Source organism: Castanea sativa, chromosome 2 (assembly GCF_040712315.1).
Source record: "Castanea sativa cultivar Marrone di Chiusa Pesio chromosome 2, ASM4071231v1".
NCBI classification, from domain to species: domain Eukaryota; kingdom Viridiplantae; phylum Streptophyta; class Magnoliopsida; order Fagales; family Fagaceae; genus Castanea; species Castanea sativa.
The window spans coordinates 1,845,042-1,902,059 of record NC_134014.1 but is presented as its reverse complement, the minus strand read 5'-3'; the positions used below and the strand labels follow the sequence as shown (position 1 = coordinate 1,902,059).

Below are 57,018 nucleotides of genomic sequence, written 5' to 3'. Positions count from 1 at the left end.
GGAGATATTATCGAACCATAGAACATAATTATGAGAAAGAAAGTCATCAACGTCTTTTAGTATCATCTTTAGTCATTTAAAAAAATGACAGTCTCTTAACATGCCATCTCTCTCCTTCTAATACTAGCATCCATTTTCAATACTACTCACTAATCTCAACTCTCTCTCTCTCTCTCTCTCAACATGGATCCACTCTCGGCGGTCCGCGACTACATGATCCAAAACGAGTTGAATCGGATCGTCCGATACAACGACGAGTTCCGGTTCAGATTACTCTAGTACCAATCAACTACACGCCAACTATAGATCAAGTCAAAAAATCTAAAGATTTACTACAAGACATGACCATAAGAAAATATCTTGATGTATTGTATGGTTTTTTTTTTTTACTAGCAGATGACATCTCTTTGCCATCATTACACAAAGAAGAATATCACAACCTCATTAACTAAATGGAAGGATGAGATATGCACGCCTGAAGCTTGGTGGATTCTTGTAATCAGTATGGTGCTAGTCATAACACACTTCGAAAAAAGATATAGATCCTCGAATTTAAAAAGTTGTACATATCCATGCATTATTGAGACATCTATTCATGTACTATTGCACTATGAGACTAGTGTTGCACCTCAAGTCAAATGAAGCAACAGGAACTAGGGATTTATACGAAAACACAATTTTAATTGATTCAACATTGTTAAGGCAACTAGGCAAGAGACTGTCAACGTTTGCTATTTCACTTCACACTCTTCCCCTTTCTTAATTACTAGGAAAGGCTCTGATGACTCTTCTTGTACAATAATGCGTACAACCAGACTTTACATGGTGAGTACAATAATTGGCTTACACTTCACACAACTGTTCAATAATTTGTCTGACATTTCAGACAACTCAAATGCTATTGGAATAATTGCATTTACTTTCATAAAGACTCGAAGGATGCAGATGCACTCTACATGGATCATTTGACATAGTTGGATGCTACACACATCAGATGGTCAAGAATAAATTAAGTTTCAAATACTTGAGCACTTATCAATCAGCATTCTAGAATCAAAATCATCTCTACCTTCATTCTACACTTTTAATGCGGCTGTCACTAACATACAGAAAGCTTAATGGCTTCAGAAAATTTGGGTCATCCACATAATGCAAATATGCGGAGCTTTGAACTAGAATTGGGTGGGGTGCGCCAGGACCGAGCTATAGTGCAACGCTTGGGCGACGCTTAAGAGCCCCAGTAGCAAGCTACTGTGGTGGGCTCTTCCCCTCAAGAAATAAATTTAATATCGTGTGGGCCGATGACCCACATATCAGATATTAAACTGATAAGAACAGATACTACACTTGATCTTAGCCAAAAGGCCGAGAAAGGTATGAGTGTTTCTGTCACACATGCCATGTTTTATTGTCCAACTCGTCCTGCTTCTCCTTTTCTGGAGGCAGTGTGGGACAATACCGCGGTAACCTAGGTACACTTCTTTTTTATCTCATTTTGTATTTCTGGCTGAGATGTCAAATACAAGCTCAAAGTTAAACCAGTTTTGTATTAACAGATTCGATTCTTGTTATTGAGCCTGATTAGGATATTGAGTCTAAAACAGATCGAAACTTTGTGTATAATAAATAATTTACGAGATTATCAAAATGATGCAGCGTATTGTCCAGAGAGAGAGAGGGAAAAAAAAAAAAAAACAAGAAGAAGAAAAATAATAGAGAAATTTTTGCAGCATTAGTGGAAGGAAATATAGCCTGTTACCATTGTAAGGATGATGGATGCTAATGACAACATTCAACATGTTACGATTCCCAAGATGATTGTGGCTTGTGCATATTCAATATAGAAACATTATGGTTTAGAGTTAATTTATACATGACACAATGAACATTCTTCTTTAATCAAATAATAATATATTTTAAATAATGCATTTTATGAATGTTTTCATTTAAATTTTTAAAGTAAAAAGAACGTTTAAAGTTTTAAACTATATCATTTTTTAACTAAAAATTGTACAAAGTGACATGATCAATTAGTTTCACATTAACTATAATACAAATTATATTACATATAAATCTTACAAAAATATATTTATATATAATATCTAAAAGTTGAAGCGTAGTATTTATTGTTGCTACTCTGCTTTGATCCATTCAGTCAATTGGTTCCACTTTGGTCAATTCAGTCCATTCGTTTCACTTTTCTCCAATTCATTTTTATTTGATCCATTTTATTCAACTTCGGTCCATTCACTTGGTCCAATTTGTTCTTATTTGGTGAATTGGTCCATTTCGCTCTATTTAGTCTAATTCAAACTTATTCGGTCCACTCAATCCAATTCGGTCTTGTCAGTTCAATTCAGTCTTATTCTGTCCACTTCGGAGCATTCCATCTACTAAGGTCCATTCGGTCTTATTCCAACCATTCAATCCAATTCTATCTTATCAGTCCATTTAGTCCATTCCATCTATTTGAGTCCATTCTGTCCTATTCTATCCACTTCAGTCTAGTTTGGTCTATTTGGTTCACTTCAGTCCAATTCGATCCACTACAGTCGTTTCGGTTCATTTGGTAAACTTCGGTCCACTTTGTTGTTTTTCAGTCCAATACGGTCACATTTCGTTCACTTAGGTCTATTCACTCCACTTTTTCCAATTCGGTCCACTTCAATCCATTTCATTCACTTTGGTCCAATTTGGTCTTATTTGGTCAATTTCGGACCAATTGTGCGTTAAATGTAATCTTTTTGTAGGTTGCATTTTTAGTTTTCGGTTGATTTTTTTTCCACAATTTTTTGGGCCAAAATCTTTAGTTTTGGGCTAAAAATTAGGTATTATAAATTAGAGATAGGGGCTCTAAAAATGAAATAAAAATAATAAATATTCCAAAGATTATCTTAAAATTCAAGTTTCAATAATATAGGCATTATCAGCGTCACGTCATCAACTTATTTTCAATATTTTCTCCCACCTATTTAATAATTTTTCTCCATATTAATTTCCTATTTTAGAATTACACTTTGGTCCAATTTGGTCAGTTTTGGACTAATTGTGCCTTAAATGTATTCTTTTTGTAGGTTACTTTTTTTGTTTTGGGTTGATTTTTTTTCCACAAATTTTTTTGGGCCCAGCTCTTTATTTTTGGGCTAAAAATTAGGCATTAGAATTTAGAGATAGGGGCTCTAAAAATGAAATAAAAATACTAAATATTCCAAAGATTATCTTAAAATTCAAGTTTCAATAATATAGGCATTATCAGCGTCACATCATCAACCTATTTTCAATATTTTCTCCCACATTTTTAATAATTTTTCTCCTTATTAATTTCCTATTTTACAATTATACCTTCTCCAAAAATTACACCTTCTCCACCCCCTCATCTTCCTTTTATTTTGACTCTTCTTCTTTGAGTCTTTTTTTTACTATAAAATTTGTTATTTTCTCTTCCATTCAATCCATATTTTGCTCACACAAAAAGGTGAATACTCTCTCTCTCTCTCTCTCTATATATATATATATATATTCTTTCTTTTGGTGGATTTTTAATTTAGATTGATGAATTTTTATGTTTAACTCTACTTTAGGTTGATATGATTTGGTTATATTCTAATTTTTTAATTTTTTATATTTTCTTTGTTTGTTATATGTTATCCTATGAAATTATTAAATCATTTAATGTCATTCTATTACATAACATGACTTGGATAATTTGATGTATACAACTATACATTTTATTTTGAATGTTCTTCTACTCATTTTCTTTTATATAATTTTGTTATTTGTCTCACATTCTCTTCCAAAAAATAGGTGATTGTTCTCTCTCTCTCTCTCTCTCTCTCTCTCTCTCTCTCTCTCTCTCTCTCTCTCTCTCTCTCATTATTTCTTGCAACTCTACTTTAGATTGATGAATTTTTTTGTTTTTTTTTTGTCGCTACTTTTGGATGGTACACTTTGGTGGTGTGTTTTGAGTTATTTATCACATACACTCTCTATCCCTCTTATAGTTTTGATTTTAGTTCATTTTTAGATTTGTTAGAAGTGAAAATTTGAGTTTATATCAAATTAAAATTTACATGATCATGTATTTGAATGTGTCTATAAATTATTTGAGTAATATCAATCATAAATTTGTGATGAAGTTTAGTTATCATGATAATTTTCTTAAGAGAATGAGAAATTCAAATAATTAATTTTGGAACTTAAAAATTTTAGTTGTATAAAAAATTAACCATTACACACTATACAAAAATTTGAATAATATAGATTACTTGAAGAAAAAAAAAATAGTATTTCCATTTTTTTTCACGAAAAAAAAAATAATGGAATAATATCAATCAAATGCACCTAAGTTTTTCAAAAAAAAAAAAATTTCAAAATAATAGAATGATATATTTGTAGAGATGGAGAGATGAAAAATAATTTTAGAAATAATATCTTTAGTACGTTTTGGAGAATAAATCATACATTATATCACGTTACAAAATAGTTTTATATTTCACATGCAACTAGTACAAAATAATAAGGGGAAAATTACATAAAAAGCCCACAATGTATACCATGTTTTAGATTAGGTCTCAAGTCTTTAATTTGATCGATTAAAGATCCAAAGTTATGAAATTGTTTTAATTTAAGGCCAGTCTACATTATATTTTTAATGTTGTTATGGGCAATATTAGTGAAAAAATAAAAAGAGAAAACCATGGACTAAACTCTGTGTCCACCTAACCTAAGGCTTGCTTATAAATTAATATGGCTGTCATTGAACAGAGTGTGTAGAGAGAAAACTCTTTTTCTAGAGAGAGAGTTTCTTTGTAAGTGAGAAAATGATTGTTAGAAAATCGAAATTGATTAAAGTAAAATAGAAAATTAATAGACAAAATGTTTTATAAGTCTGGGACTTTAATTGACAAAATTAAAAACTTTGAGACCTTATTCGAAACAAGATGTAAACTCTAGCCTTGTTGTGTAATTTCCCCAAATAATCATATTTAAATGCTTTAATATTTCATTTGTTAACTACTTTCCCTAGTATAATTTTTTCCATTTTTCTTCAGTATGAATTTATAGACCATAGTGTTGTAGAAATTCACTACTCTTACTTAAATGTTACATTGAGGACTGTGTTTTTACATGGATAGGTGCTACCGAGCCCTAAATTTGGGCTGCCATTTATAAAATTCTATCTATTTTTAATACGATTTTGATCAGTTTTATATGTAAGTTCTTGTAATTTCAATCATTGTGGATCAAAGGTGTAATCAAGATTTAGTCGTTCACTAATTTCTCCGTATTTGCAATGACACCATGACACAAACAAAAAAATCATAAGACAATTTTATTTGATAATAAATATTTTAATGGCAATACAGGTTGGGAAACAAGGAAAATTTTAATCAAACTCTGCTATGTAATGGTTCATCATTCCTATTATAAATATTTTTCCTAATTGTGGTTTGACTAGAATTGTTTCTGAAGATATTCAACAACATTCTTGTCCAACTGGAAGGCCTTGGCAAGAACATCAGGATTGATTGGAGGATTGGATCCGAAGACTGCGTTTGCTATGGTGATCAACCCAGGATTCTGACTGCTAAGACCAGCAAAGGCAACGGCATTGGTCTGCCCTATGTTGAATTGGAAGTGAATGAGACCAATAGGGAATACAAAGACGTCTCCCTTGTTTAGAACTTTGGTGAAGAGTTTGTTTGGATTGGATGTGACAAATCCAACTAAGAGAGTACCCTCTATGACGACCAAAAGCTCAGTTCCGCGAGGGTGAGTGTGAGGTGGATTCAAACCATATGGTGCAAAGTCAAGGCGAGCCAAAGATATGCCTAGAGTGTTGAGACCTGGTAATTTATCGACGTTCACAAGATTGACACTTGATCCGACTTTATTTGTAGCTGTGTTTCCAGGAATATTGAGTCCAGAGAAGAAAAAATCATTGGCTGTGACAAGTGTTGGGTCCTTGCAAAATTTTCCATTTACAAAAACTGCACAAAGAAAAGTTTGTTATTGTCACAAATTAGATAGTTCTGTAGCAATTGACAACATGTCATGTAGGGGAAAAAAATGTGATAGAGATGATATAACCGGCGAGCATAATTTCATCAATGTGTAGAACTTATAATGATTTCAAAAGAAAGTGATAATAATACTACTACTGCTAATAATAACAAGATTATGTACGTACCAGCAGAATTGGTGTTGTTAATTGCAACACAAAAGTCTTGCAAAGGACTAGGGTCATAGGCAGAAGCAAGGGAGGATGCCAAAGCCAAAAGGGCCACAGTTACAAGGTAAGAAACAACTTTCTTCATATTTGAGATTCTAGTAGAGTACTCTGCGTATTCTTGCTTTGGTGAGGGGTGGGAAGCATAGCATATGGGGATATGTCTATTTATAGATAGGAGTCAGTGAACCGGTCAATTGATTTTTAACAAACGAAGCATAATAGACTCGGCAATTTTTCAACCTTAATCACAATTTTTTATTTAATGGGTTCTCCATTCTTTAACCACTACTAGCCGTATTTTTTTTATATTCAAAGATGGCAGAAATTTATTTAAGAAATTGAGCTTATATAATATTGAAAAGAGAAGTAAGGAGCTTATATATTTGATGAAAGCAATCAAATTGGACCTCTTCAATGCCATTTTGAAGTTTTAACGTTGCTTTGGGAAACCCACAACTAAAGTTTATGTTGAAAGTATCTTTGAAATTGAAATGACTGAAGCTGCAAGTATGTTGACTCTGTCCTCATCAATGAAGTGGTCCACCATTGTAGGCTGCAGCTGGGGATATGCAATACAACTCTGTTTTGCGTAAATTCTCTAAGTCGAATGGTTTGAACTTATCATGTATTGACCTCAGGGTGAGTACTAAATACTTTTAATGGTTAGGATTTAATGGTTTTCTAGAACCAACGACTACCAAATCTTCTGGTATATTCTTGCCATTTCCCCTCTCTTGTTCTCTCTTCATATTAGTTAGTGTTGAAGATTTTTCCCTGCTTAGAGATTGATAGGCCAAAAACGTATTGACCCCTTGCAATAGATTAATTGATTAATTAGCCTAGTTTAATTAATTAACCAATTTAACATATAAACCATTGTTATTGATTCCATTCCATTCTGGCCGGAACGGCCGGAATATTTCGTACCGGCATGCAAACCGGTACCACAATACCCCTTGTTCCACCTCGGGTCAAATTTCGGCCTATTTCGGGGCGTTCCGGCCATTCCGTCCAATTTCGGCCGAAATACAAATTTCAGCTGGTACCAGATTTTGGCTTTTAAAAAAAAAAAAAAATCATACCTTCTTCTTCTTCTTGGTTACGGACCCTTCTGCTTCTTGTTTTCTTTTCTTTTTTTTTCTTCTTCTTCTTCTTTTTTTTCTTCTTCTTTTGGTGGGTTTCGGACCCTTCTTTTCTCCTTCTCTTTTTTATTTTTTCTTCTGGTGTGTTTCGGTCCTGCTGCGGGCTGCCACTCTGCCTTTCCTTTTTTATTTGTGTGCTGTAAAGGTAATGTATGGGACTACTTGTGAGCCTCCTTACTCTTCATTAATTGCTATGTTCTTTGTTTTGATTTTTTTTATTTGTTTAGTTTTTGCCAGCCGACATGCTCCCCTTTTGTTACTTGTATTTTAAAATTTGAAATTTTTCTTTGTTTTGTTTTTGTGTGCCCCACGTGATTAACAATAAAAATGAATGTGGGAGCTTTTACCCTCTTTCACTATTCCAACCTCCAATATTAACTTCAAGTTTTTTTTTTTTTTTTTTCATATTATTACTCTTATTATATTTTATACATGATTTAACTGATACTTATTATTATTATTATTATTTGGACTTAAAGATTACATATTAGTTGAAATATGTACTTATAACTTCTTTAAAACCTTTAATAATTTATATAGGTTTTTTTATTAATAATATATATATTTTATTATAAAATATCGTAACTTCGAAATACTCTGAAACGGTACGCCGAAATAGGCCGGTGCCGCCGAAACGGGGTCCGAAACGGTATTCATAACAATGATATAAACGTGTGATAGCACAAACAAATCACCAATAAACTAAAGTATAGCAAAAAATAAATTAAGTGATGGGATTTGCTAACGGATCGAGCCTAGACATGAACTTTCCTTTTCCCTCATTAAGTGATAATTAACCTCAATATGGTTTGTTCCTATGTGAAAATAAGATTAGAAGCAATGGCTAAGGTGGAGATATTATCGAACCATAGAACATAATTATAAGAAAGAAAATCACCAACGTCTTTTGGTATCATCTTTAGCCAATGTTGCCAGAGTTCCATACAGTGAGTTATGGTTGCTTATCTCTTTGTAAACCAAGTAACAGGAGTGTTACCTAAGAAAATGACAAAGCCTGTGGTTGAGGGCCAGTCAATAAGTTTCTTGGGCTAATCTGTGTCATTAAATGCAAAGAAAGCAAGAGAGCCAGGGGCAAAGGATAGCCCATGGCAAAATCTATTGAAGGTACCTTTGGTAGTGTTAATGTGTATGTGAGCTTTAGGCCAACCTTATTTACTTGTATAACACACTTACTTGAACTGCACACTCTGCCTCCTATATAAAGTCACTCATATATACTCTATTTCTTGAGAAATACAATACACTTATTTAGTGTTTCTAACATGGTATCAGAGACATTGCTCTGACTTTTTCTTCATAGTCTTGTCTCTTATTGGTGTTATTCTAGACTCATAATTGCTTCTGCTGTTACAACTACTACTGCAACCATTCGCCGTTAAACCTTTGACGCATCTCAATTATCGTCTCTAGTTTCGGACCTGCAGTCGTCGCCGTTCAGAGTTTCGAGACATTGCCATATCGTCGCCACCGTGATCCTTGCCCTAATTGTGTTTTTGCAGGTACCACTAAGATCGTCCTCCGCGGATCTACTACTTGGTAGAAACTTGACAGTCATCAGAGGCCCCACACACCCTCATGCGCCGCCCAAAGTTTCGACAAGTTGATCCTCGCGCCTCACGCGCCCCACACGCCATTGGGTTACCTACTAACGTCATCTCTAACATCATCACTGCCACGTTAGCATTCACGTAAGCCATAGCTGACATCATCACTCCACATCATTGCTTACATCATCAGGCCATGTCATCACCAGTCAGTTGCTTACGTCAGCTGCTTACATCGTCACAGTGAGTTAACAGTGCCGTTGATCGTTGACTTTCCCCAAAGTTGACTTTTTTCAGTTCAAGTGCTCTTTACCCAGTTTTTCACGTAAATTTCATTTTTGTAGTCCATTTTTGCATATTTTTCTTCTAAATGAAGAATAAGGACATGTCTTCTTTTTATTGCAACAATTGTCACCGACAATCCAACAAACGTTTTTGCAATTTTTGTAAACGTTTTGGCTATAATATTAAGACTTGTTATTAACATAATAAATCAACAGTTTCCATTTCTACTGTTACGGTTGCTAACACTGAGAGTGTCCAACCCATGGCTCCCGTCTCTGCATAGTCTAAGTCCTTTGGATCCACTTTCACCATTTCCAGAGATGACCTTAAAAACATCATTGCTAATGTCATTCATATGGTTGGTAATGCATTTTATTCATCTTCTCTCTTAGCTTTATCTGGTATGTCTCCTTCCTCTTGGCTTATGGATTCTGCTTGTTGCAATCACATGACACCTCCCTCGTCCTTATTTTCTAACCTTAAACCTACACCACACCCTTTTAATATTTGCACAGCAAATGGTTCCACAATATCTGGTCATAATATAGGTTCCGTTTCGATCTCCAACCTCTTGGTTCCTGGGGTCTTTAATGTGCTTGACCTTTCTTATAATTTATTTTCAGTGAGACAATTAGTTTCGTTGGGTTATTGCATTATTTTTGATTATTCTGGGTGTATTGTGCAAGATCCGAGGACTGGACATGAGCTTGGGACCGATCCCAGAGTTGGGCGTATGTTTCCCATGGACAACCTTTGTCTTCCACTTGTTGCTCTTATTTCTGTTGCTATAGCTGCTACAGTTGCTTCTATTCCTTCCCTTGCACTTTGGCATGCTTGACTTGGTCACACATCTTCCTCTCAGGTACAACACTTGGCTTCTAGAGGTTTGTTAGGTTCAGTGTCTGCAGGAAATTTTGATTGTGTTTCATGTCAGTTAGGAAAACGACTAGCTTTGCCTTTCAATACTAGTGAATCAATGTCCACTGATATCTTTGACCTAACTCATTCCGATGTTTAGGGGCCTTCCTCTGTTTCTAGTATTGGTGGATCTCGATATTTTGTTGTCTTTGTTGATGATTATTCCTGCTATTGCTGGATTTTTCATATGAAATATCGTTTTGAATTATTGTAAGTACATTCTAATTTTGCAAAAATGGTTGAAACTCAATTTTCCAAACGAATCAAAAAATTTTGATCTGATAATGCTCTTGAGTACACTCAATATGCTTTCCAAGCTGTTTTGCATTCTTATGACACTGTTCATCATCTAACTTGTCCAGGTACCTCTCAGCAAAATGGTAGAGCTGAACGAAAACTTCATCATATTCTTGACACTGTCCGTGCTCTCCTTTTCTCTACCAAAGTTCCTACTCCTTTTTTGGGCGAAATTGCTCTTCATGTTGTTCATGCTATTAATCGCATTCCAAGTCTTGTTATCCAAAATCAAACTCCATATGAACACCTTTTTGGGTCACCTCTAGACTATCACCACCTTTGCTCCTTCGGTTCTGCTTGTTTCGTTATTCTTCAACTACATGAGCATAACAAACTTGAGCCTTAGTCAAGGCTTTGTTGTTTTCTTGGCTTTGGCGAAACTCAAAAGAGGTATCGGTGTTATGATCCTATCTCTTATTATCTTCGTATCTCCCGCAATGTTGTCTTTTGGGAACATCGCTCCTTTATCAAGCTCTCTCACTTTCGTGCCCCCTATCTTCCTCTTCTGTCTTAGATCTTTTTCTAGATGAGGCACATATTCCTTCTGTAATAACAAGCCCTTATAATAACATCATCTTCATTTCTATATATACTACTATGTATTGTTGTTGAATGCAAAAATCATTATATGTTCCATTACATAAAACTTATAAAAATAGAAAATACTTTTATATAACACATGCACTATTTAACCTACAAATTTTACATTATTTTCTTATCAAATAATTATATTACATTTTCCTATAGTTTGTGTAGGTTTGCGACTAGCATGGATGAAAATGAAAAACATTCTTAAAGCAATTAGAAAGGGAAATAGTCAATCCTTTATTTTTTGACAAATAAACAAAATATATAATAATCATATAACATCTTTGAATAAGGGATGGCAATGGGGTGGGATGAGGCCGAAGGATGGGGTCTTCACCTCCGCCCTGCACGGTTTTGTCTTGCCCCATTCTCGCCCCGTCCTACATGGCGAGGCAAATTTCCTTGTCCCATCCCCACCCCTTGGGGCTTCGCAAGGCCCCGCCCCGCATTGCAAAACTTTACTTCATATTAATATGTCACACCTTGCTACATAGCTATTAAAGTTTTTTAAAACTTGTTTCGTTAATATAAATATACTTAAAATTACAATTAAATTATCAAAATAATTTCTAATAAGGACTAAATAATATTATCTTAAGTGTTTAACAAGATAATATCACAATAAGAAAATCTTAATATTCATGCATTTAAATACTTAGTAATTCAAACTAAGCTTTTAATACTAATAGAGTGGGGTAGGGCTAAAAAGCCTAAACCCATCCTCACCCCACCCGAATGTGTAGGAAAAAAACAAATCTTGCTCCATTCCTGCCCCACCACCTTTGCAAGGCAAGAAAAAACTTTTGCGGGGTGGGATGGGTTAGGGCAGTGAGAAATTGTCAGGCCTACTTGAGATTTTGTAGGTTCAAAGGCCAAAAGAAGTAGTTATTGGAACCCACCCGTACCCCTTTTTTTATAGTTAACTTCAATGCAACCATTAGTGAGGACAAAGCTTATAGTAGCAGTTGGCAAAAATAATAAAGGAGAAGTCATCTATGTTTTTTTATCTTTAAGATTATAAATACACAAACTTTGAAAGGATATGTTTATTGCACACATTATTGCTAGAGCAAAATTGTGTCTCGAAACCTTTTCTGATTGGTCCATAAATCGTACATATTGAAATTTTGTCAAAATTGGACATGAAATGGTCTTACAATTTTGGCTTAAAAAGTAGACTTGGCAAACAAATCGGCTGGTCATGTTTTGGTTTAACGCAGTATGGTACAAATCAAATTGAGTATGTGTCAAAAAAATTTTGGACCATTGGATTGTTATTTGTGCGACTCTTACTCTGTCTTTTATACATGCATCCTTAAGTTTATAATTCAATAATCATTAATTCAATAATTCCGCTAAAAAAGAGATATATACACACACACACACACACTCATCATAGAGGGGAAGAATTTGCAGCAGTGTCTCAATTTGAATTCAAACATGAGTTTGATTCGCACTCCTTATTCTAAGAAATATTTACCCTCTGAAAAGAGGAAAAAATAGAGTTTTTGTCTAAGAAAATGCCTTGAGATAGGACAAATGTATAAAACATTTCAACAAAAGAGTGCTTTTTCAACTCTATCAAAACGGAATCTATTCCAAACATATATGTCATGTTTCCTTACTTCGACAGAGTACAGATATCTAAAAATTTGATATTTTTAGATACTTTTTCAAACATAATGACAAAAAACGACAGCCGTTTAATATGCCAACTCTCTCCTTCTAATACTAGTACCCACTTCAGTACTACTCTCTAATCTCCACCGATCTTCACCTATATAGATTCTAAAGTGGGTGATGGCAATGGTAGTAACCTAGAAAGCACCAACGTGGCTCCAAGGTCGCCATACCGGAGTCTGACGTGGCATCCAGTGTCCGACTCGCCGACTCTCCCTTTTTTTTTTGATTCAGGCCGATTCGCGTCAACTTGGCCAAATTTGCGCCGATTCGGGCTGATTCCGGCAGATTCTAGTAGAAACGGGAAACAATACGGGCGAAACAGCCACCGAAACATGCCGATATGGCTGAAACGGCAGAAACGGCCACCAAAACAGGCCGATACAGCCGATTCCGGCTGAAAGAGTCCAAAATGGGCAGCGGCTGCCATTCTTCTGCTTCATGTGGCCCTGTGAGAGGAAAAAAAAAAAGAGAAGGAAGAAGAAGATGAGAAGACAAAAAAAAATGGATGGAAGAAGAATAAAGGTATGTAATAAAAGAACATAAATTAAGTAGGTGGGAATGTCAATTATTTAATGTGGGTGGGCTTGTGAATTGGAAAATGAGTAAAGGAACCTACTTGAAATGTGGTTTTTTGTTTACAATTATCAAAAGTATTGATTTCATTAAAAACAAATCATAAATAATTGTTTTTTAATAATAAATTCTACCATTTATTTGAATTTTTTTATATAAAAATATTTTTAATAATTTTTTAATCGCCGAGTCCCACCGCACCCACACCCACCTTTTTCAAAAATTGCCGAATCCCGCACCGGTACTGAGTCCCGAAACGCACCCGTGCTTCATAGGTAGTAACCATGCCATCATCTTTGTATGAATAAAAATGGTTATGAAACCATAAGTCCATAACCGAGTATCAAAATAAGTCAATAATTGTTGGGTTAAAATTTAAAAAACAATCATCGTCTTTAAAAATGCAATTGTTTAAGTAAATAGAAGAGTAGGGATTCTGGGACTTCCAATGTACCAGTTGATCAATGTTTGAACTAGAATTGGGTGGGGTGCGCCAGGCCCGAGCTATAGTGCAACGCATGGGCGACGCTTAAGAGCCCCAGTAGCAAGCTAGTGTGATGGACTCTACCCCTCAAGAAATAAATTTAATATCATGTGGGCCGATGACCCACATATCAGATATTAAACTGATAAGAACAGATACTACACTTGATCTTAGCCAAAAGGCCGAGAAAGGTATGAATGTTTCTGTCACACATGCCATCTTTTAATGTCCACCTCGTCCTGGTTTTCCTCTTCTGGAGGCAGTGTGGGACAATACTGCGGTAAGCTATATACACTTCTTTTTTACATCTAATTTTGTATTTCTGGCTGAGATGTCAAATGCAAAGCTCAAAGTTAAACCAGTTTTGTATTAACAGATACGATTCTTGTGATTGAACCTGATAAGGCTATTGAGTCTAAACAGATCAAAACTTGTGTATTATAAATAATTTACGAGATTATCAAAATGATGCAGCGTAAGAGGCTGTCCAGAAAAAAAAGAATAGATGATTTTTTTGCTGCATTAATGTAGCCTGCTACCATTGCAAGGATGATGGATGCTAATAACGACATTCAATGTGTTACAATTCTCAAGATGATTATGTCTACTGTAGATTCAATATCGAAACATGGTTTAGAGTTTATACACGACACAGGAACATTCTTCTTTAACAAGTGAAAGATTGAAAGTTTCAATATTATGAAGTGATTTGACGATCACCAGTAACAAAAACTACCTGGATCAATTCACCGAGGCCTTCCAGATTTTTTGATATGCAGTTTTGACTCCATCATTGATGGATGAGCCTTATGATAGAATCACAAGAAAAGTTGGAAGTTCTCAAAAGAAGACGCAAGAAACTTTACATTATTCGTAGCAGATTGTTGTGGTATAATACGAATGAAAAGGAACAACATTCTATATAAGACAATCAGAAAAAGGAAGTTGTCCATCCTTTGTTCTTACTTAGACAAATAAACAAAATATATAATTTCTTGAGAAATAATTACAAATTGTTGCCATCCCCGTAGCTCAAACCCTTTCTCCCCAGTCCCTCAAACACTTTGTACATAGGGAGGTGCCAATTCAGCGACAAGGTCTTTGGCAACAAAATATATAATGATTATCTACATCTTGGGATTTTGTAGACATTTGTTGGAACCCACCTCTACTCCTTTTTGTTAAAGTTAACTTCGTTTTAACCATCAGTGTTAGTGATGACAAAGCAAAATTATAAGGGAGAAGTCATGACTTTATTGATGTTTAGGATCCTCTTATAGTTGAGGCCAAAGCAACCCTTTTTGGTTGAATTCGGCCCATTCCATCTACTTTGGTCCACTTGGCATTATTTGGTACACTTCGGTCTTACTCGGTTCATTTGGTCTTATTTAGTCCATTTGATCCAATTCAGTCTTATTCGGTCCATTTAGTCTAGTTCAGTCTATTCGGTCTACTTCGGTCTTATTCAGTCCATTTCAGTTCAATTCCGTTCACTTCAGTCTAATAAGGTCTTATTCAGTCCATTTGGTCCTATTCCGACTACTCGGTCCACATCAGTCCATTCAGTTCACTTCGGTCCAAATTCATGACTTTATTGATGTTTGGGATCCTCTTATAGTTGAGGCCAAAGCAACCCTTTTTGGTTGAATTCGGCCCATTCCATCTAGTTTGTTCCACTTGGCATTATTCGCTACACTTCGGTCTTACTCGGTTCATTTGGTCTTATTTGGTCCATTTGATCCATTTCAGTCATATTCGGTCCATTTAGTATATTTCAGTCTATTCGGTCCACTTCGGTCTTATTCAGTCCATTTCAGTTCAATTCCGTTCACTTCAGTCCAATAAGGTCTTATTCAGTCCATTTGGTCCTATTTCGACTACTCCGTCCACATCAGTCCATTCAGTTCACTTCAGTCCAAATTAGTCTTATTAAGTCCAATTCGTTGCACTCTGTCCAATTGGTCTAACTCAGTTTCACTTTGGTCTTATTTGTACCAATTCAGTCCACCTCAGTCTGTTTGGTTGATTTCGGTCCACTTTTGTCTATTCAGTCCACTTGATCCAACTCAATCCACCTTTGTCCAATTGGTTCACCTCAATCCAACTTAGTCTTATTTGGTCCCCTTCAATCTATTTCGATCCACTCTGGTTGATTTAGTCCACTTATATTTAGTCTATTTTGGATTAATTGAGTCTTAAATTTTCTTCTTTTTTTTTTTTTCCTTTTGTAGGTTGCATTTTCAGTTTTGGGCTGAAATTTTTTTTTTGAGCCAAACTCTTTAGTTTTTGACCTAAAAAAAAAAGGAATTAGAAATTAGAGATAGGGGCTCTAAAAATGCAATAAAAATAATAAATATGCAAAGAATTACCTTAAAATTTCAGTTTCAATAATATAAGTATTATGAAAGTTCAAAAACGTGTAGAAATACATTTGAACGTTTAGACCCCCAAATTACAAATTACCAATTCAAGCTTATTAACAAACGATGTACGTGCGGAAAATGTAGATAAGCTAAAAATAGAATTGATAACAAAATCTAAACCAAATAAAATCACATCCACAGCAAAAATTAAATGGCAATGATTAAGGGAAGAGAGATGCAAACACAAGGACAACACAACGATGTGTTATCGAAGAGAAAACCAAAGTCCTCGGCGTAAAACCTCTCCGCTGCCCTCTAAGCGGTCAATAATCCACTAAAGAATGTAGTTGGGATACATGGATAACAAAAGACCCTCCAAGCCTAATCTACCCAGTGTACCTAAGCTCTCCAAGCTGCTACTTCAACGAGGTTGTGCCGAACCTATTTCTTCTTTAGCTTACCGGATTCCGCTACAGCCCATAGCATCAACCAATGTGAAATTGGTCCCTTCTTAACTGCTTCCCAAAGCACCAAACAACTTTCTCACAAATATGAGTATGATGAAAAAAGGTTTTGGTAATGTACCTCTCAATGATGTAACAATGGAGAGGAAGAGAGTAGAGGAATTTGAAGAGTCTTTATGTGAAGATTATGGATGAGTCAATCTTGTTTTTCTCTAGGGTTTTTCTCTCAAAATTCTCTTTGGAAGCTCTCTACATTTCGTGGGTATAAGGGGTATCTATACTGGGGTGAGAAAGGAATGCGAAGAGTCAAATTTTCCCAAACAGCGCTGGCTAGCAGCTTGGCCTCGCGACTTGACTGAGTCGCGAGTTCAAGTCGCGAGCAAACAAAATGGCCAGACTGGACTTTTTGTCCTGCAGTGCTCCAGTTGGCGTGACTGTTCAACTTCTCAGCATGCTTCACTCGTGTGCATCATCTGGCGGCTTGCAAGTCGCAAGCCACCCGCAAGATCCAGCCGCAAGTCCCTGCTTTACTGCACATTCTTGAACATTTCTTCATACTCTCTCACACATTACCCTTACATGAATTTCACCTAAATACAGGGTTTCTAAGTGCTGAATTACAAGCAAATTGGCACGAAATAAAGCCAACAAAATGGTTGATAAATTTCAACCTTACATATTATACTTATATTTGGGGGGGGGGGGGGAAGCTACGATTCTAAACTTATATAATAATTTAAACTTAATGTAACATGTTATATTTATTTCCATAGAATGAACGTGTACATTTTTTTTTTTATTCTTAATATTTTCAAATTAGTCAACTAATTATAGTATATTTAAAAAAGCCTTTTTAATAACATCATCTCCACTTAATGTGATATATTTAAAAAAGCCCTTTCAAAAGGAGATGCAATGAATGTGAATATGTGATCCTTCCACTTGAAAATTCCTTAGCTTTCCCCATTGGTGAGCTAAACTGTGTCTTCAAGCCTTTTCTGATTGGTCCATATATAAATCATACATATTGAAATTTTGTCAAAATTGAACTTGAAATGGTCCTACAATTTGGCTTAAAAAGTAGACTTGGCAAAAAAATCGGTTGGTCATGTTTGGGTTTAACCTAGTACGGTACAAGTCAAATAGTCAAAAAAAAAAATTCCAAACCATTGGATTGTTATTTATTTTTTTTTATTTTTTTTTAGAAGAAACATCATGAACTTTCATAAAAAAGAAATCAGCCAAAATTGGCTAAATGTACACCAGTAAGTTGCGAAGATATAGACTCCATCCACACAATAGAACCACTAATATGTCTTGCATGTTTAATTAGGTTATAAGTTATAGAGTTGCCTAGTCTACGGTTATTAGAAAAATATATATAATTGAAGGCATTTATTGATAGTTCTACAGAGGAAAACAAATTCTCAAAAGAAGAAGGAACTCCTGTTCACTTCACAAAGTTTTAATAATGATAGGATTGAGATGTTTTTTCAAACCAAATTCACATAATTGCTCCTTAAAAAATTGAAAAATATAACCAAATATTAATTTAAAAAATTTACATGGTACTTTATTTCTAAGAAGTAAAGTACCATTAAAAAAAAAAACCCCAACACCTTCCCAAAAGAAGAAGGAACTCCTGTTCACTTCTCAAAGTTTTAATAATGATAGGATTGAGATGTTTTTTCAAACCAAATTCACATAATTGCTCCTTAAAAAATTGAGAAATATAACCAAATATTAATTTAAAAAATTTACATGGTACTTGATTTCTAAGAAGTAAAGTACCATTAAAAAAAAAAAACCAACACCTTCCCAAAAGAAGAAGGAACTCTTGTTCACTTCTCAAAGTTTTAATAACGATAGGATTGAGATGTTTTTTCAAACCAAATTCACATAATTGCTCCTTAAAAAATTGAAAAATAAAACCAAATATTAATTTAAAAAATTTACATGGTACTTGATTTCTAAGAAGTAAAGTACCATTAAAATAAAAAAATAAATAAAAACCAACACCTACTTGGTTTAGTCATTTAAAAAAAATGACAGTCTCTTAACATGCCATCTCTCTCCTTCTAATACTAGCATCCATTTTCAATACTACTCCCTAATCTCAACTCTCTCTCTCTCTCTCTCTCTCTCTCTCTCTCTCAACATGGATCCACTCTCGGCGGTCCACGACTAGATGATCCGAAACGAGTTGAATCGGATCGTCAGATACAACAACGAGTTCCGGTTCAGATTACTCTAGTACCAATCAACTACACGCCAACTATAGATCAAGTCAAAAAATCTAAAGATTTACTATAAGACATGACCATAAGAAAATATCTTGATGTATTGTATGGCTTTTTTTTTACTAGCAGATGACATGTCTTTGCCATCATTACACAAAGAAGAATATCACAACCTCATTAACTAAATGGAAGGATGAGATATGCACGCCTGAAGCTTGGTGGATTCTTGTAATCAGTATGGTGCTAGTCATACCACACTTCGTAAAAAGATATAGATCCTCGAATTTAAAAAGTTGTACATATCCATGCATTGTTGAGACATCTATTCATGTACTATTGCACTATGAGACTTGTGTTGCACCTCAAGTCAAATGAAGCAACAGGAACTAGGGAGTTATACGAAAACACAATTTTAATTGATTCAACATTGTAAAGGCAACTAGGCAAGAGACTGTCAACGTTTGCTATTTCACTTCACACTCTTCCCCTTTCTTAATTACTAGGAAAGGCTCTGATGACTCTTCTTGTACAATAATGCGTACAACCAGAATTTACATGGTGAGTACAATAATTGGCTTACAGTTCAGACAACTGTTCAATAACTTGTCTGACATTTCAGACAACTCGGATGCTATTGGAATAATTGCATTTATTCGAAGGATGCAGATGCACTCTACATGGATCATTTGACATAGTTGGATGCTACACACATCAGATGGTCAACAATAAATTAAGTTTCAAATACTTGAGCACTTATCAATCAGCATTCTAGAATCAAAATCGTCTCTACCTTCATTCTACACTTTTGATGCGGCTGTCACTAACATACAGAAAGCTTAATGGCTGCAGAAAATTTGGGCCATCCACATAATGCAAATATGCGGAGCTTTGAACTAGAATTGGGTGGGGTGCGCCAGGACCGAGCTATAGTGCAACGCTTGGGCGACGCTAAAGAGTCCCAGTAGCAAGCTACTGTGGTGGGCTCTTCCCCTCAAGAAATAAATTTAATATCGTGTGGGCCGATGACCCACATATCAGATATTAAACTGATAAGAACAGATACTACACTTGATCTTAGCCAAAAGGCCGAGAAAGGTATGAGTGTTTCTGTCACACATGCCATCTTTTAATGCCCAACTCGTCTTGGTTTTCCTCTTCTGGAGGCAGTGTGGGACAATACTGCGGTAAGCTAAATACACTTCTTTTTTACATCTAATTTTGTATTTCTGGCTGAGATTACAAATACAAGCTCAAAGTTAAACCAGTTTTGTATTAACAGATTCGATTCTTGTTATTGAGCCTGATTAGGCTATTGAGTCTAAAACAGATCGAAACTTTGTGTATTATAAATAATTTACGATATTATCAAAATGATGCAGCGTATTGTCCAGAGAGAGAGAGAGGGAAAAATAATAATAATAATAATAATAATAATAGAGAAATTTTTGCAGCATTAGTGGAAGGAAATATAGCCTGTTACCATTGTAAGGATGATGGATGCTAATGACAACATTCAATATGTTACCATTCCCAAGATGATTGTGGCTTCTGCAGATTCAATATAGAAACATTATGGTTTAGAGTTAATTTATACATGACACAATGAACATTCTTCTTTGATCAAATAATAATATCTTTTAAATAATGCATTTTATGAATGTTTTCATTTAAATTTTTAAAGTAAAAAGAACGTTTAAAGTTTTAAACTATATCATTTTTTAACTAAAAATTGTACAAAGTGACCTGATCGATTAGTTTCACATTAACTATAATACAAATTATACTACATATAAGTCTTACAAATCTATATTTATATATAATATCTAAAAGTTGAAGCGTAGTATTTATTGTTGTTACTCTACTTTGGTCCATTCAGTCAATTGGTTCCACTTTGATCAATTCAGTCAATTTAGTCCATTCGTTTCACTTTTCTCCAATTCATTTTTATTTCATCCATTTTGTTCAACTTCGGTCCATTCACTTGGTCCAATTTGTTCTTATTTGGTAAATTGGTCCATGTCGCTCTATTTAGTCCAATTCAAACTTATTCAGTCCAGTTGATCCAGTTCGGTCTTATTAGTTCAATTTAGTCTTATTCTATCCACTTTGGTCCATTCCATCTGCTTAGGTCCATTCGGTCTTATTCCAACCATTCGATCCAATTCTATCTTATCGGTCCATTTAGTCCATTCCATCTAGTTGAGTCTATTCGGTCCTATTCTATCCACTTCAGTCTAGTTTAGTCTATTTGGTTCACTTCAGTCCAATTCAATCCACTTCAGTCCTTTCGGTTCATTTGGTAAACTTCGGTCCACTTTGATGCTATTCAGTCCAATACGGTCACATTTCGTCCACTTAGGTCCATTCAGTGCACTTTGTCCAATTAGGTCCACTTCTATCCATTTGGTTCACTTTGGTCTAATTTGGTCAATTTCGGACCAATTGTGCCTTAAATGTATTCTTTTTGTAGGTTGCTTTTTTAGTTTTGGGTCGATTTTTTTTCCACAAAATTTTTTGGGCCAAACTCTTTAGTTTTGGGCTAAAAATTAGGCATTAGAAATTAGAGATAGAGGCTCTAAAAATGAAATAAAAATAATAAATATTCCAAAGATTATCTTAAAATTCAAGTTTCAATAATATAGGCATTATCAGCGTCACGTCATCAACCTATTTTCAATATTTTCTCCCACCTTTTTGATAATTTTTCTCCATATTAATTTCCTATTTTACAATTACACTTTGGTCCAATTTGGTCCATTTTGGACTAATTGTGCCTTAAATGTATTCTTTTTGTAGGTTGCTTTTTTAGTTTTGGTTTGATTTTTTTTTCACAAATTTTTTTGGGCCAAACTCTTTAGTTTTGGGCTAAAAATTAGGCATTACAAATTAGAGATAGGGGCTCTAAAAATGACATAAAAATAATAAATATTCCAAAAATTATCTTAAAATTCAAGTTTCAATAATATAGGCATTATCAACGTCACATCATCAACCTATTTTCAATATTTTCTCCCGCCTTTTTAATAATTTTTCTCCTTATTAATTTCCTATTTTACAATTATACCTTCTCCAACAATTACACCTTCTCCACCCCTTCATCTTCCTTTTATTTTGACTCTTCTCCTATGAGTTTTTTTTTACTATTAAAGTTTGTTATTTTCTCTTATATTCAATCCATATTTTGCTCACACAAAAAGGTGAACTCTCTCTCTCTCTCTCTCTCTCTCTCTCTCTCTCTCTCTCTCTCTCTCTCTCTCTATATATATATATATATATATATATGTGGGGTCATGGATTTTAGGATTTGGCCGAAAAGCATGGGTGGTCCAGGTCCGAGGAGTACTATCTCCTCGGATAAAGCTAAATGCAAATCTGTTATAGATCCTAATGATCAAGGATGACCTTTCAGGAAGTTCTAATGATAGCAACAAGCATCATGAACATACATGAGGGATAAGGACTCAAAAATAACTAAGGAAAAGCTGCTACCACCGCATTAATGAGGAAGTGACCTCTGAACAGTATTATGGCAACCTTACAGCCACCCCAGAAGACTTTTAGAGGGGCTGATGGAACAAGTATCAGCATAAACCATCAACTGTCCACATGTTGTCCACGTGTAGGGTAAGGATGAAGGGAGAGATGTAATATAAATAAGGGTAGAGATCCCAGAGAAGAGGGAGGATAAAAAAAAGAGAAGAGAAAGCACTATAGCAATCTCAACAACTCCTGTAACCATTGTCATCTAATATATACTAGAACAGAGCTCCTCAGACTGTGCCGAGGACAAACTTTCTCGCACAAACCAAGTTCAATTCTTGTTGGCTCATCATCTAAAACCATATTAACTGTTATTCATGTACTAAAGCTTAGCTCTTTGACCAACTCTCTACAAATTTATTGTACTGGGTTCACTGGGCCAAGATCCCTTACATTTTGGGCTTGGTCTGAAAATCGCGTCCCTACAATTGGCGCCGTCTGTGAGGAGAACTTGTGTGATAGTGAGTGCAACGGTTAAATATGATAGGATTAGACCCCCAGCAATAAGAGTCCTTGGGGAAAGCCATTATGGTGGCCAGTTTATAATGTGAGCAAGTAACTACATAAGGCACACAGTTGTTGTCCTAACTTAGCTTCCGCTCAAGTCTATACTACAACGTACGGATTATACAGGGAGGATTGTCGAATGGGGCACAATTCTGGGGGCTTCTGACATCAAGTACATGCCTTGTACCTCTGTCAAGGACCAGGTCCTCGCGAATTTGGTGGCCTAGTTCGCTAAACTTCCATTAGAGGAAGTGGCAGCAACATATGAGCAATTCAAAGGAGCTTTGCGGTGGGGCTAGTTCTTGAAGGTATATATTGATATCTTATAATCTATTGAAGTGGTTAAACTGAACCTTAGCTATGCTGGGTCCTCGGACCTCCTGCTTTGGGGAAATTAACACACACTGGCATCTTTAGAAGTGGTTAAACAGAACCTTAGCTATGCCAGGTCCTCGGACCTTCTGCTTTGGGGAAATTAACACACACTGACATCTTTAGAAGTGGTTAAATAGAACCTTAGCTATGCCGAGTCCTCGGACCTCCTGCTGTGGGGAAATTAACACACACTAACATCTCTTAAAGTGTTAAAAGAGTCTTTGCTATGTCGGGTCCTCGAACCTTCTGCTAAGAAGAGTCTTAGCTATGTCGGGTCCACAGACCTCCTGCTAAGAAGAACCTTAGTTATGCCAGATCCTCGGACCTCCTGCTTTGAGGAAATTAACACACACTGACATCTATTGAAGTGGTTAAACAGAACCTTAGCTATGCCGGGTCCTCGGACCTCTTGCTTTGGGAAAATTAACACACACTGGCATCTTTAGAAGTGGTTAAACAAAACTTTAGCTATGCCGGGTTCTCGGACCTCCTATTTTGGGGAAATTAATGCACACTGGCATTTTTAGAAGTAGTTAAACAGAACCTTAGCTAAGCCAGGTCCTCGGACCTCCTGCTGTGGGGAAATTAACACACACTGACATCTATTAAAGTGTTAAAAGAGTCTTAGCTATGCTGGGTCCTCGAACCTCCTGCTAAGAAGAGTCTTAGCTATATCGGGTCCACAAACCTCCTGCTAAGAAGAGTCTTAGCTATGCCGGGTCCTCGAACCTCCTGCTAAGAAGAACCTTAGCTACGTCAGGTCCCACAAACCTCCTACTAAGTGTTAAAAAGAGTCTTAGCTATGCCGGGTCATCGAACCTCCTGCTAAGAAGAGCCTTAGCTACCTCAGGTCCCACAGACCTCCTGCTAAGTGTTAAGAAGAGTCTTAGCTATGCCGGGTCCTCGGACCTCCCGCTAAGAGGAGTCTTAGCTATGCCGGGTCCTCGAACCTCCTGCTAAGAAGGGCCTTAGTTACATTAGGTCCCACAGACCTCCTCCTAAGTGTTAAAAAGAGTCTTAGCTATGCCGGGTCCTCGGACCTCCTGCTAAGAGGAGTCTTAGCTATGCTGGGTCCTCGGACTTCCTGCTAAGAAGAGCCTTAGCTACCTCAGGTCCCACAGACCTACTGCTAAGAAGAGTCTTAGCTATGTCGGGTCCATAGACCTCCTGCTAAGAAGAGTCTTAGCTATGCCGGGTCCTCAGACCTCCTACTAAGAAGAGTCTTGGCAATGCCGGATCCTCAGACCTCCTACTTTGGGGAAATTAACACATAATGGCATCTCTTTTCAAAGTGTTTAAACTATAACTCAATCATGCCTCGGTCCTCGGACCAGATGATGTGAGAAAGTTAACACTTCATGACATCTCTCTTCAAAGTGTTTAAACTATAACTCAATCATGCCTCAGTCCTCGGACTAGATGATGTGAGAAAGCTAACACTTCATGACATCTCTCTTCAAAGTGTTTAAACTATAACTCAATCATGCCTCGGTCCTCAGACCACATGATGTGAGAAAGTTAACACTTCATGACATCTCTCTTCAAGGTATTCACACTATAAACTTGATCATGCCTCGGTCCTTGGACCATATACTTTGGGAAATTATCATTCCACAACATCTATTTGTTTCTCACTAAGTGTCAAGATAGGCCTAAGATTATAACCAAATCCTCAGATTGGTAGCTTTGAAAGGAGCAATTCACAGTATAAATATGGGGCGCGTGAAACGATACTCCCACAGGTGTAAATCAAAGGATCAAAGTAGAATCAACTCTTAAGAATTCAAAACCCCACTTTTCTCCTCGGATGCGAGGAGAAAACCGGAGTTTTAAGGGGCTATTGTGGGGTCATGGATTTTGGGATTTGGCCGAGAAACATAGGTGGTCTAAGTCCGAGGAGTACTATCTCCTCGGATAAAGCTAAACGCAAATCTAGTATAGATCCTAATGATCAAGGATGACCTTTCAGGAAGTTCTAATGATAGCAACAAGTATCATGAACGTACAAGAGGGATAAGGACTCAAAAATAACTAAGAGAAAGCTGCTATCACCGCATTAATGAGGAAGTGACCTCTGAACAGTATTATGGCAGCCTTACAGCCACCCTAGAAGACTTTTAGAGGGGCTGATGGGACAAGTATCAGCATAAACCATCAGCTGTCCACATGTAATCCACGTGTAGGGTAAGGATGAAGGGAGAGATGTAATATAAACAAGGGTAGAGATCCTAGAGAAGAGGGAGGATGAAAAAAGGAGAAGAGAAAGCACTATAGCAATCTCAACAACTCCTGTAACCATTGTCATCCAATATATTTTAGAACAGAGCTCCTCGGACAGTGTTGAGGACAAACTTTCTCGCACAAACCGGGTTCAATTCTTGTTGGCTCATCATCGAAAACCATATTAACTGTTATCCATGCACTAAAACCTAGCTCTTTGACGCACTCTCTACAAATTTATTGTACTGGGTTCACTAGGCCAAGATCTCTTACATTTTGGGCTTGGTCTGAAAATCGTGTCCCTACAATATATATATTCTTTCTTTTGGTGGATTTTTATTTAGATTGATGAATTTTTATGTTTAACTCTACTTTAGGTTGATATGATTTAGTTGTATTCTAATTTTTTTTTTCTTTGTTTGTTAGATGTTATCCTATGAAATTATTAAATCATTTAATGTCATTCTATTACATAACATGACTTGGATAATTAGATGTGTACAACTATACATTTTCTTTTGAATGTTCTTCTACTCATTTTCTTTTATATAATTTTTTTTATTTGTCTCACATCCTCTTCCAAAAAATAGGTGATTGTTCTCTCTCTCTCTCTCTCTCTCTCTCTCTCTCTCTCTCTCTCATTATTTCTTGCAACTCTACTTTAGATTGATGAATTTTTTTGTTTTTTTTTTGTCCCTACTTTTGGATGGTACACTTTGGTGGTGTGTTTTGAGTTATCACATACACTCTCTATCCCTCTTATAGTTTTGATTTTAGTTAATTTTTAGATTTTTTAGAAGTGAAAATTTGAGTTTATATCAAAATAAAATTTACATGATCATGTATTTGAATGTGTCTATAAATTATTTGAGTAATATCAATCATAAATTTGTGATGAAGTTTAGTTATCATGATAATTTTCTTAAGAGAATGAGAAATTCAAATAATTAATTTTGGAACTTAAAAATTTTAGTTGTATAAAAAATTAACCATTACACACTATACAAAAATTTGAATAATATAGATTACTTGAATAAAAAAAAGTATTTCCATTTTTTATTACGAAAAAAAAATAATGGAATAATATCAATCAAATGCACCTAAGTTTTTCAAAAAAAATAAAAACTCAAAATAATAGAATGATATATTTGTAGAGATGGAGAGATGAAAAATAATTTTAGAAATAATATCTTCAGTATGTTTTGGAGAATAAATCATACATTATATCACGTTACAAAATAGTTTTATATTTCACATGCAACTAGTACAAAATAATAAGTGGAAAATTACATAAAAAGCCCACAATGTATACCATGTTTTAGATTAGGTCTCAAGTCTTTAATTTTATCGATTAAAGATCCAAAGTTATGAAATTGTTTTAACATAAGGTCCATTTCAGTCTACATTATATTTTTAATGTTGTTCTGGGCAATATCAGTAAAAAAATAAAAAGATAAAACCATGAATTAAACTCTCTGTTCACCTAACCTAAGGCTTGCTTATAAATCAATATGGCCGTCATTGAACAGAGTGTGTAGAGAGAAAACTCTTTGTTTAGGGAGAGAGTTTCTTTGTAAGTGAGAAAATGATTGTTAGAAAATCGAAATTGATTAAGGTAAAATAGAAAATTAATTGACAAAATGTTTTATAAGTTTGGGACTTTAATTGACAAAATTAAAAACTTTGAGGCCTTATTCGAAACAAGGTGTAAACTCTAGCCTCGTTGTGTAATTTCCCCAAATAATCGTATTTAAATGCTTTAATATTTCATTTGTTAACTACTTTCCCTAGTATAATTTTTTCTATTTTTCTTCGGTATGAATTTATAGACCATAGTGTTGTAGAAATTCACTACTCTTGCTTAAATGTTACATTTAGGACTGTGTTTCTACATAGATAGGTGCTACCGAGCCCTAAATTTGGGCTGCCATTTATAAAATTCTGTCTATTTTTAATACGATTTTTATCAGTTTTATATATAAGTTCTTGTAATTTCAATCATTGTGGATCCAAGGTGTAATCAAGATTTAATCGTACACTAATTTCTCCACATTTGCAATGACACCATGACACAAACAAAAATCATAAGACAATTTTATTTGATAATAAATATTTTAATGGCAATAAAGGTTGGGAAACAAGGCAAATTTTAATCAAACTCTGCTATGTAATGGTTCATCATTCCTATTACAAATATTTTTCCTAATTGTGATTTGACTAGAAATGTTTTTGAAGATATTCAACAACATTCTTGTCCAACTGGAAGGCCTTGGCAAGAACATCAGGATTGATTGGAGGATTAGATCCGAAGACTGCGTTTGCTATGGTGATCAACCCAGGATTCTGACTGCTAAGACCAGCAAAGGCAATGGCATTGGTCTGCCCTACGTTGAATTGGAAGTGAATGAGACCAATAGGGAATACAAAGGCGTCTCCCTTGTTTAGAACTTTGGTGAAGAGTTTGTTTGGATTGGATGTGACAAATCCTACTAAGAGGGTGCCCTCTATGACAACCAAAAGCTTAGTTCCGCGAGGGTGAGTGTGAGGTGGATTCAAACCATATGGTGCAAAGTCAAGGCGAGCTATAGATATGCCTAGAGTGTTGAGACCTGGTAATTTATCGACGTTCACAAGATTGACACTTGATCCGACTTTATTTGTAGCTGTGTTTCCAGGAATATTGAGTCCGGAGAAGAAAAAATCATTGGCTGTGACAAGTGTTGGGTCCTTGCAAAATTTCCCATTCACAAAAACTGCACAAAGAAAAGTTTGTCACTGTCACAAATTAGATAGTTTTGTAGCAATTGACAACATGTCATGTAGGGGAAAAAATGTGATAGAGATGATATAACCGGTGAGCATAATTTCATCAATGTGTAGAACTTATAATGATTTCAAAAGAAAGTGATAATAATACTACTACTGCTAACAATAACAAGATTATGTACGTACCAGCAGAATCGGTGTTGTTAATTGCAACACAAAAGTCTTGCAAAGGACTAGGGTCATAGGCAGAAGCAAGGGAGGATGCCAAAGCCAAAAGGGCCACAGTTACAAGGTAAGAAACAACTTTCTTCATATTTGAGATTCTAGTAGAGCACTCTGCGTATTCTTGCTTTGGTGAGGAGTGGGAAGCATAGCATATGGGGATATGTCTATTTATAGATAGGAGTCAGTGAACCGGTCAATTGATTTTTAACAAACGGAGCATAAAAGACTCGGCAATTTTTCAACCTTAATCACAATTTTTTATTTAATGCGTTATCCATTCTTTGACCACTACTAGCGGTATATTTTTTTTTTATTCAAAGATGGCAGAAATTTATTTAAGACAAAAGAGCTTATATAATATTGAAAAGAGAAGTAAGGAGCCTATATATTTGATAAAAGCAATCAAATTGGACCTCTTCAATGCCATTTTGAAGTTTTAACGTTGCTTGGGGCAACCCACAACTAAAGTTTATGTTGAAAGTATCTTCGAAATTGAAATGACTGAAGGTGCAAGTATGTTGACTCTGTCCTCATCAACGAAGTGGTCCACCCTTGTAGGCTGCAGCTGGGGATATGCAATACAACTGTGTTTTGCGTAAATTCTCTAAGTCGAATGGTTTGAACTTATCATGTATTGACCTCAGGGTGAGTACTAAATACTTTTAATGGTTAGTTTGATTTAATGGTTTTCTAGAACCAACGACTACCAAATCTTCTGGTATATTCTTGCCATTTCCCCTCTCTTGTTCTCTCTTCATAGAGTTAATTTATACATGACACAATGAACATTCTTCTTTAATCAAATAATAATAATATCTTTTAAATAATGCATTTTATGAATGTTTTCATTTAAAATTTTTAAAGTAAAAAGAACGATTAAAGTTTTAAACTATATCATTTTTTAACTAAAAATTGTACAAAGTGACATGATCGATTAGTTTCACATTAACTATAATACAAATTATACTACATATATGTCTTACAAATCTATATTTATATATAATATCTAAAAGTTGAAGCGTAGTATTTATTGTTGCTACTCTACTTTGATCCATTCAGTCAATTGGTTCCACTTTGGTCAATTCAGTCCATTCGTTTCACTTTTCTCCAATTCATTTTTATTTGATCCATTTTATTCAACTTCAGTCCATTCACTTGGTCCAATTTGTTCTTATTTGGTAAATTGGTCCATTTCGCTCTATTTAGTCCAATTCAAACTTAATCGGTCCATTCGATCTAATTCGGTCTTATCAGTTCAATTTAGTCTTATTCCGTCCACTTCAGTCCATTCCATCTACTTTGGTCCATTCGGTCATATTCCAACCATTCGATCCAATTCTATCTTATCGGTTCATTTAGTCCATTCCATCTATTTGAGTCTATTCGGTCCTATTCTATCCACTTCAATCTAGTTAGGTCTATTTGGTTCACTTCAGTCCAATTCGACCCACTTCAGTCCTTTCGGTTCATTTGGTAAACTTCGGTCCACTTTGATGTTATTCAGTCCAATACGGTCACATTTCGTCCACTTAGGTCCATTCAGTCCACTTTGTCTAATTTGGTCCACTTCTATCCATTTGGTTCACTTTGGTCTAATTTGGTCTTATTTGGTCATTTTCGGACCAATTGTGCCTTAAATGTATTCTTTTTGTAGGTTGCTTTTTTAGTTTTGGGTTGATTTTTTTTCCAAAATTTTTTTTGGGCCAAACTCTTTAGTTTTGGGCTAAAAATTAGGCATTAGAAATTAGAGATAGGGGCTCTAAAAATGAAATAAAAATAATAAATATTCCAAAGATTATCCTAAAATTCAAGTTTCAATAATATAGGCATTATCAGCGTCATGTCATCAACCTATTTTCAATATTTTCTCCCATTTTTTAAATAATTTTTCTCCATATTAATTTCCTGTTTTACAATTACACTTTGGTCCAATTTGGTCCATTTTGGACTAATTGTGCCTTAAATATATTCTTTTTGTAGGTTGCTTTTTTAGTTTTGGGTTGATTTTTATTCCACAAATTTTTTGGGGCCAAACACTTTAGTTTTGGGCTAAAAATTAGGCATTAGAAATTAGATATAGGGGCTCTAAAAATGAAATAAAAATAATAAATATTTCAAAGATTATCTTAAAATTCAAGTTTCAATAATATAGGCATTATCAGCGTCACATCATCAACCTATTTTCAATATTTTCTCCCGCCTTTTTAATAATTTTTCTCCTTATTAATTTCCTATTTTACAATTATACCTTCTCCAACAATTACACCTTCTCCACCCCTTCGTCTTCCTTTTATTTTGACTCTTCTTCTTTGAGTTTTTTTTTACTACAAAAGTTTGTTATTTTCTCTTCCATTCAATCCATATTTTGCTCACACAAAAAGGTGAATACTCTCTCTCTCTCTCTCTCTCTCTCTCTCTCTCTCTCTCTCTCTCTCTCTCTATATATATATATATATATATATATTCTTTCTTTTGGTGAATTTTTATTTAGATTGATAAATTTTTATGTTTAACGCTACTTTAGGTTGATATGATTTGGTTGTATTCTAATTTTTTATTTTTTATTTTTTCTTTGTTTGTTATATGTTGTGCTATGAAATTATTAAATCATTTAATGTCATTCTATTACATAACATGACTTGGATAATTTGATGTATACAACTATACATTTTCTTTTTAATGTTCTTCTACTCATTTTCTTTTCTATAATTTTTTTTATTTGTCTCACATTCTCTTCCAAAAAATAGGTGATTATTCTCTCTCTCTCTCTCTCTCTCTCTCTCATTATTTCTTGCAACTCTACTTTAGATTGATGAATTTTTTTGTTTTTTTTTGTCCATACTTTTGGATGGTACACTTTGGTGGTGTGTTTTGAATTATTTATCACATACACTCTCTATCCCTCTTATAGTTTTGATTTTAGTTAATTTTTAGATTTTTTAGAAGTGAAAATTTAAGTTTATATCAAAATAAAATTTACATGATCATGTATTTGAATGTGTCTATAAATTATTTGAGTAATATCAATCATAAATTTGTGATGAAGTTTAGTTATCATGATAATTTTCTTAAGAGAATGAGAAATTCAAATAATTAATTTTGGAACTGAAAAATTTTAGTTGTATAAAAAATTAACCATTACACACTATACAAAAATTTGAATAATATAGATTACTTGAAGAAAAAAAAATAGTATTTCCATTTTTTTCACGAAAAAAAAATAATGGAATAATATCAATCAAATGCACCTAAGTTTTTCAAAAAAAAAAAATTCAAAATAATAGAATGATATATATGTAGAGATGGAGAGATGAAAAGTAATTTTAGAAATAATATCTTTAGTACATTTTGGAGAATAAATCATACATTATATCACATTACAAAATAGTTTTATATTTCACATGCAACTAGTACAAAATAATAAGGGGAAAATTACATAAAAAGTCCACAATGTATACCATGTTTTAGATTAGGTCTCAAGTCTTTAATTTGATCGATTAAAGATCCAAAGTTATGAAATTGTTTTAATTTAAGGCCAGTCTACATTATATTTTTAATGTTGTTCTGGGCAATATCAGTGAAAAAATAAAAAGAGAAAACCATGGACTAAACTCTGTGTCCACCTAACCTAAGGCTTGCTTATAAATTAATATGGCTGTCATTGAACAGTGTGTAGAGAGAAAACTCTTTTTCTAGAGAGAGAGTTTCTTTGTAAGTGAGAAAATGATTGTTAGAAAATCGAAATTGATTAAAGTAAAATAGAAAATTAATAGACAAAATGTTTTATAAGTTTGGGACTTTAATTGACAAAATTAAAAACTTTGAGACCTTATTCGAAACAAGATGTAAACTCTAGCCTTGTTGTGTAATTTCCCCAAATAATCATATTTAAATGCTTTAATATTTCATTTGTTAACTACTTTCCCTAGTATAATTTTTTCCATTTTTCTTCAGTATGAATTTATAGACCATAGTGTTGTAGAAATTCACTACTCTTACTTAAATGTTACATTGAGGAGTGTGTTTCTACATAGATAGGTGCTACCGAGCCCTAAATTTGGGCAGCCATTTATAAAATTCTGTCTATTTTTAATACGATTTTGATCAGTTTTATATGTAAGTTCTTGTAATTTCAATCATTGTGGATCAAAGGTGTAATCAAGATTTAGTCGTTCACTAATTTCTCCGCATTTGCAATGACACCATGACACAAACAAAAAAATCATAAGACAATTTTATTTGATAATAAATATTTTAATGGCAATACAGGTTGGGAAACAAGGCAAATTTTAATCAAACTCTGCTATGTAATGGTTCATCATTCCTATTATAAATATTTTTCCTAATTGTGGTTTGACTAGAATTGTTTCTGAAGATATTCAACAACATTCTTGTCCAACTGGAAGGCCTTGGCAAGAACATCAGGATTGATTGGAGGATTAGATCCGAAGACTGCGTTTGCTATGGTGATCAACCCAGGATTCGGATCGCTAAGACCAAGAAAGGCAACGGCATTGGTCTGCCCTATGTTGAATTGGAAGTGAATGAGACCAATAGGGAATACAAAGACGTCTCCCTTGTTTAGAACTTTGGTGAAGAGTTTGTTTGGATTGGATGTGACAAATCCAACTAAGAGAGTACCCTCTATGACAACCAAAAGCTCAGTTCCGCGAGGGTGAGTGTGAGGTGGATTCAAACCATATGGTGCAAAGTCAAGGCGAGCCAAAGATATGCCTAGAGTGTTGAGACCTGGTAATTTATCGACGTTCACAAGATTGACACTTGATCCGACTTTATTTGTAGCTGTGTTTCCAGGAATATTGAGTCCGGAGAAGAAAAAATCATTGGCTGTGACAAGTGTTGGGTCCTTGCAAAATTTCCCATTCACAAAAACTGCACGAAGAAGAGTTTGTTATTGTCACAAATTAGATAGTTCTGTAGCAATTGACAACGTGTCATGTAGGGGAAAAAAATGTGATAGAAATGATATAACCGGCGAGCATAATTTCATCAATGTGTAGAACTTATAATGATTTCAAAAGAAAGTGATAATAATACTACTACTGCTAATAATAACAAGATTATGTACGTACCAGCAGAATTGGTGTTGTTAATTGCAACACAAAAGTCTTGCAAAGGACTGGGGTCATAGGCAGAAGCAAGGGAGGATGCCAAAGCCAAAAGGGCCACAGTTACAAGGTAAAAAACAACTTTCTTCATATTTGAGATTCTAGTAGAGTACTCTGCGTATTCTTGCTTTGGTGAGGGGTGGGAAGCATAGCATATGGGGATATGTCTATTTATAGATAGGAGTCAGTGAACCGGTCAATTGATTTTTAACAAACGAAGCATAATAGACTCGGCAATTTTTCAACCTTAATCACAATTTTTTATTTAATGGGTTCTCCATTCTTTAACCACTACTAGCCGTATTTTTTTTTTATTCAAAGATGGCAGAAATTTATTTAAGAAATTGAGCTTATATAATATTGAAAAGAGAAGTAAGGAGCTTATATATTTGATGAAAGCAATCAAATTGGACCTCTTCAATGCCATTTTGAAGTTTTAACGTTGCTTTGGGAAACCCACAACTAAAGTTTATGTTGAAAGTATCTTTGAAATTGAAATGACTGAAGCTCCCAAGTATGTTGACTCTGTCCTCATCAATGAAGTGGTCCACCATTGTAGGCTGCAGCTGGGGATATGCAATACAACTCTGTTTTGCGTAAATTCTCTAAGTCGAATGGTTTGAACTTATCATGTATTGACCTCAGGGTGAGTACTAAATACTTTTAATGGTTAGTTTGATTTAATGGTTTTCTAGAACCAACGACTACCAAATCTTCTGGTATATTCTTGCCATTTCCCCTCTCTTGTTCTCTCTTCATATTAGTTAGTGTTGAAGATTTTTCCTTGCTTAGAGATTGATAGGCCAAAAACGTATTGACCCCTTGCAATGGATTAATTGATTAATTAGCCAAGTTTAATTAATTAACAAATTTAACATATAAACCATTGTTATTGATTCCATTCCGTTCCGGCCGGAATATTTCGTACCGGCCGGAACGGCCAGAATATTTCGTACCGGCATGCAAACCGGTACCACAATACCCCTTGTTCCACCTCGGGTCAAATTTCGGCCAATTTCGGAGCATTCCGGCCATTCCGGCCAATTTCGGCCGAAATACAAATTTCAGCCGGTACCAGATTTTGGCTTTAAAAAAAAAAAAACAATCATACCTTCTTCTTCTTCTTGGTTACGGACCCTTCTGCATCTTGTTTTCTTTTCTTTTTTTTTTCTTCTTCTTCTGGGTTTCAGACCCTTCTTCTTCTTCTTTTTTTTCTTCTTCTTTTGGTCGGTTTCGGACCCTTCTTCTCTTTTTTATTTTTTCTTCTAGTGTGTTTCGGTCTTGCTGCGGGCTGCCACTCTGCCTTTCCTTTTTTATTTGTGTGCTGTAAAGGTAATGTATGGGACTACTTGTGAGCCTCCTTACTCTTCATTAATTGCTATGTCCTTTGTTTTGATTTTTTTTATTTGTTTAGTTTTTGCCAGCCGACATGCTCCCCTTTTGTTACTTGTATTTTAAAATTTGAAAGTTTTCTTTGTTTTGTTTTTGTGTGCCCCACGTGATTAACAATAAAAATGAATGTGGGAGCTTTTACCCTCTTTCACTGTTCCAACCTCCAATATTAACTTCAAGTTTTTTTTTTTTTTTTTTTTTCATATTATTACTCTTATTATATTTTATACATGATTTAACTGATACTTATTATTATTATTATTATTATTGGGACTTAAAGATTACATATTAGTTGAAATATGTACTTATAACTTCTTTAAAACCTTTAATAATTTATATAGGTTTTTTATTAATAATATATATATTTTATTATAAAATATCGTAACTCCGAAATACTCTGAAACGGTACGCCGAAATAGGCCGGTACCGAAATATTCCGTTCCAATGGACAAACTGAAACGGGGTCCGAAACGGTATTCATAACAATGATATAAACGCGTGGTTTCACAAACAAATCACCAATAAACTAAAGTATAGCAAAAAATAAATTAAGTGAAGGGATTTGCTAACAGATCGAGCCTAGACATGAACTTTCCTTTTCCCTCATTAAGTGATAATTAACCTCAATATGGTTTGTTCCTATGTGAAAATAAAATTAGAAGCAATGGCTAAGGTGGAGATATTATCGAACCATAGAACATAATTATGAGAAAGAAAGTCACCAACGTCTTTTGGTATCATCTTTAGCCAATGTTGCCAGAGTTCCATACAGTGAGTTATGGTTGCTTATCTCTTTGTAAACCAAGTAACAGGAGTGTTACGTAAGAAAATGACAAAGCCTGTGGTTGAGCGCCAGTCAATGAGTTTCTTGGGCTAATCTGTGTCATTAAATGCAAAGAAAGCAAGAGAGCCAGGGGCAAAGGATAGCCCATGGCAAAATCTATTGAAGGTACCTTTGGCAGTGTTAATGTGTATGTGAGCTTTAGGCCAACCTTATTTACTTGTATAGCACACTTACTTATACTGCACACTCTGCCTCTTATATAAAGTCACTTATATATACTCTATTACTTGAGAAATACAATACACTTATTTAGTGTTTCTAACATGGTATCAGAGCCATTGCTCTGACTTTTTCTTCATAGTCTTGTCTCTCATTGGTGTTATTCTAGACTCACAATTGCTTTTGCTGTTACAACTACTACTGCAACCATTCGCCGTTAAACCTTTGATGCATCTCAATTATCGTCTCTGGTTTCGGACCTGCAGTCGTCGTCGTTCAGAGTTTCGAGACATGGCCATATCGTTGCCACTGTGATCCTTGCCCCAATTGTGTTTTTGCAGGTACCACTAAGATCGTCCTCCGCCGATCTACTACTTGGTAGAAACTTGACAGTCATCAGAGGCCCCACACACCCTCATGCGCCGCCCAAAGTTTCGACAAGTTGATCCTCGCGCCTCACGCGCCCCACACGCCACTGGGTTACCTACTAACGTCATCTCTAACATCATCACTGCCACGTTAGCATTCACGTAAGCCCTAGCTGACGTCATCACTCCACATCATTGCTTACGTCATCAGGCCATGTCATCACCAGTCAGTTGCTTACGTCAGCTGCTTACATCGTCACAGTGAGTTAACAGTGCCGTTGATCGTTGACTTTCCCCAAAGTTGACTTTTTTCAGTCCAAGTGCTCCTTACCCAATTTTTCACGTAAATTTCATTTTTGTAGTCCATTTTTGCATATTTTGCTTCTAAATGAAGAATAAGGACATGTCTTCTTTTTATTGCAACAATTGTCACCGACAATCCAACAAACGTTTTTGCAATTTTTGTAAACGTTTTGGCTATAATATTAAGACTTGTTATTAACATAATAAATCAACAGTTTCCATTTCTACTGTTACGGTTGCTAACACTGAGAGTGTCCAACCCATGGCTCCCGTCTCTTCATAGTCTAAGTCCTTTGGATCCACTTTCACCATTTCCAGAGATGACCTTAAAAACATCATTGCTAATGTCATTCATATGATTGGTAATGCATTTTATTCCTCTTCTCTCTTAGCTTTATCTGGTATGTCTCCTTCCTTTTGGCTTATGGATTCTGCCTGTTGCAATCACATGACACCGCCCTCGTCCTTATTTTCTAACCTTAAACCTGCACCACACCCTCTTAATATTTGCACAGCAAATGGTTCCACAATGTCTGGTCATAATATAGGTTCCGTTTCGATCTCCAACCTCTTGGTTCCTGGGGTCTTTAATGTGCTTGACCTTTCTTATAATTTATTTTTAGTGAGACAATTAGTTTAGTTGGGTTATTACATTATCTTTGGTTATTCTGGGTGTATTGTGCAAGATCCGAGGACTGGACATGAGCTTGGGACCGATCCCAGAGTTGGGCGTATGTTTCCCATGGACAACCTTTGTCTTCTACTTGTTGCTCTTATTTCTGTTGCTATAGCTGCTACAGTTGCTTCTATTCCTTCCCTTGCACTTTGGCATGCTTGACTTGGTCACGCATCTTCCTCTCAAGTACAACACTTGGCTTCTAGAGGTTTGTTAGGTTCAGTGTCTGCAGAAAATTTTGATTGTGTTTCATGTCAGTTAGAAAAACAACTAGCTTTGCCTTTCAATACTAGTGAATCAATGTCCATTGATATCTTTGACCTAACTCATTCCGATGTCTAGGGGCCTTCCTCTGTTTCTAGTATTGGTGGATCTCGATATTTTGTTGTCTTTGTTGATGATTATTCCTGTTATAGCTGGATTTTTCATATGAAACATCGTTTTGAATTATTGTAAGTACATTCTAATTTTGCAAAAATAGTTGAAACTCAATTTTCCAAACGTATCAAAAAAATTTGATCTGATAATGCTCTTGAGTACACTCAATATGCTTTCCAAGCTGTTTTGCATTCCTACGACACTGTTCATCATCTAACTTGTCCAGGTACCTCTCAGTAAAATGGTAGAACTGAACGAAAACTTCATCATATTCTTGACACTGTTCGTGCTCTCCTTTTCTCTACCAAAGTTCCTACTCCTTTTTTGGGCGAAGCTGCTCTTCATGTTGTTCATGCTATTAATCGCATTCCAAGTCTTGTTATCCAAAATCAAACTCCATATGAACACCTTTTTGGGTCACCTCTAGACTATCACCACCTTCGCTCCTTTGGTTCTGCTTGTTTCGCTATTCTTCAACTACATGAGCATAAAAAACTTGAGCCTTAGTCAAGGCTTTGTTGTTTTCTTGGCTTTGGGGAAACTCAAAAGAGGTATCGGTGTTATGATCCTGTCTCTCATTGTCTTCGTATCTTCCGCAATGTTGTCTTTTGGGAACATCGCTCCTTTATCAAGCTCTCTCACTTTCGTGCTCCCTATCTTCCTCTTCTGTCTTAGATCTTTTTCTAGATGAGGCACATATTCCTTCTGTAATAACAAGCCCTTATAATAACATCATCTTCATTTCTATATATACTAATATGTATTGTTGTTGAATGCAAAAATCATTATATTTTCCATTACATAAAACTTATAAAAATAGAAAATACTTTTATATAACACATGCACTATTTAACCTACAAATTTTACATTATTTTCTTATCAAATAATTATATTACATTTTCCTATAGTTTGTGTAGGTTTGCGACTAGCATGGATGAAAATGAAAAACATTCTTAAAGCAATTAGAAAGGGAAATAGTCAATCCTTTATTTTTTGACAAATAAACAAAATATATAATAATCATATAACATCTTTGAATAAGGGATGGCAATGGGGTGGGATGAGGCCGAAGGATGGGGTCTTCACCTCCGCTCTGCACGGTTTTGTCTTGCCCCATTCTCGCCCCGTCCTACATGGCGAGGCAAATTTCCTTGTCCCATCCCCACCCCTTGGGGCTTCGCAAGGCCCCGCCCCGCATTGCAAAACTTTGCTTCATATTAATATGTCACACCTTGCTACATAGCTATTAAAGTTTTTTAAAACTTGTTTCGTTAATATAAATATACTTAAAATTACAATTAAATTATCAAAATAATTTCTAATAAGGACTAAATAATATTATCTTAAGTGTTTAACAAGATAATATCACAATAAGAAAATCTTAATATTCATGCATTTAAATACTTAGTAATTCAAACTAAGCTTTTAATACTAATAGAGTGGGGTAGGGCTAAAAAGCCTAAACCCATCCTCACCCCACCCGAATGTGTAGGAAAAAAACAAATCTTGCTCCATTCCTGCCCCACCACCTTTGCAAGGCAAGAAAAAACTTTTGCGGGGTGGGATGGGTTAGGGCAGTGAGAAATTGTCAGGCCTACTTGAGATTTTGTAGGTTCAAAGGCCAAAAGAAGTAGTTATTGGAACCCACCCGTACCCCTTTTTTTATAGTTAACTTCAATGCAACCATTAGTGAGGACAAAGCTTATAGTAGCAGTCGGCAAAAATAATAAAGGAGAAGTCATCTATGTTTTTTTATCTTTAAGATTATAAATACACAAACTTTGAAAGGATATGTTTATTGCACACATTATTGCTAGAGCAAAATTGTGTCTCGAAACCTTTTCTGATTGGTCCATAAATCGTACATATTGAAATTTTGTCAAAATTGGACATGAAATGGTCTTACAATTTTGGCTTAAAAAGTAGACTCGGCAAACAAATCGGCTGGTCATGTTTTGGTTTAACGGAGTATGGTACAAATCAAATTGAGTATGTGTCAAAAAAATTTTGGACCATTGGATTGTTATTTGTGCGACTCTTACTCTGTCTTTTATACATGCATCCTTAAGTTTATAATTCAATAATCATTAATTCAATAATTCCGCTAAAAAAGAGATATATACACACACACACACTCATCATAGAGGGGAAGAATTTGCAGCAGTGTCTCAATTTGAATTCAAACATGAGTTTGATTCGCACTTCTTATTCTAAGAAATATTTACCCTGTGAAAAGAGGAAAAAATAGAGTTTTTGTCTAAGAAAATGCCTTGAGATAGGACAAATGTATAAAACATTTCAACAAAAGAGTGCTTTTTCAACTCTATCAAAACGGAATCTATTCCAAACATATATGTCATGTTTCCTTACTTCGACAGAGTACAGATATCTAAAAATTTGATATTTTTAGATACTTTTTCAAACATAATGACAAAAAACGACAGCCGTTTAATATGCCAACTCTCTCCTTCTAATACTAGTACCCACTTCAGTACTACTCACTAATCTCCACTGATCTTCACCTATATAGATTCTGAAGTGGGTGATGGCAATGGTAGTAACCTAGAAAGCACCAACGTGGCTCCAAGGTCGCCATACCGGAGTCCGACGTGGCATCCAGTGTCCGACTCGCCGAATCTCCCTTTTTTTTTTGAATCGCGCCGATTCGCGTCAACTTGGCCAAATTCGCGCCAATTTGGGCTGATTCCGGCAGATTCCAGCAGAAACAGGAAACAATACGGCCGAAACAGCCACCAAAACATGCCGATACGGCTGAAACGGCCACCAAAACAGGCCGATACAGCCGATTCCGGCTGAAAGAGTCCAAAATGGGCAGCGGCTGCCATTCTTCTGCTTCATGTGGCCCTGTGAGAGGAAAAAAAAAAAAAAAAGAGAAGGAAGAAGAAGATGAGAAGACAAAAAAAATGGATGGAAGAAGAATAAAGGTATGTAATAAAAGAACATAAATTAAGTAGGTGAGAATGTCAATTATTTAATGTGGGTGGGCTTGTGAATTGGAAAATGAGTAAAGGAACCTACTTGAAATGTGGTTTTTTGTTTACAATTATCAAAAGTATTGATTTTATTAAAAACAAATCATAAATAATTGTTTTTTAATAATAAATTCTACCATTTATTTGAATTTTTTTATATAAAAATATTTTTAATAATTTCTTAATTGCCGAGTCCCACCACACCCACACCCACCTTTTTCAAAAATTGCCGAATCCTGCACCGGTATTGAGTCCCGAAACGCACCCGTGCTTCATAGGTAGTAACCATGCCATCATCTTTGTATGAATAAAAATGGTTATGAAATTATAAGTCCATAACCGAGTATCAAAATAAGTCAATAATTGTTGGCTTAAAATTTAAAAAACAATCATCGTCTTTAAAAATGCAATTGTTTAAGTAAATAGAAGAGTAGGGATTCTGGGACTTCCAATGTATCAGTTGATCAATGTTTGAACTAGAATTGGGTGGGGTGCGCCAGGCCCGAGCTATAGTGCAACGCATGGGCGACGCTTAAGAGCCCCAGTAGCAAGCTAGTGTGATGGACTCTACCCCTCAAGAAATAAATTTAATATCATGTGGGCCGATGACCCACATATCAGATATTAAACTGATAAGAACAGATACTACACTTGATCTTAGCCAAAAGGCCGAGAAAGGTATGAATGTTTCTGTCACACATGCCATCTTTTAATGTCCACCTCGTCCTGGTTTTCCTCTTCTGGAGGCAGTGTGGGACAATACTGCGGTAAGCTATATACACTTCTTTTTTACATCTAATTTTGTATTTCGGGCTGAGATGTCAAATGCAAAGCTCAAAGTTAAACCAGTTTTGTATTAACAGATACGATTCTTGTGATTGAACCTGATAAGGCTATTGAGTCTTAAACAGATCAAAACTTTGTGTATTATAAATAATTTACGAGATTATCAAAATGATGCAGCGTAAGAGGCTGTCCAGAAAAAAAAAAAAAAAGAATAGATGATTTTTTTGCTGCATTAATGTAGCCTGCTACCATTGCAAGGATGATGGATGCTAATAACGACATTCAATGTGTTACAATTCTCAAGATGATTGTGTCTACTGTAGATTCAATATAGAAACATGGTTTAGAGTTTATACACGACACAGGAACATTCTTCTTTAACAAGTGAAAGATTGAAAGTTTCAATATTATGAAGTGATTTGACGATCACCAGTAACAAAAACTACCTGGATCAATTCACCGAGGCCTTCCAGATTTTTTGATATGCAGTTTTGACTCCATCATTGATGGATGAGCCTTATGATAGAATCACAAGAAAAGTTGGAAGTTCTCAAAAGAAGACGCAAGAAACTTTACATTATTCGTAGCAGATTGTTGTGGTATAATACGAATGAAAAGGAACAACATTCTATATAAGACAATCAGAAGAAGGAAGTTGTCCATCCTTTGTTCTTACTTTGACAAATAAACAAAATACATAATTTTTTGAGAAATAATTACAAATTGTTGCCATTCCCGTAGCTCAAACCCTTTTCCCCCAGTCCCTCAAACACTTTGTACATAGGGAGGTGTCAATTCAACGACAAGGTCTTTGGCAACAAAATATATAATGATTATCTACATCTTGGGATTTTGTAGACATTTGTTGGAACCCACCTCTACTCCTTTTTGTTAAAGTTAACTTCATTTTAACCATCAGTGTTAGTGATGACAAAGCAAAATTATAAGGGAGAAGTCATGACTTCATTGATGTTTAGGATCCTCTTATAGTTGAGGCCAAAGCAACCCTTTTTGGTTGAACTCGGCCCATTCCATCTACTTTGGTCCACTTGGCATTATTTGGTACACTTCGGTCTTACTCGGTTCATTTGGTCTTATTTGGTCCATTTGATCCAATTCAGTCTTATTCGGTCCATTCATTCTACTTCAGTCTATTCGGTCTACTTCAGTCTTATTCAGTTCATTTCAGTTCAATTCGTTCACTTCAGTCCAATAAGGTCTTATTCAGTCTATTTGGTCCTATTCCGGCTACTCGGTCCACATCAGTCCATTCAGTTCACTTCGGTCCAAATTCATGACTTTATTGATGTTTAGGATCCTCTTGTAGTTGAGGCCAAAGCAACCCTTTTTGGTTGAATTCGGCCCATTCCATCTAGTTTGGTCCACTTGGCATTATTCGGTACACTTCAGTCTTACTCGGTTCATTTGGTCTTTTTTGGTCCATTTGATCCATTTCAGTCATATTCGGTCCATTTAGTCTAGTTCAGTCTATTTCGTCCACTTCCGTCTTATTCAGTCCATTTCAGTTCAATTCCGTTCACTTCAGTCCATTTAGTCCTATTCCGACTACTCCGTCCACATCAGTCCATTCAGTTCACTTCAGTCCAAATTAGTCTTATTAAGTCCAATTCGTTGCACTCTGTCCAATTGGTCTAACTCAGTTTCACTTTGGTCTTATTTGTACCAATTCAGTCCACCTCAGTCTGTTTGGTTGATTTCGGTCCACTTTTGTCTATTCAATCCACTTGATCCAACTCAATCCACCTTTGTCCAATTGTTTCTCCTCAATCCAACTTAGTCTTATTTGGTCCCCTTCAATCTATTTCGATCCACTCTGGTTGATTTAGTCCACTTATATTTAGTCTATTTTGGATTAAGTGAGTCTTACATTTTTTTTTTTCCTTTTGTAGGTTGCATTTTCAGTTTTGGGCTGAAATTTTTTTTTGAGCCAAACTCTTTAGTGTTTGACCTAAAAAAAAAGGAATTAGAAATTAGAGATAGGGGCTCTAAAAATGCAATAAAAATAATAAATATGCAAAGAATTACCTTAAAATTTCAGTTTCAATAATATAAGTATTATGAAAGTTCAAAAACGTGTAAAAATACATTTGAACGTTTAGACCCCCAAATTACAAATTACCAATTCAAGCTTATTAACAAACGATGTACGTGCGGAAAATGTAGATAAGCTAAAAACAGAATTGATAACAAAATCTAAACCAAATAAAATCACATCCACAGCAGAAATTAAATGGCAATGATTAAGGGAAGAGAGATGCAAACACAAGGACAACACAACGATGTGTTATCGAAGAGAAAACCAAAGTCCTCGGCGTAAAACCTCTCCGCTGCCCTCCAAGCGGTCAATAATCCAGTAAAGAATGTAGTTGGGATACATGGACAACAAAAGACCCTCCAAGCCTAATCTACCCAGTGTACCTAAGCCCTCCAAGCTGCTACTCCAACGAGGTTGTGCCGAACCTATTTCTTCTTTAGCTTACCGGATTCCGCTACAGCCCATAGCATCAACCAATGTGAAATTGGTCCCTTCTTAACTGCTTCCCAAAGCACCAAACAACCTTCTCACAGATATGGGTACGATGAAAAAAGGTTTTGGTAATGTACCTCTCAATGATGTAACAATGGAGAGGAAGAGAGTAGAGGAATTTGAAGAGTCTCTATGTGAAGATTATGGATGAGTCAATCTTGTTTTTCTCTAGGGTTTTTCTCTCAAAATTCTCTTTGGAAGCTCTCTACATTTCGTGGGTATAAGGGGTATCTATACTGGGGTCAGAAAGGAATGCGAAGAGTCAAATTTTCCCAAACAGCGCTGGCTAGCAGCTTGGCCTCGCGACTTGACTGAGTCGCGAGTTCAAGTCGCGAGCAAACAAAATGGCCAGACTGGACTTTTTGTCCTGCAATGCTCCAGTTGGCGTGACTGTTCAACTTCTCAGCATGCTTCACTCGTGTGCATCATCTGGCGGCATGCAAGTCGCGAGCCACCTGCAAGATCCAGCCGCAAGTCCCTGCTTTACTGCACATTCTTGAACATTTCTTCATACTCTCTCACACACTACCCTTATATGAATCTCACCTAAATACAGGGTTTCTAAGTGCTGAATTACAAGCAAATTGGCACGGAATAAAGCCAACAAAATGGTTGATAAATTTCAACCTTACATATTATACTTATATTTGGGGGGGGGGCGAAAGCTACAATTCTAAACTTATATAATAATTTAAACTTAATGTAACATGTTACATTTATTTCCATAGAATGAACGTGTACATTATTTTTTTTTTATTCTTAATATTTTCAAATTAGTCAACTAATTATAGTATATTTAAAAAAGCCTTTTTAATAACATCATCTCCACTTAATGTGATATATTTAAAAAAGCCCTTTCGAAAGGAGATGCAATGAATGTGAATATGTGATCCTTCCACTTGAAAATTCCTTAGCTTTCCCCATTGGTGAGCTAAACTGTGTCTTCAAGCCTTTTCTGATTGGTCCATATATAAATCATACATATTGAAATTTTGTCAAAATTGAACTTGAAATGGTCCTACAATTTGGCTTAAAAGGTAGACTTGGCAAAAAAATCGGTTGGTCATGTTTGGGTTTAACCCAGTACGGTACAAGTCAAATAGTCAAAAAAAAAAAAAATTCCAGACCATTGGATTGTTATTTTTTTATTTTTTATTTTTTTTAGAAGAAACATCATGAACTTTCATAAAAAAGAAATCAGCCAAAATTGGCTAAATGTACACCAGTAAGTTGCGAAGATATAGACTCCATCCACACAATAGAACCACTAATATGTCTTGCATGTTTAATTAGGTTATAAGTTATAGAGTTGCCTAGTCTACGGTTATTAGAAAAATATATATAATTGAAGGCATTTATTGATAGTTCTACAGAGGAAAACAAATTCTCAAAAGAAGAAGGAACTCCTGTTCACTTCACAAAGTTTTAATAATGATAGGATTGAGATGTTTTTTCAAACCAAATTCACATAATTGCTCCTTAAAAAATTGAAAAATATAACCAAATATTAATTTAAAAAATTTACATGGTACTTTATTTCTAAGAAGTAAAGTACCATTAAAAAAAAAACCCCAACACCTTCCCAAAAGAAGAAGGAACTCCTGTTCACTTCTCAAAGTTTTAATAATGATAGGATTGAGATGTTTTTTCAAACCAAATTCACATAATTGCTCCTTAAAAAATTGAGAAATATAACCAAATATTAATTTAAAAAATTTACATGGTACTTGATTTCTAAGAAGTAAAGTACCATTAAAAAAATAAATAAATAAAAAAAACAACACCTACTTGGTTTAGTCATTTTAAAAAAATGACAGTCTCTTAACATGCCATCTCTCTCCTTCTAATACTAGCATCCATTTTCAATACTACTCACTAATCTCAACTCTCTCTCTCTCTCTCTCTCAACATGGATCCACTCTCGGCGGTCCGCAACTAGATGATCCGAAACGAGTTGGATCGGATCGTCCGATACAACAACGAGTTCCGGTTCAGATTACTCTAGTACCAATCAACTACACGCCAACTATAGATCAAGTCAAAAAATCTAAAGATTTACTATAAAACATGACCATAAGAAAATATCTTGATGTATTGTATGGCTTTTTTTTTACTAGCAGATGACATCTCTTTGCCATCATTACACAAAGAAGAATATCACAACCTCATTAACTAAATGGAAGGATGAGATATGCACGCCTGAAGCTTGGTGGATTCTTGTAATCAGTATGGTGCTAGTCATACCACACTTCGTAAAAAGATATAGATCCTCGAATTTAAAAAGTTGTACATATCCATGCATTGTTGAGACATCTATTCATGTACTATTGCACTATGAGACTTGTGTTGCACCTCAAGTCAAATGAAGCAACAGGAACTAGGGAGTTATACGAAAACACAATTTTAATTGATTCAACATTGTAAAGGCAACTAGGCAAGAGACTGTCAACGTTTGCTATTTCACTTCACACTCTTCCCCTTTCTTAATTACTACGAAAGGCTCTGATGACTCTTCTTGTACAATAATGCGTACAATCAGACTTTACATGGTGAGTACAATAATTGGCTTACACTTCAGACAACTGTTCAATAACTTGTCTGATATTTTCAGACAACTCGGATGCTATTGGAATAATTGCATTTACTTTCACAAAGACTCGAAGGATGCAGATGCACTCTACATGGATCATTGGACATAGTTGGATGCTACACACATCAGACGGTCAACAATAAATTAAGTTTCAAATACTTGAGCACTTATTAATCAGCATTCTAGAATCAAAATCATCTCTACCTTCATTCTACACTTTTGATGCGGCTGTCACTAACATACAGAAAGCTTAATGGCTACAGAAAATTTGGGTCATCCACATAATGCAAATATGCGGAGCTTTGAACTAGAATTGGGTGGGGTGCGCCAGGACCGAGCTATAGTGCAACGCTTGGGCGACGCTTAAGAGCCCCAGTAGCAAGCTACTGTGGTGGGCTCTTCCCCTCAAGAAATAAATTTAATATCGTGTGGGCCGATGACCCACATATCAGATATTAAACTGATAAGAACAGATACTACACTTGATCTTAGCCAAAAGGCCGAGAAAGGTATGAGTGTTTCTGTCACACATGCCATCTTTTAATGCCCAACTCGTCTTGGTTTTCCTCTTCTGGAGGCAGTGTGGGACAATACTGCGGTAAGCTAAATACATTTCTTTTTTACATCTAATTTTGTATTTCTGGCTGAGATTTCAAATACAAGCTCAAAGTTAAACCAGTTTTGTATTAACAGATTCGATTCTTGTTATTGAGCCTGATTAGGCTATTGAATCTAAAACAGATCGAAACTTTGTGTATAATAAATAATTTACGAGATTATCAAAATGCTGCAGCGTATTGTCCAGAGAGAGAGATGGAAAAAAAACAAGAAGAAAAATAATAGAGAAATTTTTGCAGCATTAGTGGAAGGAAATATAGCCTGTTACCATTGTAAGGATGATGGATGCTAATGACAACATTCAATATGTTACGATTCCCAAGATGATTGTGGCTTCTGCAGATTCAATATAGAAACATTATGGTTTAGAGTTAATTTATACATGACACAATGAACATTCTTCTTTAATCAAATAATAATATCTTTTAAATAATGCATTTTATGAATGTTTTCATTTAAAATTTTAAAGTAAAAAGAACGTTTAAAGTTTTAAACTATATCATTTTTTAACTAAAAATTGTACAAAGTGACATAATCGATTAGTTTCACATTAACTATAATACAAATTATACTACATATAAGTCTTACAAATCTATATTTATATATAATATCTAAAAGTTGAAACGTAGTATTTATTGTTGCTACTCTACTTTGATCCATTCAGTCCATTCGTTTCACTTTTCTCCAATTCATTTTTATTTGATCCATTTTATTCAACTTTAGTCCATTCACTTGGTCCAATTTGTTCTTATTTGGTTAATTGGTCCATTTCGCTCTATTTAGTCCAATTTAAACTTATTCGGTCCATTCGATCCAATTCGGTCTTATCAGTTCAATTTAGTCTTATTCTGTCCACTTTGGTCCGTTCCATCTACTTAGGTCCATTTGGTCTTATTCCAACCATTTGATCCAATTCTATCTTATCGGTTCATTTAGTCCATTCCATCTATTTGAGTCTATTCGGTCCTATTCTATCCACTTCAGTCTAGTTCGTTCTATTTGGTTCACTTCAGTCCAATTTGATCCACTTCAGTCCTTTCGGTTCATTTGGTAAACTTCGGTCCACTTTGATGTTATTCAGTCCAATACGGTCACATTTTGTCCACTTAGGTCCATTCAGTCCACTTTGTCCAATTAGGTCCACTTCTATCCATTTGGTTCACTTTGTTCTAATTTGGTCAATTTCGGACCAATTGTGCCTTAAATGTATTCTTTTTGTAGGTTGCTTTTTAGTTTTGGGTTGATTTTTTTTCCACAAAATTTTTTGGGCCAAACTCTTTAGTTTTGGGCTAAAAATTAGGCATTAGAAATTAGAGATAGGGGCTCTAAAAATGAAATAAAAATAATAAATATTCCAAAGATTATGTTAAAATTCAAGTTTCAATAATATAGGCATTATCATCGTCACATCATCAACCTATTTTCAATATTTTCTCCCGCCTTTTTAATAATTTTTCTCCTTATTAATTTCCTATTTTACAATTATACCTTCTCTAACAATTACACCTTCTCCACCCCTTCATCTTCCTTTTATTTTGACTCTTCTTCTCTGAGTTTTTTTTTACTATAAAAGTTTGTTATTTTCTCTTCCATTCAATCCATATTTTGCTCATACAAAAAGGTGAATACTCTCTCTCTCTCTCTCTCTCTATATATATATATATATATATGTGTGTGTGTGTGTGTGTGTGTGTGTGTGTGTGTGTGTGTGGGGTCATGGATTTTGGGATTTGGCCGAGAAGCATGGGTGGTCCGAGTCCGAGGAGTACTATCTCCTCAGATAAAGCTAAACACAAATCTGGTATAAATCTTAATGATCAAAGATGACCTTTCAGGAAGTTCTAATGATAGCAACGAGCATTATGAACGTACATGAGGGATAAGGACTCAAAAATAACTAAGGGAAAGCTGTTACCACCGCATTAATGAGGAAGTGACCTCTGAACAATATTATGGCAACCTTACAGCCACCCCAAAAGACTTTTAGAGGGGGCTGATGGGACAAGTATCAGTATAAATCATCAAATGTCCACATGTAGTCCACGTGTAGGGTAAGGATCAAGGGAGAGATGTAATATAAATAAGGGTAGAGATCCCAGAGAAGAGGGAGGGTGGAAAAAGGAGAAGAGAAAGCACTATAGCAATCTCAACAAATCCTGTAACCATTGTCATCCAATATATACTAGAACAGAGCTCCTCGGACTGTGCCGAGAACAAACTTTCTTGCACAAACCGAGTTCAATTCTTGTTGGCTCATCATCTAAAACCATATTAACTGTTATTCATGCACTAAAACCTAGCTCTTTGACCCACTCTCTACAAATTTATTGTACTGGGTTCACTGGGCCAAGATCCCTTACATTTTGGGCTTGGTCTGAAAACCGTGTCCCTACAATTGGCGCCGTCTGTGGGGAGAGCTTGTGTGATAGTGAGTGCAACGGTTAAATATGATAGGATTAGGCCCCCATCAGTAAGAGTTCTTGGAGAAAGCCATTATGGTGGCCAGTTTATTATATAAGCAAGTAACTACGTGAGGCACACAGTTGTTGTCCTAACTTAGCTTCCGCTCAAGTCTATAATACAAAGTGCAGATTATACGAGGAGGATTCCTGAATGGGGCACAGTTCTGGGGGCTTTTGACATCAAGTACACGCCTCGTACCTTTGTCAAGGGCCAAGTCCTCGAGAATTTGGTGGCCGAGTTCACTGAACCTCCATTAGAGGAAGTGGCAGCAACATATAAGCAATTCAAAGGGGCTTTGCAGCGGGGCTTGTTCTTGAAGGTATATATTGATATCTTATAATCTATTGAAGTGGTTAAACAGAACCTTAGCTATGTCGGGTCCTCAAACCTCCTGCTTTGGGGAAATTAACATACACTGGCATCTTTAGAAGTGGTTAAACAGAACCTTAGTTATGCCGGGTCCTCAAACCTCCTACTTTGAGAAAATTAACACACACTAGCATCTTTAGAAGTGGTTAAACAAATCCTTAACTATGTCGGGTCCTTGGACCTCCTGCTTTGGGGAAATTAACACACACTGACATCTTTAGAAGTGGTTAAACAGAACCTTAGCTATGACGGGTCCTCGGACCTCCTACTGTGGGAAAATTAACATACATTAACATCTATTAAAGTGTTAAAAGAGTCTTTGCTATGTCGGGTCCTCGGACCTTCTACTAAGAAGAGTCTTAGCTATATCGGGTCTACAGACCTCCTACTAAAAATAACCTTAGCTATGCTGGGTCCTCGGACCTCCTGCTTTGAGAAAATTAACACACACTAACATCTATTGAAGTGGTTAAACAGAACCTTAGCTATGCCAAGTTCTTGGACCTCCTGCTTTGGAAAAATTAACACACACTGGCATCCTTAGAAGTGTTTAAACAGAACCTTAGCTATGCCGGGTCCTCAAACCTCCTGCTGTGGGGAAATTAACACACACTGGCATTTATTAAAGTGTTAAAAGAGTCTTAGCTATGTCGGGTCCTCAAACCTCCTGCTAAGAAGAGTCTTAGCTATATCGGGTCCACAGACCTCCTGCTAAGAAAAGTCTTAGCTATGCCGGGTCCTCGAACCTCCTGCTAAGAAGAACCTTAGCTACGTCAAGTCCCACAGACCTCCTGCTAAGTGTTAAAAAGAGCCTTAGCTATGCCGGATCCTTAGACCTCCTGCTAAGAGGAGTCTTAACTATGCTGGGTCCTCGGACCTCCTGCTAAAAAGAGCCTTAGCTACCTCAGGTCCCATAGACCTCCTGCTAAGTGTTAAAAAGAGTCTTAGCTATGACAGGTCCTCGAACCTCCTGCTAAGAAGAGTCTTAGCTATGCCGGGTCCTCGAACCTCCTGTTAAGAAGAGCCTTAGCTACATCAGGTCCCACAGACCTCCTGTTAAGTGTTAAAAAGAGTCTTAGCTATGCTGGGTCCTCGGACCTCCTGCTAAGAAGAGCCTTAGCTACCTCAGGTCCCACAAACCTACTGCTAAGAAGAGTCTTAGCTATGTCGGGTCCACAGACCTCCTGCTAAGAAGAGTTTTAGTTATGCCGAGTTCTCGGACCTTCTGCTAAGAAGAGTTTTAGCTATGCCGGGTCCTCAGACCTCTAGCTTTGGGGAAATTAACACATAATGGCAGCTCTCTTTAAAGTGTTTAAACTATAACTCAATCATGCATCGGTCCTCAGACCAAATAATGTGAGAAAGTTAACACTTCATGACATCTCTCTTAAAAGTGTTTAAACTATAACTTAATCATGCCTCGGTCCTCAGACCAGATGATGTGAGAAAGTTAACACTTCATGACATCCCTCTTCAAGGTATTTAAACTATAAACTTGATCATGCCTCAGTCCTCGGACCACATACTTTGGGAAATTATCATTCCACAACATCTATTTGTTTCTCACTAAGTGTCAAGACAGGCCCAAGATTATAACCAAATCCTCAGATTGGAAGCTCTGAAAGGAGCAATTCACAGTATAAATATGGGGCGCGTGAAACGATACTCCCACAGGTGTAAATCAAAGGATCAAAGCAGAATCAACTCTTAAGAATTCAAAACCCCACTTTTCTCCTCGAATGCGAGGAGAAAACCAGAGTTTTGAGGGGCTATCGTGGGGTCATGGATTTTGGGATTTGGCCGAGAAGTATGAGTGGTCTAAGTCCAAGGAGTACTATCTCCTCAGATAAAGCTAAACGCAAATCTAGTATAGATCCTAATGATCAAGGATGACCTTTCAGGAAGTTCTAATGATAGCAATGAGCATCATGAACGTACAAGAGGGATAAGGACTAAAAAATAACTAAGGGAAAGCTGCTACCACCGCATTAATGAGGAAGTGACCTCTGAACAGTATTATGTCAGCCTTATAGCCACCCCAGAAGACTTTTAGAGAGGGCTGATGGGACAAGTATCAGCATAAACCATTAACTGTCCACATGTAGTCTACGTGTAGGGTAAGGACGAAGGGAGAGATGTAATATAAATAAGGGTAGAAATCCCAGAGAAGAGGGAGGATGAAAAAAGGAGAAGAGAAAACACTATAGCAATCTCAACAACTCCTGTAACCATTGTCATCCAATATATACTAGAACAAAGCTCCTTGGACTGTGCTAAGGACAAACTTTCTTGCACAAACCAGGTTCAATTCTTATTGGCTCATCACCTAAAACCATATTAATTGTTATCCATGCACTAAAGCCTAGCTCTTTGATCCACTCTCTACAAATTTATTATACTGGGTTCACTTGGCCAAGATCCCTTACATTTTGGGTTTGGTCTGAAAATCGTGTCCCTACAATATATATATTCTTTCTTTTAGTGGATTTTTATTTAGATTGATGAATTTTTATGTTTAACTCTACTTTAGGTTGATATGATTTGGTTGTATTCTATTTTTTTATGTTTTCTTTGTTTGTTATATGTTATCCTATGAAATTATTAAATCATTTAATGTCATTCTATTACATAACATGACTTGGATAATTAGATGTATACAACTATACATTTTCTTTTGAATATTCTTCTACTCATTTTCTTTTATATAATTTTTTTTTATTTGTCTCACATTCTCTTCCAAAAAATAGGTGATTATTCTCTCTCTCTCTCTCTCTCTCTCTCTCTCTCTCTCTCTCTCATTATTTCTTGCAACTCTACTTTAGATTGATGAATTTTTTTGTTTTTTTTTGTCCCTACTTTTGGATGGTACACTTTGGTGGTGTGTTTTGAGTTATCACGTACACTCTCTATCCCTCTTATAGTTTTGATTTTAGTTAATTTTTAGATTTTTTAGAAGTGAAAATTTGAGTTTATATCAAAATAAAATTTACATGATCATGTATTTGAATGTGTCTATAAATTATTTGAGTAATATCAATCATAAATTTGTGATGAAGTTTAGTTATCATGATAATTTTCTTAAGAGAATGAGAAATTCAAATAATTAATTTTGGAACTTAAAAGTTTTAGTTGTATAAAAAATTAACCATTACACATTATACAAAAATTTGAATAATGTAGATTACTTGAAGAAAAAAAAAGTATTTCCATTTTTTATCACAAAAAAAAAATGGAATAATATCAATCAAATGCACCTAAGTTTTTCAAAAAAAATAAAAACTCAAAATAATAGAATGATATATTTGTAGAGATAGAGAGATGAAAAATAATTTTAGAAATAATATCTTCAGTACATTTTGGAGAATAAATCATACATTATATCACGTTACAAAATAGTTTTATATTTCACATGCAACTAGTACAAAATAATAAGTGGAAAATTACATAAAAAGCCCACAATGTATACCATGTTTTAGATTAGGTCTCAAGTCTTTAATTTGATCAATTAAAGATCCAAAGTTATGAAATTTTTTTAATTTAAGGTCCATTTCAGTCTACATTATATTTTTAATGTTGTTCTGGGCAATATCAGTGAAAAAATAAAAAGAGAAAACCATGGATTAAACTCTCAATTCACCTAACCTAAGGCTTGCTTATAAATCAATATGGCCGTCATTGAACAGAGTGTGTAGAGAGAAAACTCTTTGTTTAGAGAGAGAGTTTCTTTGTAAGTGAGAAAATGATTGTTAGAAAATCGAAATTGATTAAAGTAAAATAGAAAATTAATTGACAAAATGTTTTATAAGTTTGGGACTTTAATTGACAAAATTAAAAACTTTGAGGCCTTATTCGAAACAAGGTGTAAACTCTAGCCTTGTTGTGTAATTTCCCCAAATAATTGTATTTAAATGCTTTAATATTTCATTTGTTAACTACTTTCCCTAGTATAATTTTTTCCATTTTTCTTCAGTATGAATTTTAGACCATAGTGTTGTAGAAATTCACTACTGTTGCTTAAATGTTACATTTAGGACTGTGTTTCTACATAGATAGGTGCTACCGAGCCCTAAATTTGGGCTGCCATTTATAAAATTCTGTCTATTTTTAATACGATTTTGATCAGTTTTATATGTAAGTTCTTGTAATTTCAATCATTGTGGATCAAAGGTGTAATCAAGATTTAGTCGTTCACTAATTTCTCCGCATTTGCAATGACACCATGACACAAACAAAAAATCATAAGACAATTTTATCCTATAATAAATATTTTAATGGCAATACAGGTTGGGAAACCAGGCAAATTTTAATCAAACTCTGCTATGTAATGGTTCATTCCTATTACAAATATTTTTCCTAATTGTGGTTTGACTAGAATTGTTTCTGAAGATATTCAACAACATTCTTGTCCAACTGGAAGGCCTTGGCAAGAACATCAGGATTGATTGGAGGACTAGATCCGAAGACTGCATTTGCTATGGTGATCAACCCAGGATTCTGACTGCTAAGACCAGCAAAGGCAACGGCATTGGTCTGCCCCACGTTGAATTGGAAGTGAATGAGACCAATAGGGAATACAAAGACGTCTCCCTTGTTTAGAACTTTGGTGAAGAGTTTGTTTGGATTGGATGTGACAAATCCTACTAAGAGAGTACCCTCTATGACAACCAAAAGCTCAGTTCCGCGTGGGTGAGTGTGAGGTGGATTCAAACCATATGGTGCAAAGTCAAGGCGAGCCAAAGATATGCCTAGAGTGTTGAGACCTGGTAATTTATCGACGTTCACAAGATTGACACTTGATCCGACTTTATTTGTAGCTGTGTTTCCAGGAATATTGAGTCCGGAGAAGAAAAAATCATTGGCTGTGACAAGTGTTGGGTCCTTGCAAAATTTCCCATTCACAAAAACTGCACATAGAAAAGTTTGTTATTGTCACAAATTAGATAATTCTGTAGCAATTGACAACTTGTCATGTAGGGGAAAAAAATGTGATAGAGATGATATAACCGGCGAGCATAATTTCATCAATGTGTAGAACTTATAATGATTTCAAAAGAAAGTGATAATAATACTACTACTGCTAATAATAACAAGATTATGTACGTACCAGCAGAATTGGTGTTGTTAATTGCAACACAAAAGTCTTGCAAAGGACTAGGGTCATAGGCAGAAGCAAGGGAGGATGCCAAAGCCAAAAGGGCCACAGTTACAAGGTAAGAAACAACTTTCTTCATACTTGAGATTCTAGTAGAGTACTCTGCGTATTCTTGCTTTGGTGAGGGGTGGGAAGCATAGCATATGGGGATATGTGTATTTATAGATAGGAGTCAGTGAATCGGTCAATTGATTTTTAACAAACGAAGCATAAAAGACTCGGCAATTTTTCAACCTTAATCGCAATTTTTTATTTAATGGGTTATCCATTCTTTAACCACTACTAGCCGTATATTTTTTTTTTTATTCAAAGATGGCAGAAATTTATTTAAGAAATTGAGCTTATATAATATTGAAAAGAGAAGTAAGGAGCTTATATATTTGATGACAGCAATCAAATTGGACCTCTTCAATGCAATTTTGAAGTTTTAACGTTGCTTTGGGCAACCCACAACTAAAGTTTATGTTGAAAGTGTCTTTGAAATTGAAATGACTGAAGCTCCCAAGTATGTTGACTCTGTCCTCATCAATGAAGTGGTCCGCCATTGTAGGCTGCAGCTGGGGATATGCAATACAACTCTGTTTTGCGTAAATTCTCTAAGTCGAATGGTTTGAACTTATCATGTATTGACCTCAGGGTGAGTACTAAATACTTTTAATGGTTAGTTTGATTTAATGGTTTTCTAGAACCAACGACTACCAAATCTTCTGGTATATTCTTGCCATTTCCCCTCTCTTGTTCTCTCTTCATATTTAGTTAGTGTTGAAGATTTGCCCTGCTTAGAGATTGATACGCCAAAAACGTATTGACCCCTTGCAATGAATTAATTGATTAATTAGCCAAGTTTAATTAATTAACCAATTTAACATGTAAATGCGTGGTAGCACAAACAAATCACCAATAAACTAAAGTATAGGAAAAAATAAATTAAGTGAAGAGATTTGCTAACAGATTGAGCCTAGACATGAACTTTCCTTTTCCCTCATTAAGTGATAATTAACCTCAATATGGTTTGTTCCTATGTGAAAATAAGATTAGAAGCAATGGCTAAGGTGGAGATATTATCGAACCATAGAACATAATTATGAGAAAGAAAGTCACCAACGTCTTTTGGTATCATCTTTAGCCAATGTTGCCAGAGTTCCATACAGTGAGTTATGGTTGCTTATCTCTTTGTAAACCAAGTAACAGGAGTGTTACCTAAGAAAATGACAAAGCCTATGGTTGAGCGCCAGTCAATGAGTTTCTTGGGCTAATCTGTGTCATTAAATGCAAAGAAAGCAAGAGAGCCAGGGACAAAGGATAGCCCAAGGCAAAATCTTTTGAAGGTACTTTTGGCAGTGTTAATGTGTATGTGAGCTTTAGGCTAACCTTATTTACTTGTATAGCACACTTGTACTGCACACTCTGCCTCTTATATAAAAGCACTCATGTATACTCTATTACTTGAGAAATACAATACACTTATTTAGTGTTTCTAACATGGCATCAGAGCCATTGCTCTGACTTTTTCTTCGTAGTCTTGTCTCTCATTGGTGTTACTCTAGACTCACAATTGCTTCTGCCGTTAAAACTACTGCTGCAGCCATTCGCCGTTAAACCTTTGACGCATCTCAATTATCGTCTTTGGTTTCAAACCTGCAGTCGTCGTCGTTCAGAGTTTTGAGACCATTGCCATATTGTCGCCACCGTGATCCTTGCCCTAATTATGTTTTTGCAGGTACCACTAAGATCGTCCTCCACCGATCTACTACTTGGTAGAAACTTGACCGTCATCAAAGGC

The 57,018-nt window shown here is 35.4% G+C and overlaps 3 protein-coding genes, 5 non-coding genes and 1 pseudogene across 8 annotated transcripts; all 9 read right to left on the bottom strand.

The window, feature by feature from the left end:
- Positions 1-1,182: 1,182 nt before the first annotated feature.
- Positions 1,183-1,378, bottom strand: LOC142626527 (U2 spliceosomal RNA). Its single transcript, XR_012842523.1, has one exon. It is a non-coding gene; the product is annotated as a U2 spliceosomal RNA (small nuclear RNA).
- Positions 1,379-5,424: 4,046 nt separating this feature from the next.
- LOC142625698 (germin-like protein subfamily 1 member 7) lies at positions 5,425-6,364 on the bottom strand (annotated as a pseudogene).
- A 7,402-nt stretch (positions 6,365-13,766) lies between these two features.
- LOC142626570 (U2 spliceosomal RNA) lies at positions 13,767-13,962 on the bottom strand. Its single transcript, XR_012842565.1, has one exon. It is a non-coding gene; the product is annotated as a U2 spliceosomal RNA (small nuclear RNA).
- A 5,775-nt stretch (positions 13,963-19,737) lies between these two features.
- On the bottom strand, positions 19,738-19,933 carry LOC142626557 (U2 spliceosomal RNA). Its single transcript, XR_012842553.1, has one exon. It is a non-coding gene; the product is annotated as a U2 spliceosomal RNA (small nuclear RNA).
- Positions 19,934-27,631: 7,698 nt separating this feature from the next.
- LOC142625780 (germin-like protein subfamily 1 member 7) lies at positions 27,632-28,602 on the bottom strand. The gene is made up of 2 exons (XM_075799493.1): positions 28,429-28,602; positions 27,632-28,229 (listed from the first exon to the last, which is right to left on the bottom strand). Exons 1-2 carry the CDS (start codon positions 28,553-28,555, stop codon positions 27,694-27,696), a joined length of 663 nt encoding a protein of 220 aa, XP_075655608.1. The 5' UTR covers positions 28,556-28,602; the 3' UTR covers positions 27,632-27,693.
- Positions 28,603-32,689: 4,087 nt separating this feature from the next.
- Positions 32,690-33,713, bottom strand: LOC142625810 (germin-like protein subfamily 1 member 7). The gene is made up of 2 exons (XM_075799534.1): positions 33,561-33,713; positions 32,690-33,360 (listed from the first exon to the last, which is right to left on the bottom strand). The coding sequence occupies exons 1-2, from the start codon at positions 33,685-33,687 to the stop codon at positions 32,825-32,827; spliced, it is 663 nt and encodes a 220-aa protein (XP_075655649.1). The 5' UTR covers positions 33,688-33,713; the 3' UTR covers positions 32,690-32,824.
- A 7,482-nt stretch (positions 33,714-41,195) lies between these two features.
- Positions 41,196-41,391, bottom strand: LOC142626569 (U2 spliceosomal RNA). Its single transcript, XR_012842564.1, has one exon. It is a non-coding gene; the product is annotated as a U2 spliceosomal RNA (small nuclear RNA).
- Positions 41,392-46,950: 5,559 nt separating this feature from the next.
- Positions 46,951-47,146, bottom strand: LOC142626596 (U2 spliceosomal RNA). Its single transcript, XR_012842582.1, has one exon. It is a non-coding gene; the product is annotated as a U2 spliceosomal RNA (small nuclear RNA).
- A 7,272-nt stretch (positions 47,147-54,418) lies between these two features.
- On the bottom strand, positions 54,419-55,349 carry LOC142625711 (germin-like protein subfamily 1 member 7). Its single transcript, XM_075799405.1, has 2 exons — positions 55,188-55,349; positions 54,419-54,987 (listed from the first exon to the last, which is right to left on the bottom strand). The coding sequence occupies exons 1-2, from the start codon at positions 55,312-55,314 to the stop codon at positions 54,452-54,454; spliced, it is 663 nt and encodes a 220-aa protein (XP_075655520.1). The 5' UTR covers positions 55,315-55,349; the 3' UTR covers positions 54,419-54,451.
- Between the last annotated feature and the right edge of the window lie 1,669 nt (positions 55,350-57,018).

Coding starts and splice junctions, on each gene's coding strand:
- LOC142625810 (XM_075799534.1), bottom strand. CDS start 33,687: ATGAAGAAAGTTGTTTTTTACCTTGTAACTGTGGCCCTTTTGGCTTTG. Junction 33,361..33,560: donor TAACAACACCAATTCTGCTG/GTACGTACATAA, acceptor TTCTTCGTGCAG/TTTTTGTGAATGGGAAATTT.
- LOC142625780 (XM_075799493.1), bottom strand. CDS start 28,555: ATGAAGAAAGTTGTTTCTTACCTTGTAACTGTGGCCCTTTTGGCTTTG. Junction 28,230..28,428: donor TAACAACACCGATTCTGCTG/GTACGTACATAA, acceptor TTCTTTGTGCAG/TTTTTGTGAATGGGAAATTT.
- LOC142625711 (XM_075799405.1), bottom strand. CDS start 55,314: ATGAAGAAAGTTGTTTCTTACCTTGTAACTGTGGCCCTTTTGGCTTTG. Junction 54,988..55,187: donor TAACAACACCAATTCTGCTG/GTACGTACATAA, acceptor TTCTATGTGCAG/TTTTTGTGAATGGGAAATTT.